Source organism: Carex rostrata, chromosome 20 (assembly GCF_964058835.1).
Source record: "Carex rostrata chromosome 20, lpCarRost1.2, whole genome shotgun sequence".
In the NCBI taxonomy this organism is placed as follows: Eukaryota; Viridiplantae; Streptophyta; class Magnoliopsida; order Poales; family Cyperaceae; genus Carex; species Carex rostrata.
This window is the reverse complement of record NC_135937.1, coordinates 9,061,817-9,131,234: the sequence shown is the minus strand read 5'-3', so window position 1 is coordinate 9,131,234 and position 69,418 is coordinate 9,061,817. Positions and strand designations below refer to the sequence as shown.

At 36.9% G+C, this 69,418-nt stretch overlaps 7 protein-coding genes and 1 non-coding gene across 13 annotated transcripts; 3 read left to right on the top strand and 5 right to left on the bottom strand.

Annotated features, from left to right (window-relative positions):
• Positions 1–455: 455 nt before the first annotated feature.
• On the top strand, positions 456–1,628 carry LOC144572209 (ubiquitin-conjugating enzyme E2 variant 1C-like). The gene is made up of 4 exons (XM_078321673.1): positions 456–624; positions 784–923; positions 1,016–1,141; positions 1,233–1,628. Exons 1-4 carry the CDS (start codon positions 588–590, stop codon positions 1,371–1,373), a joined length of 444 nt encoding a protein of 147 aa, XP_078177799.1. The 5' UTR covers positions 456–587; the 3' UTR covers positions 1,374–1,628.
• A 122-nt stretch (positions 1,629–1,750) lies between these two features.
• Positions 1,751–9,635, bottom strand: LOC144572199 (uncharacterized). 2 transcript variants are annotated; one of them, XM_078321658.1, is made up of 14 exons: positions 9,087–9,635; positions 8,398–8,533; positions 7,925–8,058; positions 7,146–7,350; positions 6,478–6,719; positions 6,158–6,269; positions 5,201–5,342; positions 4,786–4,928; positions 4,465–4,634; positions 4,062–4,346; positions 3,909–3,964; positions 3,436–3,650; positions 2,944–3,273; positions 1,751–2,863 (listed from the first exon to the last, which is right to left on the bottom strand). In XM_078321658.1, the coding sequence occupies exons 1-14, from the start codon at positions 9,303–9,305 to the stop codon at positions 1,992–1,994; spliced, it is 3,261 nt and encodes a 1,086-aa protein (XP_078177784.1). In that variant the 5' UTR covers positions 9,306–9,635; the 3' UTR covers positions 1,751–1,991. The 2 variants fall into 2 exon arrangements, with proteins under 2 accessions (XP_078177784.1, XP_078177786.1); XM_078321660.1 differs by having other exon boundaries at positions 7,146–7,353; positions 9,087–9,631.
• A 4,785-nt stretch (positions 9,636–14,420) lies between these two features.
• LOC144572203 (U3 small nucleolar ribonucleoprotein) lies at positions 14,421–20,814 on the bottom strand. Of its 4 annotated transcripts, XM_078321666.1 has the most exons (14): positions 20,416–20,814; positions 20,013–20,323; positions 19,848–19,906; positions 18,755–18,893; positions 18,559–18,669; positions 18,187–18,324; positions 18,005–18,073; positions 17,570–17,611; positions 17,410–17,478; positions 17,245–17,316; positions 17,112–17,165; positions 16,522–16,663; positions 15,963–16,016; positions 14,421–14,784 (listed from the first exon to the last, which is right to left on the bottom strand). In XM_078321666.1, exons 1-14 carry the CDS (start codon positions 20,729–20,731, stop codon positions 14,777–14,779), a joined length of 1,584 nt encoding a protein of 527 aa, XP_078177792.1. In that variant the 5' UTR covers positions 20,732–20,814; the 3' UTR covers positions 14,421–14,776. The 4 variants fall into 4 exon arrangements, with proteins under 4 accessions (XP_078177792.1, XP_078177791.1, XP_078177793.1 ...); XM_078321665.1 differs by lacking the exon at positions 14,421–14,784 and having other exon boundaries at positions 15,893–16,016; positions 20,416–20,812; XM_078321667.1 differs by lacking the exon at positions 14,421–14,784 and having other exon boundaries at positions 15,893–16,016; positions 20,013–20,317; positions 20,416–20,812.
• A 16,876-nt stretch (positions 20,815–37,690) lies between these two features.
• On the top strand, positions 37,691–43,480 carry RDR6 (RNA-dependent RNA polymerase 6). The gene is made up of 5 exons (XM_078321616.1): positions 37,691–38,202; positions 38,370–38,774; positions 39,539–39,824; positions 40,465–40,913; positions 41,223–43,480. Exons 1-5 carry the CDS (start codon positions 37,778–37,780, stop codon positions 43,300–43,302), a joined length of 3,645 nt encoding a protein of 1,214 aa, XP_078177742.1. The 5' UTR covers positions 37,691–37,777; the 3' UTR covers positions 43,303–43,480.
• Positions 43,481–44,594: 1,114 nt separating this feature from the next.
• On the bottom strand, positions 44,595–47,632 carry LOC144572175 (bromo-adjacent homology (BAH) domain-containing protein). Its single transcript, XM_078321615.1, has 7 exons — positions 47,151–47,632; positions 46,321–47,013; positions 46,093–46,221; positions 45,904–45,987; positions 45,704–45,763; positions 45,454–45,540; positions 44,595–45,045 (listed from the first exon to the last, which is right to left on the bottom strand). The coding sequence occupies exons 1-7, from the start codon at positions 47,511–47,513 to the stop codon at positions 44,812–44,814; spliced, it is 1,650 nt and encodes a 549-aa protein (XP_078177741.1). The 5' UTR covers positions 47,514–47,632; the 3' UTR covers positions 44,595–44,811.
• Positions 47,633–50,363: 2,731 nt separating this feature from the next.
• Positions 50,364–53,663, bottom strand: LOC144572198 (vacuolar cation/proton exchanger 1a-like). 2 transcript variants are annotated; one of them, XM_078321656.1, is made up of 11 exons: positions 53,342–53,663; positions 53,097–53,222; positions 52,573–52,640; positions 52,405–52,433; positions 51,878–52,293; positions 51,657–51,788; positions 51,441–51,557; positions 51,289–51,342; positions 51,049–51,165; positions 50,871–50,958; positions 50,364–50,790 (listed from the first exon to the last, which is right to left on the bottom strand). In XM_078321656.1, the coding sequence occupies exons 1-11, from the start codon at positions 53,552–53,554 to the stop codon at positions 50,723–50,725; spliced, it is 1,428 nt and encodes a 475-aa protein (XP_078177782.1). In that variant the 5' UTR covers positions 53,555–53,663; the 3' UTR covers positions 50,364–50,722. The 2 variants fall into 2 exon arrangements, with proteins under 2 accessions (XP_078177782.1, XP_078177783.1); XM_078321657.1 differs by having other exon boundaries at positions 50,364–50,784.
• Positions 53,664–60,800: 7,137 nt separating this feature from the next.
• Positions 60,801–66,343, bottom strand: LOC144572238 (uncharacterized). Its single transcript, XM_078321703.1, has 4 exons — positions 65,251–66,343; positions 63,875–65,064; positions 63,269–63,758; positions 60,801–62,794 (listed from the first exon to the last, which is right to left on the bottom strand). The coding sequence occupies exons 1-4, from the start codon at positions 66,341–66,343 to the stop codon at positions 60,801–60,803; spliced, it is 4,767 nt and encodes a 1,588-aa protein (XP_078177829.1).
• Positions 65,745–65,855, top strand: LOC144572905 (small nucleolar RNA R71). Its single transcript, XR_013517831.1, has one exon. It is a non-coding gene; the product is annotated as a small nucleolar RNA R71 (small nucleolar RNA).
• Positions 66,344–69,418: the final 3,075 nt, after the last annotated feature.

Below are 69,418 nucleotides of genomic sequence, written 5' to 3'. Positions count from 1 at the left end.
TATGAAGTCAAGAATGCATGTCGGTAAATTTTCATAATTTTTGAAGGTGTTTTGATATGTTAACCAAATGTGCAAAGTTGGGCTAAAAAAAAAAAAAACTCAAACCGTAAGGAATATATACAGTCCAAATTTTTAAATCAAAAAAAAAATTATAAGGAATATTTACGGTTTGAATTTTTAATTCAAACTGTAAATAATTTGTACGGTTTGGACAAAAATAAAATTTTGACAAAAATGTGGTTATTTATAATAAAATATTTTTAAATTTGGGTATTTTTAAAAAACTCGGGTTAGACTTGGTACCCACACGATATAATCCAGTGATGCATTGCCACGTGGAAAATCGACACAGCGTTATGAGCACGCATTAGACCCACTGCCACAGAAGATTCATTCCTTTTCTTAATATTATTATTTATTATTATTATATTGGAGTGGATTGATAAAATCATAAAATCGATCCGGAAATTAGATATCGAGATTCGAGAGAGAGAAATAAGAGAGAAAAGAAGAGAGCGGCGATAAATTGGATCTATCTATTGGAATTGGAATTGGAATTTGGAAGGAAGAATAAGTTGAAAGAGCTGATGACGCTGGGAAGTTCGGGTGGATCTAGCGTCGTTGGTTAGTTTTCCATTATTCGTTTGAACAAATTAATCTGGGTTTTTGTTAGGTGTATTGAATTTGACAAAGAAGAAAGTGGAAATTGAAAGTAAAAGTAAGAGAAATAGAAATAGAAATTTGATTGATTGATTGATTGATTGATTGATTGATTGATGGCAGTGCCTAGGAACTTCAAGCTACTAGAAGAATTAGAGAGAGGAGAGAAGGGGATAGGAGATGGCAGTGTGAGCTATGGAATGGATGATGCTGACGACATCTTCATGCGCTCATGGACCGGCACGATAATCGGCCCCCACAATGTAATGGAAATGTATCATTGATTCATTTCCCTTTCTTCTTCTTCTTCTTCTTCTTCTTATTATTATTATTATTATTTCATTCATATAAACAGACTGTGCATGAGGGCAGGATATATCAGCTCAAGCTCTTCTGTGATAAGGACTACCCAGACAAGCCCCCAACTGTCCGTTTCCATTCTCGCATCAACATCAATTGCGTCGGTCACGACAACGGCATGGTATTGTCTCTCTCTCTCTCTCTCTCTCTTTCTCTTACCTCTCTAATTCTCTGTTCATACAATTGGACTTGTGATCACTTGTGACGTGCAGGTGGACCCAAAGAAATTTGGGTTGCTAGCAAATTGGCAGAGAGAGTACTCAATGGAGGATATATTGACACAATTGAGGAAGGAAATGGCCTCTGCGCAAAATCGCAAGTTGGTCCAGCCACCAGAAGGCACTTTCTTTTAAACTGTTATATTATTATATTATATGTGCTTACATAAATATGTACGTACTATGGGTTTCTAAACTTCAAACTAATTTATTTTCCTGTGCTGTGCTGTGCTGTGCTAGATTTGTATGTGGATGGTTTCAAATTGCTAGCTTTAATTTTGTGCTCGTATTTCTTGCTAGTGTGTTTCATGTTTCAGTTATATATATACATGTGTATTCTATGCATGAGCAAGCTAACCTTGTAATAAAGTTTTTTAATGCTTTGTCGGTAAAGTGATATATATGCAGCCATGCAAGACACATCTGATGAATCAGATAGTTCTTCATTTTGTCGTTATTTTTTATCTTTCCATTTAATGATATCACCTCAAATACAGTTTAGTTTACCAGATATATATGAGCTTTCAATTAACACGAGGCAATATCTGAGGGCAAAAATTACGAGTCCGGATAATGAGAAGGATGTACAAGTGCTACATGTATTTTTGGAAAATGAGAAAGAATATAACTATTGGGTTTGGAAATGTAAAGCCAACTTAAGAAGAAGAAAAAAAAAACAAAACAATTGCACCTGAAAATTAAACTAATACAAGCAAGCAAGCAAGCTATATACCCGTTGAGTCTACCTTATTTTCATCTGGATGAGAAAATGTTCTCCAGATCTTTATACAACCCTTGTGATTTTGCCTTTATATCTCCTTTTGCCTTGGAATCCATAGATGAAGTAATTGAAGAACTCCCACTTCTCTTACCACCCCAAAACGGGTTATTACTACTTGATGGGTCATTTGGTGCTGCTGTTGCAGCACTCACACTTTCTCTACTAAAACTAGCCTTTGCCATCTCTCTCAATTGCTTCAACCAAGACCTCTCATGTGATCTCTCTGGGTAATTTGTTGGGAAGCCTGTTGCATTATCACTTTGATCATCATGGTTTGAGGAAGATGTAATCTTACAATTCATTTCATCCAATAGCCTCAAGGGAAGCACTATTAGTACAAGCCCAGTCAAGGCGGTCTTTAAGCCTATATAAAATGACTTCTTGTCCTGGCTTAACCTTTTAACTTGACGGTACAATGCATACCACTCATTCATCATCTCTGCAGCAAACATGAAAACAAATACTGCGAGCATGGCAACACCAATTATTCTCTCTCTGGTTTCCGTGAAGTCTCTCTCCAAAAGCACAAGGCAAAATGCAAAGATGCATACCTCACTAGCTATGGCTATGATCTCTACTAGTTGCACCTTTTTCTTTATGAAGGGCTTCTTTAGCATGATAAAGAAGAGCTGAAACGAGGTGATCGATAGTACTAGTATGGTTGGAGCCCTTGAGGGTGTATTGCCTGGTGAATGGGCACCCGCTGCTATGCCGATTGCCACACGTTTGACTGTGTCGAGAAGGGTATAGTAGGTCCTCAGGATGCCAAAGAGCTTTTGTATGAAAGGTGCCTCTGCATCTTCATTTTCATCATCAGAGGCGATTATTTGATCTGCTCTTTTACCTGAAAATATTAGTTGGTTCTTTATAAGGCTGGTTCTGAAGGCATTAAAATTGGCAAAGCTTTTGTAATGACAAAATTACCAATATTGCGTCTGGTGGTGCCACTCGCAATTTGAGATAACATATACTTAGGAGGGCCCCGCAGATCTTCAAAAAGTGGGCCTAGTTTTGTTAGGCAGACAGCATTTTGTTCACTTTTCCAAGTCCACTGTCCCCTTTTTCCAGGGCCAAGTGTTCTTCTGATAATTTCTTGATACCAATGGAATTTCAGTCCTTCTTGATGTACCTCCTTGTATTGAAGAACTTTTCCCATGGTTATCCCAATTGATAAGAAAAACACTAATGCTATCAAAAATGAGGTGATGATGCCAATTAGCACAATCCCGACTACTAGACCAACAGTTGTTCCTCCTACAATTTAAAAGGAAGACAGCATAAATTGGACAGAATAGAAAAATTCCAAATTACAAATTTGGTAGAAGTGGTGATAATGCGCACTATATTTGTAGCATTAGTATTGCAAGTGTTTGATCTAATTTTTAAACTATTTTGGGTATTTGTAATGATCACTACCTTTGATTATGGCTGTGGATGCTTGGCAGATGCAAGGTAAAGAGAGAACAATAAGAAATATTTCGAATCTCGGGAATATAAGGGCACCAAAATTCTTCTGTTTTTGAGATTCCTTCTTTCGTATTGTAAAAATCAAAAGAAATGTCATGTGAAGAAAAACAAAACCACCACCAATCACTGCCAACCAGAACATGTTTCTGCCAAAAAAAGTCCACCTGCATCCAGAAATAAATGCTTAAATATTTGAAATTGTGAACTAAACAGTCTAAAACTGCATGTACTGGTACATCATAAGTCCAAATGTTACACAGACATGCTATGATGTCTGTTGAGTTCCTCTCCTTATTTCATTTTAACTACTAATTTTGTACAGTAAACTTTCTGATATGATATATTGCCTTCTGGTTTGCACAAGTCATGAGCAAAAGAGAGAAAAAAATGCACAAATGCAGAAGTGAGCCAAACATAGATACCCATCAGATTTTTGTGAAATCATTGGAAGCTGTGCCTCCGGTTTAAGGTCCTGACTCTGCAATTGATATTTAAAAAAAGTCAACACTAGAACAGATGATAATACATAATGTTATGAATAACAAATTTACCAAATAGATGAAATTGCTTTTTACCTCAAAAGTGGATCTATATTCCATTGGAGTTAATGGCTTCCCCTCTAGAGAAGATTCATATATTGGGGGCAAAGAGGTCATCTTGCTACTTTCAACTAGTTGTGAGTACGCTGAGGCAGGAAATGCCGAATAACCCTTTAAGGAATCGCCGGTACTAGATTCCCATGGGAGTTTGTGGTGTGGAATCATCCATTCTATTCCCCTAGTAAATTCGTAGTATTCTATAGGCAAGTTGATTGTTAACCATCTTGTTAATGCAAACAGCTGTACATGACATGCAATTCTCTGGGAAAAAAGAGATTTAAATATAAGCATTGGAACTTTTGGCTGAAACTTGGACTTGGTTTTGGGAATAACAAGAAGTTTAGGATATAAAATATATTTTCATTTCTATTTAACATACCAGCAGACTCCGAGTTGGTTCAGATATAACAATAGAAGTCGGTCTTGAAAGAGCACCTGATGATATAAGAGATGATGTGGATACTGTCAGAAGCCCTGATGTTGCTGCAGTTGTCAGAAACAATATTGTAGTTGTGAAGGAGATCACTGTTGATACCACTGGTATAGAATCTGCATATATGGAGGAAATGAGTTACAATACTGCACGAATCATGGTAAAAACAAGGAATGGCAATCAAAGGGGGAAAAAAAAAACCGAAAGTACCCTCCTTCCTCCCCCCAAATCAGAACAAACAAATAAAATGGAGAAAAGGGCCCATACAATGCCTCACTTCAAGAAGGTTGGATGCGAAGTTCCTGTTCCCAGCAATATCTTGCGTAGAGTTTTCAGAGACCTCTATGGTGACAAGTTTATCAAGTGCTTTTACTTGGATAGCATAGACCCTTCTGTTTGTTTCATGAAAGCTGATAAAAGACAAAAAAGGCCAAGTTTAGTTAATTTTGCAGAGCTACACCTTTAATGTTATCTATCATTATTTTTTATCAGAAAAAGAACTGTCAAATATTCTGTTTCATGTGCAATGAAATGGGTGACTAGACCGTTTTTTGTTCCAAAACAAAAAACAAGGTAACCAAATTGTGAAATGGGACTTCTGTTATACAGTAACATGTACATAAAGGTAAAAAGCATAAAACTATTCGTCAAATTAATTATTTGAGGAAACTGAATGCCTTGCCTTAGAAGCTGTCCACCCCATACCATAATTGCAGAAGAATTGAAGTCAAAAACTGGTTTGACAAACTTTATTAGTACTGGTATATTGTGCTCTGTAGTTCTTGTTTGGTAAGTCGTTAACTTCACAGAAGGTCTCTCTACATCTACAGTTGATATGAGAAAATACTTATTTATAAAGAAGCAGATGAAACAAAACTACTTTTTTGCAATTGTTGGTTCTATTAAACTGAATTGCCAATATACAAGATACTTCATTCTAAAAGGACAAACAAACAAGAGTGAGTCTATGGTACTATGCATATCACGGGTTGTTATCGTGCTACGGCTCTATATTCGAGTTTTCAAATCCTAACGGTCGATCCGAACCGTTCATCTTGTTCTCCATATTAATATGTGTTTGGAGACCAAATTTTACATTTTTTGAAAATTTTTTACTATTTTTTTAGATATTTAGAAAATCACTTGATCTGAAAATTCTGGACCATCCAAAAACAGTGATTTTCAATAAATCTAAAAAAATAGTAAAAAAATTTCAAAAAATGTAAAATTTGGTCTCCAAACACATATTAATATGGAGAACAAGATGAACGGTTCGGATCGACCGTTAGGATTTGAAAACTCGAATATAGAGCCGTAGCACGGTAACAAATCGTAATATGCATAGTACCATAGACTCACTCAACAAACAATATATTTATTGATGTTTCTTGCTGTATAGAAGCAATACTTTCCCTAGTTACGTAACTTATATTTTTTATGAATGCAGTCCAAAACATGTAAAGTCCAATCCATATTGAATCAACAATTAATCAATAAATAATCATTGAAATTATAATACCTAAGAAAGTTTATGTGATCCATTTGATACAGTTACAGATCAACACTTAATATACTTACATAACCTAGTTTTCCATTGACAAAGTATTTGAAAAATGTGAAGAACAAAACATGTAATTACCATAAAGAAAAGTGAGAGGGTCTGATGAAGAAACGGGCGTCTCTTGTCGGCTTGTAATGGAACTTGCTTCACAAGAAACCGTGACAATTGCTGCGCTTGATGTGCTATTAACCTTCAAAGAATATGGATAGAGAACTTAGACCTTACATTTGTGATGCCAGAGTCATTACCAAGGTATAACTCTATTATTAATAAGGTATCCTCCAAGATTTTTACTTTTCACATAGTACATAGTAAGCAATTCAGTCTTTGACAAACACAGATTGGAAAATTTACTCAACTTTGGAATGGGATATGCATGAATTTTAAAAGAGACTTACTAAGTAACCAAAGCGTCTGTTTCCTAGGGTTTGATTCCTGTAAGTTGGCACAAGTGTACCACTGCTGGTATGAAGAAGCGGCAATATCTCTTGAGATGAATTCAAAACAGGTTCAGAGAATTCCACATAGATCTTTAGATAGTTGTCATCATTTGTTGCTATGACTGTTCGCACCACTCCGTTTAATTCAAATGGTTTCTCTGGTACTCGGGTTGTGATGTTCATTGTAACAGCTCTTCTATCTGAAATTTGAGATACAAGTTAGAATCTATCTTAAAGACCTTTATTAGTAAATAAACAAATACAGACAGCCAATGAAAATGACAGGGTGAATTTTGACCCCTAGTTCAAAATTTAATTTGGTCCTGAAAAATATTCATAAAAAGTTCAAATTATATTAAAGAAATGGCCATAAATCTTATACAGTGCAGATGTAAATTAATCTTTTTTTTAACTAAAAAGATATCCTGCGCGAAGAATCGTAATATTATACAAGTGCCGAATATAATGACTGAAAGATAATGGTAGGACTAATATCATACACATTGGCTTGTTTGATGACCAGCATGAGAACGTCTTACTTCACAAACCAAACTAAGTGAAATTAAATCTAGAGGAAGGCCATTTATGTAATTTTTTAAAAAATATTAAAAAGAAACCATGCATACCATAGTGCAATTTATAGCTAGAGTTGAACGATCTTGTAAAGCCATTTCCAGCAGCATCCATACAAAAAGTCTTCTTATTCATTACCAATACTAGCCGGCCATATTCTTCATCCGCTGATACCACTACCACAAGGGAATATTCCAATGCTGGTTGAAGAATCTTAAGTGTAGATGGTATCACGCGACCCATTCCATATACAAGAAGCTACTTGGAAAGTAAATAGAAGAAATTAATTGAAATCAACTTTAATTCTTTCAAGAACCAACTACTTTCTTTTAAAATTAAAGAAATGTTTGATAAACCTTTCCGGATTAATTTTACATAATCCTTAATTTATTGATTTTTCCACATGATTAAACCTTGTTTTGTTGTGAGAAATAGACACTTTGAACAGATCTTTTGTTACTGTGAAGTGCCTTTGACTTCTTTGTTACAATGGAGCAGAATCTCAACAACCTAGATTATTCTCATTTTTCATTTAGTTCTTAATTTTATCAACTGCTGAGGAAATTCAAATTCAATCAAACATATATATGACACATTAGATAGTTTTAATTGCCCATTTTTCGCTAAACGATGTTCCAATTATATGTTGGATAATTTTTTACTTGGTGATTATACTGTTACACTTTATATTATAAGGGAGTTAAAAGAACATTATTTCAGCAAGACCATTTGAAATTTAACACTTTTCTGGGAGAAACATAATTGAATGAACTTGCCAAATGCTATTAAGTAATAACTGGAATAATTTAAATTGTTTCATAATTCTACTCACGTTGCAATCACTGTCATTGCAAACAAATCCACCTCCACCGGAGCAAGGTTCACTAAATAAAATACGAACTGATACATCGGAAGCATTTGTAAAGGGAGACCTGCTTGTGACATATGCTGTGGGAGGTATTGTATCTGCATACATTTGAGTAATTAAATTAGATAGCTAAAATTAACTTGTTTTTCATTGGGAAAATTTCTAGAAATAGAATTTGTAGAAGTTTCAATTTGATGATTCTGCTTTTGCTTTGTTAAAACAGACTCCCAATTATTTTTTATTTTATTTTTTAAAAAAGGAAAGAAAGAAAGGGGCTGCTTTCACTGACAAGCTATACACTAAGAATCCTGTGGAGTCCTTTTCAAGATGAAAAATAAATCTATTTTTACTAAATAAGCAACAGTTCGCAGGAATTCTGAAAAGAAAAAGAAAAAGAAAAAGGAAAAGGAAGTCAAGATCTTAAAGTTTAGTTGTACCAATAGTCCAATTGTATATTGAACAAATGGCGCCTTTCGATGCATTGGCACAAACAGTTAGTGTGTGATTTCCGTCATTCAATCCATTGTATGTAACTTGAGTAGATCTACAGTCTGTAGAGCTGGAGTTGTCTAGCTGCACCAATTAATTATGCAACAGTACAATTATGAATTTTAATCACATATAGAAGTTTTCACTTGAAAGTGGATGGAAAATTAATTTGACTGCGAGAAATTAAGCGGCCATTCATGGTATAGTGGATAGATTTGGGTTGCATATGCAAAATGCATTCATCAAACATAATTGTTGCCTCAAAAGATGAAGTGCCAAACTTGAATTACCAGAACCATGATATTGATGCTGTATACATAAATACAAAATTCTAACATGCATTTATGCTAAATTTTGGGACAGTACGGAAAGTTGAATGCAAGTACCATTGCAATTTTCTTAATTTAAATGTTAAATTTATGGTGCTTAAAATGTAGTTTAATTTTATAAACTAGTGAGAATTGGTCTTTGAATTTAGTGGCGTCAGAAGTACACATTTATCCCCCAAATCAACTTAATTGTATATAATATTGACACCATTACCAAGAAACTAATAAAAAAATAAAAAAAATTAACCTCGAACTAACTTGATTAAAACATTCATGAAGGAAAGTAAACACAAATTAAAGAAACGAACCTGACATTTAATATCACAATTGGAGCAAAAAAGCCCACTGTTTGAATCCTTGACCTCAAAAGCAAAAGTTGCCGTTGGTGAATTGGAGAATGTTTTAGGGGTTTTCAAGAAATCTATGGTGAAGTTGGCAGCAGCATTATAAAATTGCAACACAAGCGGTATATACACGAAAAGGCAGAGAAATGGAGAATAACCAAAATGGTATATTTTGAAACCCATTTCGAATTAATATATTACTGTCAGAAAGAAAAACTGTAGAGAGCCTGGTGCATGCAAATCGCAAACCTCTCTCTTCTTCTCTCTGGCATGCTTGATGCTTCTCTTCTCTGGTAGTGAGAGAAAGTAGCAACAAGCTAGCACAAGTAATTAAACGGAGTAACGGACATGCAGTAGTGGTAGCAAGTAATGTATAATAAGATGCAGTAAAAAGTAATAATCTTTTTAAAAAAGTGCTTGCAAGGTAGAGATCCCAGCGACACAGTTCTTTTCTTCTCCATCTGTATTTATTATTATTATTTAATTTAAGAAGGGTCTTTAAAGCTTGCCTTTGCCTGGAGGCCCTGGCCCCTGGACAGTTTTTTTATTTAATGAAAATATATTTTATAAGTAATTTTGATTTATATATTAGATATGGATGCAGTGAGGTGAGAGAATTAACAATAAAAAAAAATACAAAATACAAAATACAAAATGGAGGAGCGATGTGAAGGCCTTGTTTGGTAGAAATGGAGAGCATTGAGTGGCAGAGAATCCAAGTGAGATTAGATTAGAGAATGGAGAGAGGTACAGGGGTGGTTGGCTAGGAAGGTTTGCTTACAGAATACAGATAGATAGAGACTTAGAGAGCGCACATGAGACTGCAGCTGAGCTGAGTGACTGAATCTCTCTCTCTCTCTCTCTCTCTCACACACACACATTGGACTCTTCTTTGGGAGTTTTGTCCCCTTCTCTCTCTCTCTCTCTCTCTCTCTCAGCGTATTAGATTAGATAGAATATTGCATGGCAACATTAGCTCACTCCCATTTGGTCCCCCACTGCTTCACCAACCCAAACCACACCAAAAAGTCTTTTAGATAGCTGTACAAATACAATAAATTCAGCCTAATTAAGTAATTCACAAGAGTAGGAGTGTTTTTCTCTACCAGTTAGCTTTGCCTATCAAGTTACATTAATCAAATATATACCAGTTTACAAAAGGAAATTAAGGGAAACTAGAAATATAACCACACTATATTAATTTCCAATAAAAACCCAAACAAACAAACTCTAGCCGCCGCCGCCGTTGTCATTTTTTCTCCCTACTTTTTCTTCTCTAATTTGTTCTTCTCACTCTTCTAGATCTCATCTCTCACGTAGCTTCTCCCCTCTCTCGATCTCGACTCTACTTTCTTGAGTGGAGAGAAGAATGAGAGAGAGGGGAGGGACCGGAGTCGAGTAGAGCTGAACGGAGCCGAAAATACGGTATTGTCGGAGTTCGGAATATTAAATCTCTACGTCCTCTCGATCAGAGTGCGGGTGAGTAGATCCAGATGTCGGAGCGCGATAGCGGTCGAAAGAGCGGATCCGGTCGTAGAGAACGATAGAGTTTAAAGAAATAGAGTAATTATGAGTATATACAAGTGAGATTAGAATATTATAGTTATTTTGAGTAATTTTGTGAGAATAAAATATTAAATTTTGTATTGAAGAGTTATTTGACTCGTTGTAACTTAATTTTTCTTATTAATGAAATTGTTAGTTGGCACTTGAAGTTATAAACCTTAAAAAAAAAAAAAAAAAAATCAAACAAAATTTTAACAATTTTAATAGCTCAAGGACAGAAAAATCATCATTTTGCCAGCTTCCAATCCGCTACACCAAAATTAATGTGTCATCAAACTATTTGCCAAAATTAACTCGCTGTTATTAGACTGACTAATATTAATTTCAATATATATGTACAAGTGTGAAAACATGCATATATGAATTTATCTTGCAAGGCACTATAACTATAATTAAATGTTGAGTAAAGCTACCATGTTTTGCAAAAAAATTTGAGTAAATTAAATTATTTTGTTTTAGTGAATGCTTTGCAAATTAAAGTGAGTATTTTAATTTGCGCTCATATTTCTAGTTTTAAAGTTCAAAACGTCGATCTGAACCTTTCAACTTGATATCCATATTAAATTGTGCTTGGAGACCAAATTTTTTACTATTTTTTTTTAGAATTTTTCAAAATTACTGTTTTTGATGGTCCAGAATTTTCTGAAAAAAACAGTGATTTTGAAAAATTATAAAAAAATAGTAAAAAATTTTCAAAAAATATAAAATTTGGTCTCCAAGCACAATTTAATATGGATATCAACTTGAACGGTTTGAATCGACGTTATGAACTTTGAAACTAGAGATATGAACGCAAATTAAAACACTCATTTTAATTTGCAAAGTATGGTAGTCTTACTCTAAATGTTCTATATATATCATATCATATAAGGAACCACTCCGTAATTTTAACAAGTCAATTTAAACCGTCCAAATGTGATCACTAAATTGGAATTAAATAATGATAATTTTTCTCATCACAATAAATATAGCGGATAAGCCGATAAGGACTAGCTTTGACCATTATTATTATTTTTTATTTTTTATTTTTTATTTTTTAAAGTCTAAAAATGACAACAGATATGTAGCCTATCCTACATCTGACCTCTTAAGTCTTAATTAAGAATTAAGGAAGGTTAACATTTATGCCTTTTTCTATTTCTGTAAATAAATAATTTATTTGGTATTAATTATTCCTGGAAATTGGAAAAGGAGGTAAATGCTTGAATGCCATAAACGACCGTTACAGTTATTACTCGAATTCAATTCAATATCTCTTCCCAATTCCCATTCATGTTGCTACCTAGTTACTGTCTGACTGTCTGTGGGCCTCACCTATTTATGCACGCCATTAATTAAGAGGCCACAATTTCAATCTTCATTTATTTTTATTTTTATTTTTATTTTTATTTTTATTTTTATTGAAGCCGGTAGCCTAGGGCCTAGGCACTTCAGTTTAGTCCAAATTAATTATCGAATTGCATCATCAAATTAAAGGCTGAATTCGATAATTCATTCCTACATCATTATTATATTAATATAATAGCTTAAATTTGGTGATGCAATTCAATAATTAATTACTATGTATATTTACTAAAAAGTCCATTGCAGTCAGAATTAATTCAAAATCTCAACCCCACGTCATGTCAGGTCCACACTAAATATTATAACTAATCGGAATAGATCTTGGCCATGTCTCTTTGTACTGGCGCCGTAGGTACACATGTCACATAAAACAAGTAAGATGGCAGAAATAGTTAATTCAACTGTTCAGGTACAGCTATTTCACACACACAAAAAAAAAACTACACAACAGAGAACAGACATACATTACATTAATTCTTTTTCTTATATTTTCAATCTTGGTCATAGTAATTAGATTCAAATGTAATTGGGCCTTTGATGATCGGACATAGTACATACACATACACATACTAGTGTTTTGTTGTCAATAAATTATCCCTGCAATTTGTCTGTATAGTTGAGTTGTCGCTTGTATTGTATTGTATATTTGTATATTGTTAGGCTATATCTATATGTCAAGCTGGATGTGGAGGCAAGTGGGGGGATGGGGCCAAGGGATGTTTGTTTTTCAGTCCTTGGAATCTGAATCTTAGAGAAGAACACGAATCTCACAGCAAAGTCAGTCGTCTGATTTATCTTACATTGTATACAACACGAGATGACGGGACTGGCGCTTCGATACGGATCCACCTTTTCTTGCTCCAAAACTCCCAAATCCTCTCCAGCGCAGTATTGCAAATTTGCAATCGTTTGATGTTTTTGCTTTTTGGAAGGGGAGGAGAACTTTTTTTTTTTTTAAATATATTAACAACTTGCACGAATCTAGAAAACAATATTGTTCGATGGGTTGTGTGCACTAGACTAGTGTATTGAAAATACTCACCCGGATCGGATCTGGACCGGACCGGACCGGACCGCTCGTGGTCCGTACTGGACTAGACCATACTTGTGACCGGGCTTGGAACGAGTAGGTGGATAACCCAAGGGTTAAAACGGACAGAGATCGATTTTTTGGAGAAAAAAACCCGTGATAATCCGGACCGTGCCAAATCCGTACCTACCTGGATCGGACCGCCTACCTGCCCACTCAAACCCGCCCAGACCGAATCCGCCCGGAACCCCAAAAAATTCATTTTTTTAAAAAAATTCAAATTTTATTTCCCCAATTCAAATCTATTGTTTTAAAATAATTTATAATTTTTTTAAAATAATTGATTTAAGAAATTATTTTTTTATATTTTATTGTTTTAAAATAATTGATTTAACTAATTAATTTAAGCAACATTGTTTTAAAATAATTCATAATTTTAATTTACATTTTATTATAACAAAAATTATTGAGTTCAAATATGCAATCATGTCAAATGAATTTTAGCTTAAATGAATTTTGATTTATATTTTATTGGTTTAAAAAGAAAAAAAATAGAAAAAAAAAACAAAAAATGGAAAAAAAAACCAGTCCAGACCAATCCCATACCCGTCCGAACCAACCTGCGGACCTGGACCGAGCAACCCGCAAACCCATGCTACCCGGGAGTTGAGCCGGGCCGGAGTAAGATTTTTAAAAATAAACCCGTGCTACCCTACCCGAACTACCCGTAGACCCGAGTAACCTATGCCCGTGCCAACCCCGCCCACTCGGGTTTGACCCGTACCCGCCCAATCCAGCCCGTTTTCAATACACTACACTAGACAAACTCCTTTTATCTGTCTGTCCTCCATTTAATGGTGGAAGTTAATGGTTTGTCTCCAGATATTCCACTTTCGCAACGTTCTCTTCTAGTCTTCTCTAATCCTTCAAAATGGAAAGGCTCGTCTTTGTACAATTGTACTCAAAACCTCCCACCACCAACATTTATTCTTATCATTATTTGTCTCCTGAAATAACAAATGTTAGGTTGCTACTACTAAATAGATCTTCATTAACCTCTTCTTAGCTCCAAGTCCACCTTCCCACCAATAAAATGTTGAGCAACTCCATAGAATTCCCTTTTTGTTTCTGAAAAATATTACCCAAGATACCTCATGTACCCTTTATATTATAATTCCATGTTTACTATCAAGAACCTCAAGGATAACACTAAAATAACCAAAAGTGTTATCCTTGAATGGTATCCTTTTATTATAAATCCCAATAACAAGGATAACACTCAAGGGGCCTGGTGAATGAAAAGTAACTGCTCAACGTAAAATCAAGTCCAAAAATAGGCTAACCCAGTCCTGAGTTAGGTTTTGACGCTTCTTATCATTACTTCTCAAAAAGCTTATGTTCTCTACGCGAAATTGAAAAAAATAGGATAAAACAAAACAATATTCTATGGGTTTACACAAAAATGCACATACATGGGCCTTTTTCTGCTGTAAGTGTAACTTCTATCTACAGCAAAACTTTTAAATCCCTGTAGATGCACAACAGATATGAAAAGCCACTCTATCATTGCACAACCGTTGAAGGAGAAATCTGATGGCGGAGATTTAATCTGAGAATTGTGAACAGGGCATCCAAACTTGCTTCAGAAATCCCCATGTGCTTCAGCATCTAGCACTAGTAAACCCCCCCCCCCCCCCCCCCCCCCCCCAACATATCATTGGCCTGCAATTTTTTTTTTCAAAGATACATATATGTTAAAATTATACATAAAACCTACAATACACTAGAATAACCTTGTGTGCTTATACTATTTTTTATCGTCTTATTTTAGAGGAAAGTCTAATGTTAGCCCCTCAACTATTGTATTTGGATCAACGAGCACCTGAAATTTTTATTGGTTCAATTACCCCCTAAAATTATATGATGTGCTTTGAGGGTTGCACTTTGGTCATTAAGTACTCTTGAGACCAATGAAGCACTTCTGGTGGCAGATAATGGGTTACAGTGAACTGTCTTTTTGAGATGTCTTCCACATTGACAGGACAGTGGGATTGAAATCGTACAGGGATGATTGCTAAGGTATGTGATGAAAGAGATTTATCAATGATGCCTTGTGAAATGCTATGTGATGTATGATATTCTACACATGTTCCGTGTAGTGTGTAGAGACCAATGAAGCACCTTCACCTGGGTTGGATATAGTGATGGTTAAGCACTTTCAGTGGGGTGTTTGTGTAGCTATGCTTTTTGAAGGGAGGTTGGTTCTTGTGATCTGTTGGAGATTAAGGGTGGTGGTATACTTTTATGAGCATTTTCTTGTAAAGAATATAGTTGTCAATGAAGGTGTTTCTGTAATCAGAAACAGTTGGTACCATTTTGTACCACTTATGATAAAAACTACCCCTTTAAATTTCTAAAATTAGTTAAATTCAGTAATCAAATTAGTTAGTTAAATTGTTAGCTCTATATTATAATTGATGACTTTTGCAAGTAATATAATGTTTATTGATTTGTTAGACCATAATTGATAAATTTATGACTATTAACTAGCACATATTAACTGATGAAAGTATCTAGTTAAATCAACACAAAAAGTTTAGGGGGCTAACTGAACCAAGAAAAAGTTTTGAAGCTTGATTAAACCATGGGCAATAGTTGAGGTGCTTAATTGAACCAAAAGAAATTTTAGGGTCTTGACTGAACCAAATGCAATTGTTGAGGGGCCAAATCTACCCATACTCTCCTCAATAAGAATTTTGGCAATTTTATAAAAAGTAGGAAGAAACATATATGCCAGATAATTCTACTTTTCAAGATCATTAAGCAATTAAATCATTTGTATTTGGATTAAAAATTTGTTCCAACTAGAAGAGAAAAAAGGTGGAAAATTTAAGATTTACCATTTGCATCTGTTGTTGGGCGAGGCTTTTTAGCTGCTCTTTTAACAGTATCAGCTGCAACGTAATAAAAATTGTTTTGATACTAAAATATTGAAGAGTTAACCATCCAAACGTGACTCAACTATATGGTACCCATAACCAACCTTGCATACAATCTAATCACAATCCAACTCAACCCAAGTTACCCAACCCAACCCAAAACAAAATCGAACTGCAAAGCAACTGGACTTTCAATTAGGTTTAGCACAGACCAGACCTTATAAAAAGAAAATTCAAACCACACTTAAACGGTTTTGACATGCAACCATACCTAAAAAACCCAAGCTAAATCAACCATAAGCAAACCGGTAAAATCAACCTGTCACCCAATCAAACCAGAATCTGACTAGCCCCAAATTTAGCTGCTTCTATTAAAAGTACAAAGTGCTCAATAGACAAGCACAAATATTCTCATAAACAAATTCCTAATTGTTGAAAACCTGATTATAACCAAACGGAAAGGTTAGGTTCTTTTTTTTAAAAAAAAAAAGTATATTGGAGCAGGAAAGGGGGTGATTACTTTTAAATCGCCGCTTCTTATTAGCACGTCTGCGTTTCCTGTCAGAGCGGCTCAGCTCTCTTTCTTCTTTGATATCACCTTTGCCTTGAAAAATCTCCTCTGGTGCTAGCATTGCCGCATCTGAAACTGCAATTGGAGCAATCTACACCAAAACCAATATGCCAAGCATATTACTTAGAAAAAGAACTTCCTCAGAGATCAGATAAAAAAGGAATAACAGGAGATCCACTTGTCTTCTCTTTTAACTAGAGAAAATACTATCAACATAGAAAAGATCAGAATGTGTAACTCTGAAAAAAGAGATTCATCACATATGCATACCAAAGATTCGAAAACATTGAAAACACTGCTCACTTATCTTTTTTACAAAGAGATTCATCATTTCAACCTTGTTTGTGTAGAGATGAACACAAAGAGGAGAGTACATTTAACATCTTTTGAAATGAGAAGGTAAAATGAAAACCATACATCTCAAACTTTACAGGGCATATATCTTTCCTCCGTTTTATACTGAGTATAGATGACATTTCAGATTTTAAAGGATATGTGATGATATCTGAGATTGAAAATTGCTTAAAAAAATGAAGTACCTCTTCCATTGCAAGAGCCGGGACATTGGCTTGTATCGACATATCCTCTATTACCTGTAAATGACATAACATATCACTAAGAACTTTCTTGAGAGATATAGCAACTGAGCAAAACTATTTCAAGCAAGCATACCGGTTTAGGGGCAAAGTGGAAATGCGACAAAGCATCAAGTTTCGAGCATATCTTTTTGAATAACATTTCAGCCTTTAAAAAGGAAACCAGAGATCAGCATTTGACACTAAAGTAGCCACTTAATAAATAGATTTGTAAACAGTAAATCAAAATTTTATAAAGCACCTCCTTTTTGAGTTCATCTGAGACAGATATAGGAGCTGTAGCATGCATAGCTGTTTGTGCATATTCTTCCTGAAAATACAGAGAAACCAAATAAATGAAATGTGAACCCTTTTTTTCTTTCGATGAAAGCTAATATATATCGTAAGATGTTGTCACAAACCTCATAAATTTCAGCAAGACCCTTTTTGCTCTTGCTTTCATCCTGTTACGAAAAAAAAAAAAAAATGACAAAAAAAAACCAAATATTAAGCTTATAAATCCACACAAAAAGATATAACACACTTCAGGACTACAGTCTTTTCCATCATCATGCATAACATTTCAAAATAGAGATATCTCCTATACAGTAACATAAGTAAATATCACATATATCCCTCTTCTTCTCCTATTTTGTGAGAAATGTTATGCATCCTCATTTCTCTTCCTTATTTTGTGTGGAGAGAAGCAACAAGGAAGAGTACTTTGGCATTTTTAAAGTAAATGAGAATCAGGGAGAATATAGAATCATTTATGTTTGTACTTGCAGGTACATGATGTGCAACTTCGATATTTTGATATTTTGAAATCGAAGTAATTTGTGGAAAAGAAACAATACCAGCTCCTTCGACTCCCTTGGCGCTTTAGTCGGTAAAGTCAGGGCTCTTTGCACATCATCAAATTGTCCCTACAAAAGAAGAAAGCATAAAATAAAAAATGTGAAAAAAAAAATAAAAACACAAAATAATAGAAGATGGAAGTAAAAAAAGAGCCATATAGGGAAAGGCAAGATAAACTTACATCAATAATTCTCTTTTTAATTAGTTCTTCAAGAGAAGCAGTCACTTCTTCCGTAATAACTGGAGCTGGTTTAACATTATGCTCAAAATCGAGGTCTACTTCAAGAGCACTATTTACAGGTCTTTTACCTGCGGTCACCTATATTTCATAATAAAATACAAATAAATATTAACCAAAGGGAAGTAAATGTTAAATCTTCAATTTAAACAACTACTGGGAAGTGGGAATATTGTACCAACATGGCATCCTTTACTGTACAGGTATCAGTAGTATACCAATATCTATGGGTCGATAGCAGATTGTACTTGGTATAGCAGTTGAGAAGTGAATTCAGAGTTCACAGTAACTAGTAATACATGCATAAAAACAAACCTCTCCTATCATGGTCCAGGACTTGGGTTCCAAATTAGCTCTCTCCATCTCCTCTATTGTGGACCTCAATTTTGCCGATTCCTTTTCATGAGTCGACAAATTATTTTCATCCTACAATATCAAGATACTAATATTATAAATAATTCCATATCCCATAAGAATACACTTCAATTAAAACAGTAGTAACTGTACCAACATTTTCATTTTCATTTTCATCATCACTTTCTTGATATTCTATTTCCTTAACTTGTGGTCTATCATCAAATTTAACTTTTTTTGAGGAAGACTTTTTCTGAGCTCCTTTGTTTGATTGGCGTCCAAAAAAATCTTCATATCTGGAGGAGAAAAAATGGCCACAAGTATAGTTCAATTATTGCAAACAGTAGAAAATAAGAACTTAAATCGTAAAAAGTTGAACTTCAGGACAGGCACAAGTTTGATTTCTTATACCGCCCCCAGCTCCCAAATTCTTTTTTTTTTCTTTAGGAGCAATTCAGTTAGAAAGAAGTAATATTTTTCAAACTAACTTCTTGGATCATAAATGGACTTGCTATGATATTGAGATGACAACAGTGTATCTAGTGGAAACCAACAGATGTCTTATGCAATTTTCAATATATATAAAGCTATAAAAATCAAATATGAAAACAGAAGTTTTAGATGTGGCCTATCACTTCATGCACATGGACGAAAAATTCTGACATCTTGATTTTATTTTGAAAGGCATCAAGAGTATGTACAAAATATACCAATATGAACAATTTGTGCAAGTTGTTTTTCCAATCCCTTGATACCCATGAAAACAGAGTCAAAATACCATAATTTTTTATGTGTTTGTAGAGAAGTATATCGATCAAATCTAAAAGTTTTTTATTTTACTAGTAGAGTTCTAAATTTTTCTATATTAAGATTTCAAAGGGAACACAGGATGAAGCCATGAAAAATGAAGGGCATTCAAAACATTTCTCATACAAAATATATAACATTGAAGTAGGATAGTCAACATAAATGAGAAACATATATTAACAATTAACCTCATGAGTTATTAATGCTAATTATAGTACATATCACTAATATGTCGTTCCAATACTGCTCCATGTTTCAGTCTTTCAGATTGCCTGTGCCAAAATGCAATATGGCATTCTGTACCTTATTCTGGTAACCCTGAGGCAGACAAATTCAATCAAATAACTGTTTTCATTCAAATTAACCAAACACAGAGGGCTGTCAGAATGTTATTTAATATAAACCCTTTGGTTAATGTGGAAGAAAAAAAGAACCACAAGTACCTGGCATTTTCCATCTCATTTGCAACTTCCTCTTCACTGTCACCATCAAGATCTTCGAGCTTTGGATTAAACCAATATACAAAAATTAGAATGTGAGAGGGCAGAGACCAGATGATTGAACAAAAAAGAAGCAATAATACAATATCGGTGGTGGGGAGTGCTTACATCAAAAGCATCTTCCTCATCATCATTGGATTCATTGTCTTTATCATCCAGGTCAATCTTATTGTTCTGAACGGAGAGGCCATACTCCTTGGCTTCCCCGTCTTCAAGAAATTTCTCTAATTCCTTTATCTTCAAAAATTTATCCTCCACCCCTTTTGCTTCTCCCTCTTCCTCATCTTCATCTTTCTCTTCCTCATTTTCTTCATCCTCATCCCCTTTTTCTTCTTCTTCTTCATCATCTAATTCTAATTCTAATTCTTCACTATAAAGTTCTTCTTCTTTTTCTTCGTCCCCGTCCTCTTTTGCTTTGCCTGCATGCACCCCAAGTTCACAGATTGAAGAATATTATCATGAACATCTCAAACATGAAATAAGCATTAGAAATGACATAAAAATGGATTACCAGTAGCAGTCGATTTGAGAGTTGGCCTGGGGAGGAATGAGTGCAAGTTGGATTGTTTCTCCAGGCGTGCGAGGTGGCGTCGAAGAAAAGGCAGAAGGGGCTTGGAGAGGAGGTCAATCTGAGACCAAATCTGCTCAGCGTCAAAGGATTCTTCAGAGAGAAGCTGATGAAGCGGCGGCTTGGTGGGGCAGAAAGGGACGAGGGAAGAGTAGAGGTGGCTGGAGGCGGCACGTGCCAGGCGGGAGAGCTCGGAGGATGGAGAGAGGTACTCCGCCGGCTCAGTTTTACGGAGGCGATCCAAAGCCTCTTTCCCCATCGTTGGTCTTCTCTTCTCTTCTCTTTTCTTCTCTTCTCTTCTCTTCTCTTCTCTTTTCTTCTCTTCCAGAAAACGAGGGAGGAGGAATAGGAGGAGGAGGGAGGCGAGGGTTTTTGGTGAAGGATGTGATTCCAAGGTTTTGAGGGTTTTTGTTTGTTTTGTGGAAACTGGAAATATATATAACTGCTCCCTCAGATTCCCGTATTTACTCATTAGAACCCCTTTTCACATTCTTTTAATTACAAAAACAAAGTCCAACATATTTTGATCCTTCTATCAATCTGTTTAATTAGCAATCGAGGCCTACAAATTTTAAGATCTAAATTAATTATTTTAACTTTGAACGATCTAAGTTATTTATGTTTAGTTGAGGTCAAAACTTAAATTATAATTTAATATATTTCTTATTTGTTTATAATATTCAGGTATGTATTCTGATAATGCAAATACTCTTCTATGTAGAGGTGTTAAACACTTAAACTACATATGGAAAAAAAATATATATATATATAAATCCTTACCGACAAATTATGACTAAATTACCTATATAAGTATATCAAAAATTTACTGTCTATTTGGAATAAAAAAATCAATAAAGATAATTGTAAATTTTACATTCAGATAATTGTTTCAGTTTTAATCAAAATTAAAATAGAATCAATAAAATCGGACAACTAAATATTGGTTGGGTCTGTCAGCATATTCTTGAATTAATACCATGATGCACATCCAATTGGGTTGATTTAGTTGTGTCATGATTTATAATTTAATTATAGTTTTGTTTTTGTTTTTGTTTGTAATACAATGATCATTTAATTTAAGAGGTAGAACTAATCATTGTTCTGTTTTTAGAAGTAAAAATTTATAAACAATTGTAAACGAAAGAAATAAGAAGCAATTCAATGTATATAAAAGATATGAAGTTAATTTTTTTTATATTTTCTACATGTTCTTTTTTCTCTAATCAATGTTACATACCAGTGATAGAAATTGAAAAAAAAAACAATATTAATTTAAGATAGAATATAATTTTGCAATTATTTTGTAAATTAAGTATATTTTTAAAATAATTTTATGTACATGAGTATACTATAGAGACATATTTAATGAATTAAATTCTCTTAATTAGATAATTTGAGATAATTTAGTAATTTTCACATAATTCCATTTGGACCAATCTTAGGTTAAGCCACAAGTGTGGCCTAAACGTTAAACCACCTTGATAGGTGGCATAACTTTTTACATTTTAGACTGACTTAAAAATTGACTTATGTCATTTTAGTCCATCTCAATTAAATCTCGTTTGGTGGCTTTAACTGTGGCTTATTCGTAGTTTGGACCTCAACCAAACATGACTATTATCTGATAAAAATTGTCACATTAGTATTCAAAATAATGTAATAAAATATATAGTAAATAAATCTCAAAAATTGATTTGGAATGAGTCACAGTATAAAATTAAAATGTTAATATTTTTTGAAAGATAATTAGTAAAAGTATTAATATAACAGAAAATAAATCATCTGGTTGCTTTCTAAAACATAGAAGTTCTAACTAATTCTCATTTCTCAACATATCCGATACATCACTTCCTGACCTATATATTATATGGGTACCAATTTATGGAATGGGTCGTATGGCCCATTTCTCATCACTGATCTCTGTTTATTTACTCACTGTCAAGAAATGGTCTGTGAGAGGGTTAAAATGTCTCTTAGGTTTGCGTTGCAATCATTCTTTACATTTTTATTTTCGTTTTCAAAGTTCAAACAGTCAATCCGAACCTTTCAACATGATATTTATATATTCAAATGTTCTTGAAGACTAAATTTATATTTTTCAAGATTTATTTTACTATTTTTTAAGATAACTACAAAATTACTGTTTTCATATGATGATTTTGTACTTATTTAAAAAATTAGTGAAAAGTTCTTGAAAAATATAAAATTTTAATCTCCGAAACACATTTTAATATGGAGATTATATTAAGTAGTTCGAATCGACTGTTTGAATTTCGAAAATAAAAATAAAGATGTGGAACATATATATGTAATTGAGATATAAAACCAATGAAATATTTTAACCCTACTCATGTAATACTTTACACCACCAACAATCTTCAAGGAAAGGTGCTAATTATTTTCAGTTTTCACCCCTCAGATATGCTCAATTGTTTTTCACTAACTCTTCAGAAACATAAATAATTAATTGTGCATTTTGCAATAATCAAGCATACAATATACATTTCGAACAATTAGTATGAAAGTTTAAAACAGTAAAAATGTCTTTAACGGAATATTATTTTCAGTTCTCACCCTTGAAATATGCTCTGTTTGTTTTTGTCTACTTGAAAAATATAAATAGTCAATTGTGTATTCTGCAATAGTCAAAGTGTATTATGCACTAATTATGTGTACATTTTGAGCAATCAATTTGTGTGGAAGTCCAATGCAGCAGATGTTTATTTGAGGGATTTGAAAAATAAGTCTTGAATTTCAAGATAATTGATAATATTAATTTATTAGAGCATTGCTTCATATTCAGTATATATGTTGTGGTTTTTGTTTGTATTATTGGTTGCAAAGTCAATAATTAATAAGATGTACCCACATTTATTAATAATTAACAACTCTAAGCTTAAAATAGGGATGCCAGTAGTGGAGGAACACCTTGGAAATAGTCGACAAAGAAACTTTTGTTCACTTTCAACAGCTCCCTCCATACTGCATATATATATATATATATACACACGAGGAGGGATCAAGTTACAACAAGTATTTTCTACATTTTTAAAATTCAAATCGTCGATCCAAACCGTTAGATGTGATCTCTACAATAAAATGTGCTTGGAGACCAAATTTTACATTTTTTAAAATTTTTGTACTATTTATTAAGATGGGTACAAAAACTAGTCAAATTCAAACCATTAAATTTTGTACCCATCTTAATAAATAGTAAAAAAATTTCAAAAAATGTAAAATTTGGTCTTCAAGCACATTTTATTGTAGAGATCACATCTAACGGTTTGGATCGACGATTTGGACTTTGAAAATATAAAAAAATGCTTGTTGTAACTTGTTGTAATTCAAAAATTGTTGTAACTTGATCCCTCCTCTATATATATATAGGAATATGCTAGCATGCTATGCATAGCATAGAACCTCTCCATGCAACGCCTTGAATTTCTACTTTTTAAAATCCTAACGGTCGATCCGAACCGTTCATCTTGTTCTCCATATTAATATATATTTGGAGACCAAATTTTACATTTTTTGAAATTTTTTTACTATTTCTTTAGATTTATTGAAAATCACTGTTTTTTTATAGTCCAGATTTGCTGAAAACAACGATTTTCAATAAATCTAAAGAAATAGTAAAAAAAAATCCAAAAAATATAAAATTTGGTCCCAAACACATATTAATATGGAGAACAAGATGAACGGTTCGAATCGACCGTTATATATATATATATATGTATATATTTGGATTTTGTTATCTAGAGAATCCATAGCGAGGGGCTTAAGATCTAGTATTCGATCACCTCATATATATATCCTGTTTGTATTTGGTTGATTGGTTCATTTTCAGGATAAGATCACATCACATTCACATGAGTTTTTTTATTTTATTTTTGTTTTCACATTTTAAAATTTCCTGTTTTGTTTTGAAACGATAGTGTAATAAAACAGATTTCGATAGTTTTAAGTTCCATAATTCTATTTTAAAACATTATTGGTGTGCTCTGTGCTATGTGCTGTAATTGAATTGAATCATTTAATTAGTTTGGACTTTCGACTCAGTGACTCAGTCTGTGGCTCTGTGCTATGAGCACACTTCACGAGATGCAATGAATCATTTTTCTTATTCAAAGCTTAAAATAATGGGCACACTTAAATTGAATCATTTTAAAATACATATGCATATACATATACATATACATATACGAGCAAAGCTTGGGTGTGATGTGCTCACCAAGGAAGTTTGGTGAGCACAGCTCCAAAAATATATCGGATCAACTTCAAATGTCGAATTCAAACCGTTGAAATTCATGTATTTCATAAGTGATGCAAAATTTTGAAAGTTTCGAGTTTATTTGCTACAAGGTCACAGGCTTGACCCTGACCCAGGGCAATGGCCTCGGGCCCCAAATTTCAAGAGGGCCCAAAAAATGAAAATTAGTTATGTAGCCCAAAATAGTATAACATCTATTGGAATATTAAGATGATACTAGAGTATAGAATAAAGAGACTTTTTTATAGGATCTGAGTCCCAACCTCCTTTCTTAACTAATATCCCTTATTTCCTTTTGGCCCAATTCATTCAATCAAATAGCTAGTATAGCAAGAATGGTCTTAGATTGTGTGAATCACGTTGCTATCTTCCAATAGATGTTATACCGAGCAAATATATACATAGAGGCTATGGCTACACAACTACATCTTATATATATATTTAATGTGGGGGTCAGTTAATGACGCTGGACAATATCAAGGTAGCAAGGCTTATCAAGCCAAAATAAGACAGACAAATTATTCTTTTCTATTCGAGAATTTTTTATCTATAGAATTTATGTAGTGTTTCGTTTTCAATAAATATAGTAAGATTGAATTTATTGAGTCCAATCCAATATTATGGATAAGACTCAATGGTTCTTATCCAATTTTAATACGATTGAATGTGGAAATAAAAATGTTTTTCTACTTCTTTTTTTTTGGATTCGACTCAAAGTGGCTGCCACATTTGATCGTGTTAAAATTGAAGAGGATTCATTGAGACACATCCATAACATTGAATCGGACTCAATGAATCCGATCTTTCTATATTTGTGGAAAACGAGACACTTTTTATATTTTCATACTACTGAATTTAATAATTTCTATATATTAAAAAATTGTATCTGAATTATGAAAAAATATATGTTGCAATTTGCATGTTTTAGTATGATGACGCAATATCATTGAAAAAGTGTTTTTATTTTTTATTTTCTGAATGTTAACTTTCTATTGATTAATTTAGAACTTGCCTAACTAGTTTACAAATTTAATAATCTATTGGTATATTAATAAAAAAAAAATGTGTGTACATACAAGAGCCCAAATTTTTTTTTTGCCCCGGGCCTCAAAATCTTCAGGTACGACCCTGCAAGGTCAAGCGGACAAAGGAATGATAAAATTAAATTGAATATATAAAACAACTTATAAATTAACTTATAAAAAGTTTATTTCTTTAACCGCTTGATCTTGTAGCAAATAAACTCGAAACTTTCAAAATTTTGCATTTGCATGCATCACTCATGAAGTACATGGATTTCAACAGTTTGGATTTGATGTTTGAAGTTGATCCGATATACTTTTGGAGTTGTGCTCACCAAACCCTTTCGAGAGCGCATCACACCTTAGCTTTACTCTACATATACATATATATATAAAGAGAGAGAGAGTAAAGCTACGCTACTTTGCAAATTAATGGGGCTGTTTTAATTCGCGTATGTGACCGTCCGATCTCCTTCAAAAATCATGTAAATCAGAGATGATCAGATCTCTAAATTGCGGAACTTGACATCTCTAGTTGAGAATCTGATCTAGGACGATATGACGATAAAACAATTAATAACTGTCTGTACTAATTTTAGATTTATGTTTTACTAATTTAAGATAGTTTGTTTTAAGTCCAGTGAAAATGTATGGACAAAAGAAATTGTAAGCCTCCTATATAAAGGAGTGAAAATGTAAAAGAAAGGAGAGGAGAAAACAATAAAAAGAATACAATCATGCCTCCTATTTTTGGAGAGAGAAAAGAAATATTCAAATATAGTGATTTGTGTGAAAGTTATTAAATTCTTATTACTCTCATACGGATCAAATTTGGTATCATAGCAGGTTCTTACCTGTGTATGGTATTCACAAGAAGTGATTACAAGGCGACTGGCGAATCTTTCAAAGAATTAAAAATTCACCGACGACCTCGAAAAACAACATCTCCATCTGTTACAATGTCAGAAGAAACTACAATAGCAGATTTAGCTAAAGCTGTAGTTGCATTGTCAGAACAGATGAAAACTGTTCTTGACTGGATTGCCCAGCAAGATGAAGAGGAAGAAGATGATGCGGATTCCACAGAAACGATAAAGATCCCTGAAACGGGTCCAAAACACAAAAATAAGTAGCCTCATCGACGAAATGAAGATGAGTCTACACAGCTAAGACCTTTCAAGGTGGAGGCTAGAATTGATATTCTGACCTATGATGGGTCGATAGATGCTGAAAAACTTGACTCTTGGTTAAGTCAACTTGAGACTTACTTTGACCTCTATGGTTATAGTAGTGAAGCCAAAGTCTCATTTGCAAGGCTAAAAGTGATGAATCATGCCTTGACATGGTGGAACTCTTTTCTCGCTTCTCATTCTGATGAGGAGGTGTCATGGGAAAACTTCACTCAACTCATCCGTAAAGAATTTTATCCGATGGGTTTTGAAGAAGACCGTTGGAGTCGTTGGCATAGCCTTCGACAAAGACGAGATCAATCCGTGCAAGACTACACCACATAATTTAGGGATCTGGCCACATCGCTAGGTGTCTCATTAAATGAATCATCAGCATTGATGAAATACATCTCCGGCCTACAACAACAAATAGGCACAGAGTTACGTCTATTTCCCGTTAAAAATGTGTCAAGTGCAAGTTCAATTGCCATGACTCTCGAGAAGAAGAATAGTCGTGGAGATCGAGCCTTTGGTAACACAAAAATTGGCTCATCAAAGCAAAAAATGAAGAATGTGGTTGCCTCGTCTTCAACAACAAAACATGAACAGTATTGTGATTACTGTAAAATCAAAGACCATACTAAAGAAAAATGCTGGAAGGTGCATCATGAATTGTTTCCAAAGAAGTGGCAGAAAGGTAAGCTACTGCTACAATTGTTCAAAACAATGAGCCAATCATTGTTGATCAAGTCCAACATGCAGATCCTAGCCTATCTTTGATGGCAATGCCGAAGAAGATAGACTCGGAATCGTCATACGAGATTGACAAAAGGGAAAAGCTCTTTATTTTGAAAATTCAGGTGAAACAAGAGGTGATCAGTGCCATTATTGACACTGGAAGCCAAAAAAATCTCATCTCCGAACAACTAGTCCAAAAGTTGGGATTAGCAACAACACCACATCCAAAGTCTTACCCATTGGTCTGAATACACAAGGAGAATGAATTACAAATCAGGCGACAATGTACATTTAAGTTCGCTGTTACAAGCCAGTACATTGATGAGGTGACATGTGAAGTGGTACCTCTCGACATATGCCAGGTCATACTTGGGAGCCCGTATTTGTGGGATCGAGATGCTATATTCTATAGAAGACGACAACAATACCAGTTCACGAAAGATGGTAAAAATTACATATTCTCTCGTGAAAAAATAAACCAAGGAGCTGATTTGATCACAGCTTGTCAAGCAAAGAGGATAGTTAATGCCTCGCAAATGTTCATATTACTTTTAATTTGGCTCTTTGAAAACGAATCTAAAGCCGAAGTTCCAATGAAGCGGGACTTACAAATGTTGTGTGGGAAATTTTCAAGCCTTTTTAATGGTTTGCAAGGTCTTCCACCCAAAAAAGAAGTGGAACACGAGATCAATCTCATCGCCGACTCAACTCTGCCAAATCTTGGTATGTATCGGTATTCAGTAATTGAAAATGATGAGATTAAAAAGCAGGTGTCCGAGTTACTTGAGAATGGAGTACTCAAGCTAAGCAATTCTCCATGTGGCTCACCTGTGGTTCTAGTTTCAAAGAAAGATGGAAGTTGGAGGATGTGCATCGATTATCGTGCACTCAATAAAATTACGGTGAAGAATCGATACCCACTTCCTCGAATTGATGATCTACTCAACCAATTAAAACGTGCACGCTGCTTCACTAAGCTGGATTTGAAGTCCGGCTACCACCAAGTTCGAATTCGAGAAGACGACACATGGAAAACAGCATTCAAGACAAGACAAGGTCTATTTGAATGGCTAGTCATGCCGTTTGGACTTTGCAATGCCCCTGCCACCTTTATGAGGCTTATGAATGACATATTGAGACCTTACATTGATAACTTCGTCATTGTTTATGTTGACGATATTCTTATTTACAGTCCTACTTGGGAGAAGCATCTTGAACATATTCAAAAGGTGTTCGAGCTGCTACAAAGTCATTAACTTTGTTTGAATGAGAAAATGTGTGAGTTTGGGCAACAATCATTGATGTACCTCGGATTAATTGTTGGGAATGAAGAATTGAAGATTGACCCAAATAAGGTGAAGGCGATATAAAACCAGCCTAGACCTTCAAATGTGACAGAGGTCAGAAGCTTTATGGGAGCTTGTCAATATGTCTGAAAATTCATACGAAATTTTTCGGTCATTGCTGCTCCTTTACATGGCTTAACAAAGGCAAATCGACAGTTCGAGTGGACACAACAACATGATGATACATTTTGCCTTCTAAAGGAGAAGATATGTAAAGCACCAGTTTTAGCTTTACCAAATTTGCAAAAGCCTTTTGAATTGGAGGCTGATGCATCGGGATATGCAATGGGAGCAGTTTTAATGCAGGAAATACGTCTTGTTGCTTACTACTATGAAATGTTTCAAGAATTACAGAAGAACTACCCGACTTATGATAAAGAAATGTATGCTCTACATCAAGCTATCAAACATTGGCGTGTTTATTTGTTGGGCAAAGAAACGGTGGTCTATACTGATCATCATCCTCTCCAATATCTCCAAACTCAATCGAAGTTACAACAAGCCCGTCATATGAAGTGGGTGACATATCTACAACAATTCAATTTGGTCATAAGGTATAAAAAATGTGCACAAAATAAACTGGCTGATATGCTTTCACGTCCACCAGTTGCATCTATTTGCCTATCTATAGTAATGGAGATTCAACCAAGCATGCATGATGACTACAAGCAATTGTATGTTGAAGATCCTGATTTTAGTGAAGTCATTAAAATTGTAAAAACCGACAAACTTTCAGAGTTTACTTTCGAGGTGAATTACTGTACAAAGATTCACAATTATGTGTTCCTAAAGATGCAGATCGACTCAGATGGTTACGTGAAGCTCATACTTCAAAAGTGGCAGGACACTTTGGGATCAACAAGACTACAAAACCTACAACGTTATGTCTATTGGCCACAAATGCAAAATGATGTTGCTCATTTCATAAGGGGATGTGTGCTATGTAGTACTTCAAAACCATCCAACCGAAAGCTTGGACTCTACACACCATTGCCTGTTCCAAGTCGACCATGGGAAAGCATTTCGATGGACTTCTTAGGAGGTCTACCGAAAACAAGACGAGGACATGACTACATATTTGTGGTAATTGATCGTTTCTCCAAAATGATATGTTTGATTCCATGTAAGAAAACAATAACTGGCAAAGAAGCTGTGAAACTCTTCTTTCGACATGTTTGGATACACTTGGACTACCAAGTTCCATTGTGTCTGACTGGGATAGTCGTTTTCTCAGCAAATTTTGACGATCACTCTGGTCTATGATGGACACAAAATTGCAAAGAAGCACTGCTTTTCACCCCCAGACAGATGGACAAACAGAAGTTGTCAATCGAACTGTTGTGCATTTACTATAAGGTTACAATGCTCGACACCCCACTAATTGGGACGAAAGTTTACCATACTTACAATTTGCTTTCAATAGAGCAATCCATAGCTCTACTAATCGATCACCATTTGAAGTGAGTTTGGGATACTTGCCGCAAAGTCCTTTTGACATTGAATTTACTCTCAAGTCGAATTCGGAGACGACTCGTGAAAATGACGAGTTGAAGGCTCAAAAGTATCTTGAAAGCATACGACGAGTACATAATGAAGTTGAAAAGCAATTACAGAAGACACAACAAAAGTACAAAGCTCGACATGATCGACATCGTACAAAGACTGATTTTCAAGTTGGTGATCTCGTATGGTTGCACTTGGGGAAAAGATTAAAAGGGGAATGTAAGATTGGTGATAATGCTTGTCAACTTGATCTACCACAATACATGGAAATGTATTCGGTGGTCAATGTTGAGAATCTGAAGTCTTTTGAGCCACCAATGTTAGATGACGAGTCAGAAGAAAATTTGCCTTCAGTAGAAGATCTGGTGATAAGTCCAGAAACAAAATTATTGAAGGACACCATTCTTGAAAAGAAGATCACTGAAACACGTAGAGGAGTTCGAGTTGCATACCGTATGGGTAAAAAAGACCACAAACCATCAGTGTCTAAGTGGTACTCAAGAGAAAAAGGGGAAGCTGAATTTTCTCATCTTCAATTTTAGCTTCATCAGGAGCTGAATCCTATGAAAGGGGGAGTATTGATCCGGGACGATATGATGATAAAACAATTAATAACTGTCTGTACTAATTTTAGATTTATGTTTTACTAATTTAAAATAGTTTGTTTTAAGTCCAGTGAAAATGTATGGACAAAAGAAATTGTAAGCCTCCTATATAAAGGAGTGAAAATGTAAAAGAAAGGAGAGGAGAAAACAATAAAAATAATACAATCTTGCCTCCTATTTTTGGAGAGAGAAAAGAAATATTCAAATATAGTGATTTTTGTGAAAGTTATAAAATTCTTATTACTCTCATACGGATCAGAATCCTTTACATTTATGTTTGTAAATTTTGGAAATGGACATCTCCAATTTTCACCACAGACTTCCCTGACCCCAACTCCCACGGACCCAGCCCCAACTCCTCTCTTCCCGACCTTTCCTTCTCTCTCATGGACCTAGCCCCAACTCTTCATCTCTTCCCGACCTTTCTTTCTCTCTCATGAACCCAGCCATGCCCTAAACACGACTGAGGCGTGGCTCACTTGTGCAAATCACGATAGAGACACCCAGCCTTGACCCTCCTCCTTTCTTTCACTCTATCGATCACCTTCTTCATCTCTCACGGATCCGACCACACTCCCAGCCTTAAACACGGCAGAGGCTTCACTGTTACCTCTTTATTGCATTGGATGAAAATGCCAATCGATATGTTTTGAAGCCAGAGTTATTTCTCGGTGATGCCATCTCTGATTTGCCAGTTGTTAGTACAAATTTCTATATTCATTTCTATAACCATAGTTCTTTCAATGCATTTCTGTAATTTTTTTAAATTATCATTAGGTCACAAATAATGAGCCAATGGAAAAGATGTCATATGGAATAACACCCCAGACTGAATTTCAGCGGTACATACGCTTGTCTCGCAAAGGTAATTATATTATTTTCTTCATCTTTCTTTAAAAGTAGAATATAGTTTGGTGGTAAGTAATTCCTAATATACATCTCTCTTTATTAAAATGTGGTAAACACTCCAAAGATGTTAGATCACTCATTCGGAGATGTGGACCAAGAGTCAAAGTTGTTAGACCACAGGTCGTTAAAATTAAATGACGATGACTATGCTAGAGCATGCAAAATTCCAAAGAGAAAGGTACATGTTTTAGTGTTGTGTTGAGGTTCTATATACTGACTTATTTGTCAATGAAAGTTTCTTCATTTAATAATTATTTTTATTGTACTATCAGGGTGCAAATTTTAGAGACTTGGAAGGGGTGAAGGTGGGACCTGATAATGTATGTTATTTGGATAAAGATATTAAGCGTCCCTTGTTGCCATTTGGCAAGCCTTTGGTAAGTTACACTTGCATTTGTATTATGTCCCTTTTTCCCCTTGTACTAATTTCATACAAGTGAGCTAACACTTTTATTGCTTTACTATTTTAGGCCCCTTATTATGTTGTTTTGCATTTAAATGGGAAATCATTGAAGTAAGTTTTTTTTCTTTATTTTTTCACCTCATATTTTGATAGTTAAAATGGAATCAGGATAGTAGCAACGTGGCATTTGATTTGTGTTCAAAATAGCTTAATTAGGGTTCGGGGTTGCTTTTAGTGGAGAATAATTTTATATGATGGAGGATTTGTTGAAAAACTGAGGTTTCATATGTGCAATTTGTTTTTTATTTTTCTTTTTTATAAACTGTTAAGGTAGTCATCGAACTAGATTATCAGAATTTTATGTTATGAAGATGATATTATAATTTTCCAAAATTTTATTCTGAGTTCGCTAATTGCCCATTTATATGCATTTTTTTTGGTGTTTTGGGTGACTCTGGTGGGATGAAACTATCCCAACGGTGGTCACGCGGGCTGAACCCCACAACCAGACAAGTTAAATATTCACCTTTTCTTTTCATCTAGTTAAATATAATCCTCTATTTCATTTTTCACTTTGTTATCTGACTTTAAATTCATTAATATTGTTTTCAGATTGTACTCCATCCCATCCAAGATAAGGTTCTTACTATTCGGAAAAATGCAAGGTTGCAGGGTTTTCTAGACTATTATAAGTTTAACGGGCCTTTGAAACAACGGTAATTGCAACCTATTTTAATTTATATTTAGTATATAAATTTTGAAATGTGAAATGTATTATCTAATATTGTTGATGTATTCTTTAGGTATATGCACGTTGGGAATGCAGTGGTGGTGCCAGTTGGCCGTGCACTGGGGTTTGGCTTAGGTTAAGCCCTTCAAAAGATCACATCTGATGGTCCGCTCTTTTCATTACCATCTAATTTCCTTATTGTGGATCAGACACTCAGTCCAATAGTCCGGGTGAGGTAGAGCAGTAATTGATTTGGAGTAAATGTTTGGATTTGATTGGTGTTACTGGATTTGTATTAGTAAAAGAGGAGGGTTCAAATGCACCCAAATGCACCCTATCTTTTTTCTCTGTTTTCAAAGTCTGAATAGTAAATCTGAACCGTTAGATGCGATCTATATATTAAGATTTGCTTGGAGACCAAATTTTACATTTTTTGGAATTTTTTTACTATTTATTAAGCTACTTTGAAAATCACTGATTTTACATTTTCTGGATCAGCGATTTTCAAAGTGGCTTAATAAATAGTAAAAAATTCCAAAATATGTAAAATTTGGTCTCCAAGCACATCTTAATATATAGATCGCATCTAACGGTTCGGATTGACTATTATGACTTTGAAAACAGAGAAAAATGATTTGAAAGATAGGGTGCATTTGGGTGCACAAAAATTTGGGTGCATTTGAACTCTCCTCTTAGTAAAATTAGGCTAAATTAATGAACATATAATTTTATTTGTTGAGTTGTGTTATGAGCAAGGTTAATTGTTAGTCAGGCTAGTGTTAATATTTTACTGCTACAAGTTATATTCATTAGCTGTGCCAAAATCAATTGGTAAAAATGATACAAGTGGAATTTGTGCCATAATATCAATTGTCTTTCTAAAAAAAATTGAAACAACAAATGGAGTTCTAACTCGATCGAGTGATATTTCTATTCATGTTAACTATGACATTATTAACAACAAATGTGTATTGTTTAGATGAAATGTAGTTTATTTAAATGAAACATAACAGATTGAACTAACCATTGCAATAAATCGTTGTTTTCTAGCAAAATAACAAAGTTTGCAAATTTAATTGTGATATTAAATTATAAATGATAAAAAATATGTAAACTCTAAAATTTATTTATCAACAATCCAACATTTATGGGATGATCTTTACATCTTGGAAAAAAAATTCCAGTTTTTGCCTGCCAATGAAAAGACAATCAACATAAGCTATTTCAAGTTCGAATGATTCCATCAAATACCATTTGATAACAAACACATACATGACTTGTAATTTTACAAACACATACATGACTTGAGATAAAAAAAAAGGTTCCATGGATAGAGGTACCAAATGACTGGTACCAGGTCCAATACAGTGCTAGAAAAAAATACCCAAGTATCCGATAATAGAACTAACCTACCCTACATGAAAACAAAACATAGAATCAAACTAAATTCATTACTTAACAACACAAGTTCACAACCAAAACAGACTAGAGAGTATAAAAAAAAACACATCCTTCTTGCAGAAAGATTGAAGCTGTCACTATTCATCAAGGCAAGTTGTTAGGCTTCCTCCACACCAGGGGTTGTCCACTTGGCCTAGGCCAAGCATTGTCATATCCCTCCCATGTTCCTCTTTCTCTTAGTCTACCTCTGCCTGATCAGGCAGCTCATCCACATCAAAAGGAAGTATCAAAAATGGTTTGAAGAGGGCATCGGTACTAAAATATTTACACCAAAAAGATGCAATAGAAATAATTCTAGAACCGACAGCTTTTAAAGATCTAGCTTTTAAAAAAATTATTCCTTTCTAGCCATATAATTTATATAACAGCAGCTCTGAGTAATGCAACTAATAGTTTATCTTTTCAGAGGCATCAATGCATCTATCAACTATAGGTTGCTGATAGTAAAAGAGAAATTGTTGAAAGAAACAATCCAATGCCAAATAGGAGAAATATAGGAACACTAAACAAACAAATAAAATCTATCTTTGCTATAAGCCACAGATGATCTTTTCAACATTTATACATTTATATTTCTCAAGATAATAAATTTATACATTTATAAGCCACATATGATCTTGTAAAGACACTAAAATAATAAATCGAATTTTGTATCAGTATATCAATTTCATGTATTTCAGTGAATTATGCCTCAACAAAAAACACATATTTGCATAGAAAATATGCTATATATATTTCAGCATTATGCCAGTTCTAAGCATGTAGCCAGGCACCACCTGTTGTTCATAGTACTTATTTAGGTACCAAATTGACCAGTTTTCTAAAGCTCATGTCTTGTATTTTTTTTTGTTATTTCTTAAAATCCTTATTCAACTGATAGGAGCATATTGCCAATTTCCAAAGTTTATAGAGATTGAGTCAGTTAAATATCAGAATCTGTTGGAGAAATTAAGTCCAGCAATGCCTTGAATAGACCAAACTGTACCACTCCGGAAAACAAAATGTGGTACCCTCATGCCAAACTTGTAATTGATGGCAACATGATGGACCAACTAAATTTACAATTTTTACTTCTATCATGAATGTCAGGAATAACACAAGTATTCAAAACACAAGTAACTTCATATCACTGTAACTGGGTCCCCTCCAATGACCAACTGTACAAGTTTTCAAAACCTGCTATATTGAGAGCATTTGGAAAAACACAAGTAACTTCATATCATATATCCTAGCATACTTCAGTACTGCTCTTGCTGCAATCTTATTGGTCCAGATTCAAAAGCAATAGAAAAAGAAATACAAATATTGATGAAAACGAAATCCTTCACTATTGTATATCAATTTTAGCTCTTGCTGATCTCAATAAATCAACATTGCAGTTTAAAGCAAATAAATAAAGTCATACATCTGATTTTACCTTGCTAATGCAAATTGAAATTTTATAAAGTTAACTATGACTCCAAAATTAAAATTAGAATTAATTTAAATAAGAATAAAAACAAATGATTACCAAATACAACAATAGCATCCAAATTTTGAACTAATTCAACATGACAGCATATAAATTTTTATTTTGAGTCAAATGAAGGATTTATACTGCTTCAATAATGAATTGTTTTCACAAGAACTAATTCAAGTACATGAAAAGTTCATTTTACCAAAAAAAACAGAAGCCTCGTTGATTTCCTGTTCGAATCTAGGGTTTCTCTTCCGATTTGAAGTGGCGCCGAGAGAGTAAGGGGATGGTGCCGCTGGTCAGTCGACTCTGCCGCTGTCGTTGGAGAGGAGATTGGGTCAGTCGACTCTGTCATTGGTCAGTCGCCACTTCTTTGGACAGTATAAAATACACACAAATTCACAAATTGATGCCTAGGTGAGCTAGCTCGCGAGCAAGCTAAGCTCTAGCTTGAACTCGTTAATTATGGACAGAGCTAGTGGTGAGTTGGCTCGTTAACAACTCGGTCCAGTAATGAACGAGCTGTTAGCGAGCGAGTCAGGTGCGAGTCACAATCGAGCCACAAGTTAGGAGCTTTTTTGCCATGCCTATGCCCAATTATCCAAAAAAAAAGGACCGCCAAAATTCTTGACTGTCCTGAAAATAAATAAACCGGTAGGAATCTTGATGGTCTGGATATTTTTTAAAATAAAAATGGTCCTGGACAATTTTGTAATTTTATATTAGGATATTAAGAAAAAAAATTGTTTGAATATACGTATGAATATAATTTTAAATTTTAATTATTTGTATGTAAATAATATATATATATACACCATATAGTATAATATATACTATGAAAAAAATATGTAATTTCAATATTTTTTAATATTATTTATATTTTTTTTTAATAAATATTCAATCCAATTCATATCTGTATCATTATTTGTAAAATAAAAACGGAGACAAATATAGTTTTACCACTATCCGATTTGTATTAATCTGTTTTCTCTCTTGAGAGTTGAGACTAAAAATCTGGTCGGAAGCTTTTTGTAACTGCACGATTCAATCTAACAAATCGGTGATTAACAGAAAAGAAATCTTCCGTGAAAATATGAAATCTTCTCAATTTCGCTGGACGATCGACCCATGAGGTTCTTCAATATATACACATTAGACGTTAGAATAATTATTTGTTAGAAAATTGTGTGCAAATCTTAAATTAATTGAACAATGCTTATCGAAAAATAAAATTTGAGCTTCATTGCTTCATCATCTGATTGGTGCATGGACGATCCAAAGAAGACAAGTAGTTTGTTTTGTGAATCTTGGAACATTTTTGAACAAAAAAGCATGAGGTGATTCTTGGAAAGGAAGGAGATAACCTGGCTGGCTGCCACAAAACAGAGGGTCCCACCGGTCAGTGAAACAGAAGTATCACAGGAGAAGGACCCGGCTATCATGCATTGTCTGTTGCGTCTTTCTTTTTCAGTAGTTGTCTTCTTAATTTCCACTTAAAAGTTATTTTAAAAGAAACAGCATCAGCCATCAGGCCATCAGGCCATCACTCACAGTCTCACAGACACAGTCTAGATCTCTCTCTCACACTCACACACAGAGACAGAGACAGAGACAGAGACAGAGACAAGAGTACGATCGATCGATCGATCCATTTCTCCAAAACCAAAGTTAACCCTAAAATATTGTTATTATTATGGGTTCCTTAGGCAATGCCTCGCAAAATTTGGAGGAGGAGGAGAATGGTAAAAGGGAGCTAGTAGTGACTCAAATCAGCTTTGGGGGATTCGAACCACATATCACCGCTAAAATCCTTTCCGAGTATCTGGAATTGGAATCGGGTTTTTTGATCTGGCGCTGTCGGGTCAAGTCATCATGGACCCCGCCCGATTCCTACCCCTTATTCGGACCTGTACCGCCATCCGCCGTTATCTCCGATGACTACGCAAAGGTTGTCCCTCATGCCTTCGTGCAGTTTGCGGACCCCGATGGAGCCAAGCGGGCACTGGAGTTAGCGGGTCGCTCTGAATTCGTCTTGGATCGTAGCGTCCTTCGTGCCACCTGCGGTTTACAGAACTCCACTTACAGGGAACGACGCCGATGCACAATTGATCCTTTCAGGTTGGTTGGTTTGTTTGTTTGTTTGTTTGTTTGTTTGTTTTTCCATGGATTCTATTCTATTGTATGTACTATATATATTATACAAATCTTCATATATAATATAATCCTTTCCTTTAGGGAATTAGGGCTTATAAATCAAAATCAAATCAATTCTTGTTACATGACAGCTTCTGTGATGCATTTGTGGAGATAGGCTCTCTCGTCAGCCGCCACTCATTCTACACCGCATGGCAAGGACCCCAAATGGGCATGGATTTCATAATAGACCCGTTTGATGGGAATTGCCGACTTGTTTTTACTAGAGAGACCCCTTTCTCATTCCAAAACTCAAACAAAATTGCCATAATCAAGTGTGACTTTAAAGTTGAGTTCTCTGTGCGTGACATTATGGAAGTTTGGGTATCCAAAGAGCAGGCTTCTTATGTGATGCTGCTAAAGTTAGCAACTGCACCGTACATTTACTATCGTACAGCAGATGATGATATCTATGATTCCATGCCTCGTAATTTGTTAGATGATGAGGACCCTTGGATACGGACCACCGATTTTACACATGGAGGCACCATAGGGAGGTACAATTTCTGCTTTCTGTGCGTGCATAAATACAGAGACATACTCACACAAAAACTCAAAATGGTAGTATTTGCAAACAGCACCCTGGTTTGTAGAATGTAAACCACAGGCGGATATAGTGAGAAGGAATGAGGGTCAATTGAGCCCCAAACTTTGTCAAAAATTATATAATTATGCACTGTTTTTCAGATAAATATAGAAACACACTTATGTGACCCTCTTACATTCTAACAAGTTTTTGAGGACTAAACAAACCCCAATCCTTTTCAAGAAAGAATAATCTTAAATTTTTTATATATTGACCTTCATAGTCCAAAAAAAAACCTCTGCCCAGCAAAACCTCACAAGCGAAATGAGATATCACTGGGTATTAGAAATAAATAATTAAATGTCCCTCTGGCTCTGCCCTTGGTTTACTATCTCAACATAGCTTCAAAAATATTTTGACCTCATTCCGTGACAACAATTCCTAACAAAAATCCAAAGTTTTTTTTTTCACTCAAGTCCTCGCAAAATATAATAATGCTTGGATTCAGAGATAAGAATAATTCTGGAAAAACAAGTTCAGCTATTTGTTCTACATTTAAAAATCAGCTGTTTTCTGAAAATACCATGAAATGTAGGTTTTTGGAAGAAAAAAGGGATAGAACTGAATGTTCTGCTATCACCCCTCCCTCTCCTAAACACAAAAGAAAGAACTAATTTATTCTGGGCAAATCAGTAGAATAATCATGATGGATTTTTATGTGTGACTGTGAAACAGGTGTAATTGTTACCGGATATCGCTCTCCCCCCGTTTAAGAGGCAAATTAGACCGAGCTGTGGTTTATCTGAAGGAGCATAGAGTTCATTGCTTGTGGTCCACAGACTCCCTTGAAGTGCTGAAGGAACCGGATTTTGGATTGTGCCCCCAAGAACCTTTTTTCTGCATCCATTATGTGCCTGGCATCCATTTCCCTGTGCTCTTCTTGGTCAATGCTGTCTTGCACAAAGGGATTGTCAATCGGCACCAACTGTCAGAGGATTTCTTCTCCTTACTCAGGAGCCAGGTATGCGGTTCAACTATAGCTCATTTTTTGCTGTTATTTAAGTCTTCCTAAGAAATAAAATGTACACTTTATGCTGTGTTACAATGACCTCAATCCCACTGGCTACACCACTTTGCTTATATATGTTTGTGTTGTTAATTTTGCATAAAGGATCTCCATATCATATGTTCTTTCTGACTTGTATCAGGTAGTACTTCTATGCTAAAGTTCCATTAACTTAGAGAAGAGATTAAATTATACACTGTGTAAGCAAGCAATGATATTAAGGATTCTTTTTTAAACTCATGTGCCACAATTTATCATAGAAAATAACACAAAGCAATCAAAACAACAGTTAATGAGTACTAAATTGCCCTGCAATATTTCATCTTCACTTTAGGAAAATTGCTTTCTTAGTCCTTACCACTGCATACAGACTAAGAAACCCAACAAGTAAATCTTCCTCTTTTTAATTTTAATTTAATTTGGGTTTAGAAAAAATATGATTTATTACTAGGGGCTAAATTGTGAACATTTAGCAGAAACTATCTTTCTGTCAAATGAATTACTCCTGTATCAGTCAAAGTTGGGTTAAATAGGGAGCTGACACAGCATATGACATTCCTTTGTGTGATACTGAAATACTATAACTTTTGAGCAGGATGACATGATCAACATGGTGGCCCTGCGGCACATATGGTCATACAAGACACCTCTCTTTGACCCTACCAAGCGCCTGAAACTGGTTCATGATTGGCTTCTTCGCACTCGTGGTTCAAGGCAGCCAGAGGCCAAATCTGAACCAATAAGCAGCCGAAATGACATGGTAGAGGTAAGAAGGCTTCTGATAACCCCTACAAAAGCATATTGCCTCCCACCTGAGACGGAACTTTCAAATCGTGTATTGCGTGAATACAAGGCAATCTCTGACAGATTTCTCAGGGTGACCTTCACGGACGAGGGGGTGCAACAATTGAACAGTTTTGCTTTGAATTTCTCAGTGGCTTCCATTGTCAGAAATATCACTTCTCAGTCTTATCCGCAGAAGACCACTATATTTAAACGTGTCAGGAGTATCTTAACTGATGGCTTCCACCTTTGTGGGCGCAGGTACAGTAAAGATTCTTATACTGCAGTGTACAAAGTACCTTTTATGACCAATATTCAGTGACCTTATTCTCTCTTACATAATTCTAGTAAATATATTTAAGTTGAGTGTGCACTTGTGTGGTGGTATCGGTACCAAGTTTGGATGGTAGCTATTGGTATAAAGACTATACTGGTCGAGAATATCTATTTAACATCGGAAGATATTTTAGCAAAAAAAGTTAGGCTTTACTCTTCTTCTTTTTTTATCTGTGGATGAAGCCTATATACAAATGAACTGAAGTTAATCAATTCCTTGATACATGGAAACAGGTACTCATTCCTTGCTTTCTCTGCAAATCAGTTGCGTGATCGGTCAGCCTGGTTTTTTGCTGAAGACAAGGACACTACGGTTATAAAAATTCTCTCCTGGATGGGTCATTTTACACAACGGAATGTGGCCAAGTGTGCAGCGCGCATGGGACAGTGCTTCTCCTCGACCTATGCCACAGTCGATGTACCATCTGACCAGGTTGAGTCATCACATCCTGATGTCAAGAATGACCGGTACGTGTTTTCTGATGGCATCGGCATGATAACTCCCGAGCTGGCAATAGAGGTTGCTCAGCAGCTCCAGCTGACGGACAATCCCCCTTCTGCGTACCAGATCCGGTATGCCGGTTTCAAGGGAGTTGTAGCTGTATGGCCTCAGACTCATAATAAACTCCTTTTCCTGAGGCCCAGCATGGACAAGTTTCATTCTGATCACACCACTCTCGAGGTTGTTTCTTGGACCCGTTATCAGCCTGGATTCTTGAATCGCCAAATTGTTACTCTCCTTTCTGCCCTTGGTGTGCCTGATCAAGTCTTTGACCGCATGCAAGACTCTATGGTAAGAAAACTTGACCAGATTCTTGTCGATCCGGATGCTGCATTTGATGTGCTCACCTCTTCATGTGCCGAGCACGGTAATACTGCTGCATTAATGTTAAGTGCTGGCTTTCGACCTCAAACTGAACCCCATCTACGTGCTATGTTGTCATGTATCAAATCCGCACAACTACATGATCTCCTGTATAAGACAAGGATCTTTGTGCCAGATGGGAGGTGGCTCATGGGTTGCCTAGATGAACTAGGCGTGTTAGAGCAGGGCCAATGCTTTATTCAGGTATCTCACCCATCTCTAGAGAGGTGCTTTGTGAAGCATGGGAAGCAATTTTTGGACAAGAAGGGAAACAATAGGAGGGTAGTTGTTGGTACAGTGGCTATAGCAAAGAACCCATGTTTACACCCAGGTGACGTGAGGATTCTAGAGGCTGTTGACGTGCCAGATTTGAGGCATCTAGTGGATTGCTTGGTGTTTCCAAAGAAGGGGGAGAGGCCCCATGCAAACGAGGCTTCTGGTAGCGACCTTGATGGAGACCTATATTTTGTGGCATGGGATGACAATTTGATTCCGCCAGGTAAGAAAAGTTCGGTGGCAATGGATTACACACCAGCCAAGGCCAAGACGGTGCCACGTGTTTCTCACGAGGACATCATAAAATTCTTTCTGAAGAACATGATCATCGAGAACCTGGGGGTGATATGCAATGCACATGTGGTACATGCAGATCGCAGCGAATATGGAGCATTGGATGAGAATTGTTGCGAGCTGGCTAAGCTGGCAGCTACGGCAGTTGACTTCCCCAAGACCGGTCTGCTGGTTACCATGCCCCCCTATCTGCGCCCCAAGGTATACCCCGATTTCATGGGCAAGGATGAGCATCTATCCTACAAGTCCAACAAGATTTTAGGTAAGATGTACCGCAAAATCAAGGATGCCACTGCCTTTGATGAATTGGGCCCTGCAGAGCAGCCATGCACCCTGGACAACGTCCTATACGACATAGATCTTGAGGTGCCTGGAGCCAAAGAGTATCTCCACCAAGCGTGGTGTAGCAAGTGCTCCTATGATACCCAGCTGGGTGCTTTATTGTATCAGTACCAGGTGGGATCTGAAGGGGAGATAGTGACCGGCCACATTTGGTCTCTACCCAGGTATAACAGCAGGAAGCAAGGTGAGCTGAAGGAGAAGCTTAAGACTGCTTATTTTGCGCTGAGGAAAGAGTTCAGAGGAATCTTTGAGAGCATGGATCCCGGTTTTAGTGACCTTTCAGATGAAGAGAAGGGTGTAGAATATGAGAGGAAGGCTTCTGCTTGGTACCAGGTGACGTACCATCCAGAATGGGTCGAGGAGGCTAGAGAAATGGAAGAGGAGCCAGAAGGGAAGGTGGGGTCTGCACGGTTAAGCTTTGCATGGATTGCTGCTGACTATCTTGTACGTATTAAGGTGAAGCACAGTAATAGGAAAAATTATGATAAGATGAAACCAATTGATGCACTTGCGGCTTATCTTGCTGAAAGGCTGTAGACGACCACCATCTGGTCTCTACATGGCAACAAGACCACTCTGCCATACTTTTTTCTTTACCCTGCTTTTTTGTGGAAACATTGGTTTAACTTGTACAGATAATTAAGTGAAACCTGCATCTTAATCAATTGTAGAACTTCTAGTTTAAATGATGACAACAATATAATATTTCAAAGAATATTATTAACAAATGTTTGTCTTGAGTATGTTGCTATACATTTTTTTTTCAGCAATGTAATATCTTTAGTTTTTGTGTTGTTTTGCACCGTTCACAACAAAGCCTGAGAATGCAGTGCTGAACCACAAAAAGTTGGTTTCAAGTCAGGATGATTTTTTTTATATTATCATAATTAAATCTCAACTTTCCCAATTTGGTTAACTATTGAGTTATTTTACATAAACATATAATGAAACTTGTTAACAATTCTTATTGCATTAAATTTTTGGTAGAAAAACCATCCATTTATCATTATTTCTTTTTATTTTTTGCAAAGTTGGCAATAACTACCAATTTCTATTTATCATAAAAAAACGAGGAAGTTGTACAGAAGAGGAAATAATGTGAGAGGAGTGCTAATTCAAATAGTTTGACAAAAAGTGCAAATGTTGTTTGGGCTATAAAATTGAATTAATTATTGAGATAGCAGAAATTGAAATAATTATTAGTTCGATACAGTTTTTCAAGAAAATACTGAGTTAACAAAATAAAACTAACACACTTGGAAGCATATTTCATTCAAATGAAAATAACAGCACTATTTCATACAAACCTATCTGAAGTACTAGCGCCACAGGAAACATATGGACACTGAATTTAGCACTCGTATCAACCCTTGTACTTGTACCAAGTCTTAACTACCATTAAAGTGCACAAAACCTCATGCATGCCCAAATAATAAACCAATGCACATAATAGAAAAACTAATAACTAGGATTAAATATTGTTCAGCATTTTAAACATTCTAACACGGACGCAGTGGGCCTCATAACTAACATCTTCTGGCTCTTTCAAACTACTTTATACCCCCACAGAGAGTCTTTCATAGGCATGAATCTTCTATATTAGCTTCACAAGACCATTTTTATATATATCCGACAAGTTTGTACAATTATAATTTAATTTTGAAATACTTCTAATTTATTTGACTTGGGTCAACAATGCACTTACTATCTGTGGAATGTTACCTTAGGTAAATATGAAGAAAAAGCTCAGAAAACTTGCAAATATACCTTCTACTGCCTTTAGTTTTCCACATCCCCACAAACACATACATCGAAAGAGCGCCATAGCATAAGTTGAATCCCAGAGGTACGTTAGATTCTCACTAAGTGCATGCTACATCAGATCCAGTTTAATATACAAGAAAAAGTACTATTTCCAAACATCGCAATATAAGAAATCGGATTACAGCTAGTGACGGATATCTGTACAAAAACTAGGCAACAAAACCTACAGAACAACAGAGAATCAGATTCAACAGCATCCTCTCGCTTTAGTCGTTTGAATTTCTATTTATCAAGGACGGGCGTATATGGGGCAGTAGATTTTTGTAAAGGCTCATTCGTGGAGGTCTTGTCAGGAGCCTCACGGGGGCTGGCAAGCTGCTTTTCAACCTCCTCAAATTTTGTTGTGGCCCATGGTGCTGCTCCGACATTCCCAATAACATTTGGAACATCAATAGTTAGAGATGTGATCTTGTCTCTTGCCGCATACCAACTGTGCCCACAGGCACCACACTCCAGCTGTGTGAATTCACAGAACAAAATGCAACTCATAAGGATGTCCACAAGGATAGTTACAAAATCAAAAGCAATTTTTCTATTTCAAAAACAGATGGTCCAATTTAAACTCAACCCAAAGCAAAAATGTTTTCTGACATAATGCCCTAAATATGAGAAACATTTGTATTTATTTGCAAACTGAACACCCATTCTCTAGCTGGTGCAATAAATACCTAAAATTTGAGAAAATTATATGTATTGAGGTGCCAAAATAAACCATCATCACCATTTCATTCCAAAAACACTCATTATGGTAGCTGCTTCAAATACAACTATATTGATATATTTAAAGGGTTATTGGGTGTGTGAATGCATGTTTGTGCTTATGTGTGCACACTCAGTGTGCAGATGTAGCAAAAGAGCATTTACCTGGTACCGATCACCATGTCCACCAGAAATGATCTCAGAAATTCCAACATTTTTCTCTGCACACAGTTTGCATCTGGCATCTGTCATCTGCTCACAGAAAATGACAAATAAGCAATCCGATAAGTTCTTGAATTCAGACAGTTTAGTACTACCAACTTAAAATAAAAAATGAAACAAAAGCTCAAAAGAAAATAATATAGAGAAGGAAATAACTAAAATAGGTAAAGAGACAAGCTCGATTAGTGGGCACCTGAAGGGGCTTGGACTCGTCAGATTCTTTTCCTGATTTCTCATCATCAGTCCAACCTGCCTGGTAAAATACAGAAGGTTTTACACTATTAGAAATGTTTTGTATGACCAAATTTTTTTTTTTTTGAAAGTGCCTATGAGCAGCAAACCTCTACAACAAGGTGGCTATAGTAAAAGGACATAGTTGGAATGAGTTCATACCTTAAGTTCGTTTGGAGTCATAGTTAAGATGATCTGTGGGTCCAGCTCTTTATTGAGCAATCGTTTAGCTAATATTTGATTATTCTGCATAAAAGAATTATCACGGGTAAAAAACAAATTTGTAATTCACTGAGCACATATATCAATGCTCTGATAATACAAATGGCACGATCAGGGATATAAAGAGACCTTGAGATTGAAGTCTAACTGCCTCATTTTCTGGTTGTACTTTTGGAAATCTGTATGAGCTTCAAATGCCCGTTTCTCTAGCTCCATAATTGATGGCACCACTACCTCAGCTGTATACCTCTCCTTCTCCTATGACAAAGAAAAAGAACTAACATGTTATATCATACAGGAACCAGCACACCAGTAGAAACATTCATATTTAGATTAGTATACTATAGAGAAACTCACTCCAGTAGCATCCCTGGAAGTGAGCCCATGGACAAGCTTGTCAAGCCACTTGTCTCGAATGCCGTCCCCGGTGAGGGCCTCAAACTTAGTTAATACAGCAAGGCACTTAAGAGCGTCATTCGTTGAAGCAGGAGTCTCGGGCCCCTTATCCCTCTTATCACCCTTGTCCATCTCTGTCTTAGGGATATCAATACTTGGGCGCCTCCTAAGGCTGGTATTGCGCTTCAGCACCCCAGTTGTATCATCAGTGATAGGATCAGGACGGTCAGGGAGTTCACCAAGGCGGTTGCGGGTCACTTTAATGAGGTGTTGGATCTCCTGTTGGAAGTGGTCTTCATAGTCTCGGTCAGTAAGCTTGAAGAGCTTGCGGTTGTCAGTGTCATAGACCTTTTGAACGACAAAGCCAGGATGGAGGGAGCGGGGTGGAAGCTGCTTGGAGGGGGGGATGAAGTGGACCACGCACCGGTGCATCACCGACTCTGCGGGGACCTCATCACGGTGCCAGCTGTAGAACAGCTCCCTTGTATCTCGGACCTCCCACTTTCCCCCTCCTTTCTTCTCTGCTTCCTCAGGCCGGTAGAACCATTGCCCGTTCACCATCACATTTCCATCCATATCTACTGTGATGTCCTTTATTATTGCAACATATGGCTTTTGCCCCTTTCCTTCAGGTGTCAGCAGTACTGGATCTTCCTGGGTAGGGTAACAATGTATCATTCGTTTACTATCATTCTATTGATATAGAAACTTCAGTAATCATTTGTTTGCCAAGTAGAAAGTTTGTTAAAATGATTGGAATTATGAAAAGAAGGAAATAAAAAAAAAATTACGAGCTCAAAGACATTTCCATCAAACTCAAAGGAAGAATAGTGATTCTTCTTGCGCTTTCCCTTGCCAGTAACCTTAATTACATCGCCAATGACCTTGGCATCCTCTTGCACATTTTCTCTCTCAGGTTCTTCTGGCTCCGAAGAGAACTCCTCCTCCTCTTCTTCAACAACTGCTCCTCCGTCGTCGTCATCATCATCATCCCCCCCTTTTATCTTCTTCTTCTTCTTCTTCTTATCCCTCCTCTTCTCTCTCGATGCAGATGCAGATGCAGATGCCTTACTCCTCCTCGGTTCCTCCTCCTCCTGCTCCTGCTCCTCCTCTTCGTCACTCGTTGCCACTTGCGCGAAACGCCTCTTCCCCATTTCGCTCTCTGTCGCTCGCTACCTCTAGTCTAGGGTTTCTTTCTTTCGGGGAAATTCTCTCTTTCAAAAACCTCGCAGTCGCAACGAACGGGGTACAAAGTAAAGATTTGCTTTAGTCGGCTCCGATCCGATCCGATCAACTGTTTCATACGCCGTTCATCTGTGGCAGTGGGACCACGATCGACGAGCCGGTGCAGGTTAGGGGTGTCAATGGTACCTTTTTAGCCGTTTACCCGACCCGTATAGTATCCGATAAAGCGGGTATGGGTATGATTTTTTTTTCGTTAGCTTATTGGATATGAGTATGGTTAAGAATTTTTTTTCGTTAATCAAATGGATACGAGTATGGGTAATGACCATTTCGTACCCGTTACCCTATAGGGTAATTATAAAATCTAAAAATATATATATATATATATATATAGGACGTGGCTACGGTGCTACGGGTAGCTAAGAGGCCTCCGTGCTACGGCTCGGATTTCGAGTTTTCAAAATCCTAACGGTCGATCCGAACCGTTCATCTTGTTCTCCATATTAATATGTGCTTGGAGACCAAATTTTACATTTTTCTGAATTTTTTTACTATTTATTAAGCCACTTTGAAAACCCCTGATCCAACGGTGGCTTAACCCAACAGTAAAACCAGAAACTACCGTTGGATCAGCGGTTTTCAAAGTGGCTTAATAAATAGTAAAAAAATTCAGAAAAATGTAAAATTTGGTCTCCAAGCACATATTAATATGGAGAACAAGATGAACGGTTCGGATCGACCGTTAGGATTTTGAAAACTCAAAATCCGAGCCGTAGCACGGAGGCCTCTTAGCTACCCGTAGCATATTAGCCAAAACCTATATATATATATATATATATAGAGTTAGGCTGGGGTGCTATGGATAGCATAGAGGCCTCTATGCTACGGCTCAATATTCGAGTTTTCAAAATCCAAACGGTCGATCCGAACCGTTCATCTTATTCTCCATATTAATATCTGCTTGGAGACCAAATTTTACATTTTTCTGAATTTTTTTACTATTTATTAAGTATTTTACAAAATTGTTGATCCAACGGTGGCTGCACAAAACAGTAAAACCGTTGGATTAGCGATTTTCAAAGTGAATTAATAAATAGTAAAAAAATTCAGAAAATTATAAAATTTGGTCTCCAAGCATATATTAATATGGAGAATAAGATGAACGGTTCGGATCGACCGTTTGGATTTTGAAAACTTAAATATTGAGCCGTAGCACGGGAGGCCACTATGCTATCCATAGCACCTCAGCCTAACTCTATATATATATATATATATATCGAATTCAATACAGATTTACTCTTCCATAATTCCATTTTAGTGCCCCTAAACTGCTCGTTTTGTATCTTTGATAATTCTAAAACTGCTCGTTTTGTATCTTTGATAATTCACTGTATATTTTCCTGCTATTCTTGTTGTCTTTCCTTTTTACTCCATATATTGGCTAAGAGCAATTGCTACTGGTACATACTATTGATTAAATTAATATGCAAATTACATCTGTTTTCCATTGCGTTTCTTTTACTGTTTACAAAAAAAAATCACAAAAAGGTACAACACATTATGATTACTAGGCCACACATCTTTATCATTTTTGTAGTTTGCATTCAATAAGTTCACCCATACAATTGTATTATCCATTATTTACCCGCTACCGTTTCGTTACCCGATAATATTAACGGGTAAGGGTAGGGTAGGGTACGACCAATTTTTAATGGGTAAGAGTAGGGTATAGGTAAGGTCAATTTTAATGGGTATGGATATGAAAATGTCTCCACCCGATCCGTACCGTACCCATTGACACCCCTAGTGCAGGTGCAGGTGCAGGTGCTTGTTCATTCCACAAATTGGACCAGCCCGATATAATTTTCTTGGGCTTGTACTTTTACAAATGGGCCTCTATATATCTCAGCCCTTTATTTAATAGCCCAAGAAATTCAAATTATTTCGTCCACTTCACTTCAAGTAGGCCGGTCTATTATAATTTATAAACTACGTGTACATTACAATTACAAAGACATTCGTTTCCGAACTGCTTTTTTTCCAAGTCATTTTAGACATCCAAACTCCAAAGGGACAAGATCATTATTTCACAAAGATTCTTGGACTCAATTTTACAACATAATATCTCAATATATGCTTGTGTACCCGTGATACCTTTAGAAGATTCTGAATCATAAAAAAAGACACAGCAATTTTTTTTATTTCAATAAGTTAACACTTAACACAGCAATTTGTGATATTTCAACAAAACATTTTATGGATTTTGAAACTATGATTTTCTACGGTTTTCGGTAATCATGACTTTCTGTGTTTAAATACGGTTTCGTGCGACCAAGTCTTATGTAGTTTCTTAGACGGGTAAATATATTGTTGATAAGTACCAAATATAGTACAAGTGTAATAACGTTGAATGTAATAAAGTAAAAAATTCACAAAAAAAAGAAAAAGAAAAGAAGAGAAGGATTTAAAAATTCTAATTGATCGAAACATTAGGAATTAACAATGACCATATTCATACAATTCAATTAAGTTATATCTCTCAAGTGCTGGGTGAAATATTGTAAAGAATAACTTTTATTGGACATGCATGATTAATTCCCAATACAATTTGACGAGACATAAATATATATATGTCATATGTATACCATAATGATTTAGTGTTGATCTTGCTTTAAATCAATTAAAATATATATAAGGGCTACTATATATACATGCCAAGAATACCAATTTGACATGTTCCATCAAAATATAATCAAATTCACAACCAGATCAAAGAAAAGTACACAAACGCAACAGTAAATAAATCATCATAGTAGAAGTAGAGGCAAAGAGACCCTCCATTATTGCAGATAAGCTTACACAATAAAGAACAAAAGATATGAAATACAAAAATGCTTCCAATTTCATCAAATTTTGTTGCTCTTGTTATCTCAGCTGAAAATGTCCATCTTACAGCTTCCGAGTATATTTTGGTGCAATACATGGCACTGCAAAAGCCTTCTCCATCATGAAACCGGGTAGCTTCAATAAATCATATGCATGTGTACGTTTTTTCTGACATAGTTTTCAAATTTACTATATTATTCTTACAATGCTCAAAATCAATGATACATTTACTATATATCTCATGTATGAAAGCCAACTTATACCTCACTAAACATAATGTCTTGGTTGCTGCTTATGCACTGATAGACCGCGAAGTGCTTAGAGAAGTTCGTAAATTGCCATCAGGTATCATACCTAGTGCTTAAAAGGAAAATAATTTCAGCATACAGTATCAATTATTGGCAAGAGAAATTAAAAATTACGCAGTGAGGAACACTTACTTGAGGACCTCACAGCCAAGAAGCATACGGCAATAACGGCATAACAGAACAAAAGAATTGCTCCTTTCATGTAATTCGAAGTTCCATCCTGAAGTGAATTGCATGATTGAATTTATTAGGAAGTGTCATTAAAAATTTATAACAATAACAATTGCACGTCCAATTGATTCTTAATTACCTGAAGCACCAAGGCAGTTACCAGAATAGTCATCAGAAGAGAACCAGTCTCCATGAGCTTAAAATCTAGATCCATGTCAACACCCATTATCCATGCGACAATCACGCTTAAAGGAACCTACACGTACAGCATTCCGACAAGAGCAAAGTTATTTATTAATAATCTTCCGAGTGATTTTCAATGTTATTTGTAAAGCTGCTGATATATATATATATATATATATATATTAATTAAGCTCACCACAAACACGGCGATCTGGGTTGCTGATCCTAAAGCCACTCCCAGAGTAATATCCTATAGAAAAAAATAAAACTTGAATATTAATTAGCACGAGTCATGTAGGAGTGATTTATAGAGGAGATTTCAATTAGCTGGAGTCACGATTTACTTACCAGCTTACTCTTGACAGCAAACATAACAGCCCCAGCATGTTCTGCTGCATTTCCCACTATTGGTAGTAGAATGATACAAGTAAAACTCACGGATAAACCCCAATATTGTGAAGCTTCCTAACAAACAATATTACAATCAGTCATTCAACTAAAATGCTGCTATGAAAAACAGATAAACAATTAATTTGTGTAGGAATTGGAAAAGAAAGGAGAGACCTCAATGGTATTGACTATGAATTCAGATAGCACAGCAACTAAAACCGTCATGAACACCAACCATGCAAATGCACTCCACCAAGTTAAAACCGGCTGCTCTTCTTCGTCAACTGCATCATCGCCGTCATCACCCTTTTAAACCAGTACAAGAACTATAATTAACATTTAATTTCTTTAGCTTCAATTAATTTCTTTTGGTGTAAGAAAAGGAGGGCCCCCACCTCTTCCAATTCAAAAAGTTGGCTGTGTGTCTTTAGCTGAAAGAAGAGATGCATCCCATAGACCACTAACATAAATATACTGCAAAGCCTAGACATCTCCAGTTGGTTGGAAGGAAAGAAATTGGTCTCAGTAGATGCATAACCATAGCCGTACACAAGAATAAGCAGATGGCAGAACCCCGCAACAAATAGGAGACCTATGCCGATATCTGACTGTTTCTTGTCAAAAATTTGTGGTCTGCGTAAATGTTTTATACCGCCGGCAAAGAGGGACGTGCCAAGAACGAGCAAGAGATTCGACAGAACAGAACCAAGCAACGACCACTTCACCACCTCGATTTGCCCATTGTGCAGTGCAAATAACGCTATGATGAGCTCCGTTGCATTGCCACATGTGGCGTTCAAGAGTCCACCAACTGTTTATAAATGCAATTAATGCAGTAATTAAGTATATCAGCTGATATTTTTAATATATTCTGTTGTCACTAGAAAAAATAAAATAATAATGATTGAATTAAGTAGCATACTTGTAGGGCCCGTGTACAGAGCAAGCTGCCTGTAGTGATCACCCCACCAAGAGCAATTTAAAAAACAGTAGTCATTAGTAAAAACATGTGTAATTATTGAAGGAATGTGGAATTAAAGAACAAACATTGATTCGTTTGGTGGCCATGGAATTAAAGAAAGAGAAATACTCTGTGAGAAAGCTCAGTCGCTCCGCAAGTGGCACCAGCCCAACTAAACTCGCCGCAAATATCCATCCCTTTTAATTTAACAAAGAAATTTGAAGAAATAAGAATTCAAAGTAACGTAGGAAGCCAGCCAGCTTATGCAATTAATTCTAGAAAAAAAATGATTATAGAGGCACGGTTACTACTACTTGCTTACTACTAGCTAGTTACTAAAAAAAAGGTAAAAAGAAAACGACGGTTATCAAACAGGAAGCTTCAAGGAAGGTTCCTATGACTATGAGTGCTCTTTCGGAAATCACAAAAAGGAATGATGGATGGATGGATGGATGGATGAGGCAGCAGAGGAAACGTGGGTTTCATTCCTTGTTGAACAAAAGAACAAAGGAACAGATAGTGGGTTTGGTCAGATCCATTTCCTACTTTAATTTTTGTCACGATTAATTGTTACATAGCAAAACTAAAATATAGAAATAACAAAAGGTGGTGGCGAAATATATGGATGGAATGGAATGGAAATATGGAATTACCTGATTTAAATGAAGGAAAAAGAAGATGAAGGCGACAACGACGAAGGGGAAAAGGAAAAAGAGCTTGGTGTTGAAGAAGATCTCTTGCAAATTAATCAACAAATTGCGTAGACCAAAGCAAGGTACCTGTTTACAAAGAAAAATAAAATGAAGAAGTGTGATGGATGATTCGATGGAACGGAAGAGAATATATAAATATAAATATAAATATAATTGAATAAGAAATTAAATTATCAATAACGAACCTTGGTAAGGAGAGTGACGTCGGATTTCTTTCGGAGAGAGGCGGCGGAAAGGCTGTGAGCGGTGCGACCATGGCGGGAGAGGGCCTTGTGCTGGTGGTGGGGCCCAGAGGTGTTCCCAATCCCGATGTGACCGTTTGAATTGGATCGTTTTGAGGGGAGACTTCTTCCTGCTTCGAGGCCGTCAGGACCCTCCTCTTCTCTCATCCCTTCCATTTTTTTTTAATAAAATAGAAATATATATATATATATATATATATATATTTGTTCTTTATATACTGTTTTGATTTTCTCTTTTTGTTTTCTTTATCTTTTTCCACAGCCACAGGGAGACTGACGGATTGATTTACAAATTACAACACATATATATATATAGGCAGGGGACGGGGGTAGTAGGGGTGGCCGAATGGACTTCGTTTACGATCAAACGGTCTATTTTGAGTTAATACAGACGATTCGGACTCCCAGTATACAGGCTACAGCTTCACAAGCACTTTTCCAACTCCCCACTCTCCAGTATCATCTTTTCTTTTAAAAATTAATAAATAGAAAGAATTTACATAATTCTAAAAAATAAATCATATTTATCAATAATGCTGCCCATAATTTTTCTGCCCACTCAATTTTTAAATAAATTGAGTCTCTGGTTCAGTTAGATGCGCAGGTAATATTCTAGAAAATAAATCTGCTGTAATTCTTGGAAAATTACAGGACCCTGTAATTCCAATCCGAACCGTTGGTCTTTCTCGAGATTTGTGTATGAAAACTTACTTTTTTTTAGATCTGTGCAGAAAATATTTTAACGGTTGATATTGGAATTTCAGGGCCCTGTAATTCCTTCTGGGATTACAGCAGATTCGGACTCAATATTGATCCGAACCATTCAACATGATCTTCATATTAAAATGTGCTTGGATAACAAATAGGATTAATTCTTTAGTTATCAATGGACAAAATACCTCTAATCCCAAAGAGATCAGGAATCATATTAGGCAATATTACAAAGAAATCTTAGGAGAGTCAGGTATTAAATTTGGGTCTATGGATAGCCAGTTCTGGTCATCTTTGGACAAGGTCGCTGACATTGAGAATTCACAGTTGATCTCACCCTTTTAGCAGAGGAGATTAAAATAACTGTCTTTGACTCTGAACCCTCTGGGCTCCTAGCCCTGATGGGTTCACTTTCCTGTTTTACCAACAATTCTGGAATCTGGTACATACAGATATTGAACACTTATATCAGGGCTTCCATCAACAAACCTTGGATTTGCATAAGATCAATAAATCCATAATCTGTTTAATCCCTAAGGAACAGGATGCCCAATTAATTAACAAATTGAGACCTATTAGTCTAGTTAATTGTAGTTTTAAGATCATTTCTAAAGTTCTTACCAGTAGATTAGAGAATATTATGTCTAGACTCATTGATTCTAGTCAATCTACCTTCCTCAAAGGTAGTTACATATTAGATAATGTGTTAATTAGTCAAGAGATAATCCATCATAGACATATTCAAAAACAACCTGGGGTTATCATTAAGGTTGATTTTGAGAAGTCATATGATAAAATTCATTGGACATACATTTTAGAAGTGTTACAACAGAGAAGTTTTAAATCTATTCGGATTCACTGGATACATAGTTGGTTAGTTAGCTCCCAGTCATGCATCAATGTGAATGGAGAGTTAACTTCAGATTTTTACTGCAAAAGAGGAGTGAGGCAGGAAAACCCCATCTCTCCTTTCCTTTTCATTCTGACTGCAGATACACTCAGTCTTATTTTTGCTAAGGGGAGGGAACATCACATACTTACAGGTTTAGGCCCTCCTTGTCTTAATGGATTAGCAATTACCAACTGTCATTATGCAGATGACACTATATTATTTTTAGAAGCTAATTCCCAAAATGTAGAGGCAGCTTGGTGGGCCATGATAGCCTTTGAGGCCGTTTCAGGCATCTAAATGAATCTTCAAAAACTGAAATGTTTTCTATACAAACAGATCTAGGACCATCTCTCTCTGAGTTGTTTATCTGGTCTCTAAATTTGAGTCTAGATTACAAAACTAGAAAGGGCAAATGCTCTCTATAGGTGGTAGACTTACTCTTATAAATTCAGTGTTGTCTTCTATACCACTCTACACATTATCCATATTTAAAATCCCCTTGTCTATCATCAAACAGATTGATAGTATTAGATGTAGATTCCTCTGGCAAGGTACAAATAGAAGTAGGAAAAAATATGCTCTCGTAAATTGGCAGGTTGCTTGTTTTGCTAAAGATGTGGGAGGCCTAGGCATACTAGATCTCCAACAAATGAATACTGCTCTTCTTATGAAATGGTGGTGGAAATTTCATAATCATGAATACTCTAGTTTATGAAAATCTTTACTCATAGCTAAATATTTGATGTGAATTTTACTACACAAGTAATAAATCCTAAAATGCGCTCAATTTGGTTGCAAGTGTACAACCTTATCGAGGAGTACTTAGGGATCGTCTCCACAGGGACAATTTGGAATATTAATTCTAACCTAGCTATTTAATTTAGTAAAAGTGAATTAAATAGGTTTGTGTTTGTTTAGGAAGTTTGCTTGTCGGTGATCAAACTGAATTAACTAAATTCTAAGGTCGAAATGTGGTTTTTAAGCGAGAATGAGAAATTAGGGTTTCTTAGGGTACCTGTCCACTAATGTCACGATTAATTGATTTACTAAAGTTGTTCTTATAATTATGAAGGCACAGTAGAGTGTTATAGGTATAAAGTGATATCTCTATATTAATACCATCTTTAAATTAGTATAAATGTCGCCTCTCGGTACTTGGTTGCACTAATCCAAAGTCATTAAGTCCTTAACTGTCCCAATTGGTGTAGAAAGTTATTCGTCACCTCTCGGTACTTGGTACAATTTTCTAACCTATCGGGTTAAGCCCGTATAAGACAAGCGTCGCCTCTCGGTACTTAGCCTATCAAATACCCTATTCTTTATGGTCAGGACTAAATATTCAATCTCTCGATTGCAAATATCAAATCCTAGGGTTTCATGCAATTTCGATTAAGTCATCACAATCAAACAATATAAAGAATAGATCATACCAAGGAACAAGTAAATATAATATAAAATCAACTAATTCATGACACAAGTTTCAAGCATAACCCTAATCAACCCTAGAAATGACCTTAGCCGACCATGGCTAAAGCACAAAAGAGAATAAACAAGTAAGAGAGTTCTAAAAGAAAGAAATCAATATAACCGCTCGAAGAATTCGCTATCTTCTTCTCCTTCTTTTTGTCTCTCCTTTTTTTCTCTATTCTCCTCTGCTTTTCTCCCTTTCTAATGTCTAAAATTCGTCCTTAAAAACCAGTTATCCCCCTTCCAGAAATAAAAACAACTAATAATAGCAAAAATATCGTTCTGGAACTGTTTATTGCGGGCCGCAATAATTATAAAATCGCGTCTGGAATGAGGCTGAGTGATCCCTTGCGGGCCGCAATAAGCTTGGTTGCGGGTCGCAATAAAAGCGCTGGAAATTCAGGCTGGAAGCTGTTCTGTCTGGGTTGGTTGCGGCCCGCAATAAATTAATTGCGGCCCGCAATAAAAGAGAAAATTCGCCAGACTTCGTGCTGTCTTGCTCCAGATAATTTGTCTTCCTCCGTTAAGCTCCAAGCACTTGATTGCGTACAAAATAAACACAACTAGGGCAGTAACTTGAACTTTTAAACATTTCTAACCTAATTAAATTCTAATTTCAACAAAACTCGACTTAATTTACACAACAAACCCTAGGTTTCAACATATATCATTTTGACTTATCAAATTCCCCCAAGCCTAGTCTTTGCTTGTCCCAAGCAAGTCTAAACCCTCACGGGAATCCCCGGGTTTTGTTAATGTATTTTAAACCAAGTTATCTAAACTATCCTAATAACAAAGACTTAAAAAAAATAAAATTGGTCAGTCAAGGCAAATTAGGGTTCAAACAATGTAATTCAAAGCATGAGTGTGTCAAACAATTATGCGGGTTTCTTTCAATGATCTTCTTCACCTCACAAACGCACGTGTTGATTTTAATTAAGCAAGTTTATATCTATATGACACTTCAGAATTAGTTAATCTTAAATTTTTCTCCCCGTTCTACAAGTGACAACCAATTCCAGAAAATCCTTCGAAAAATTAAATTTTTGTTAGGGGCGTAGACTGTGCCTGATGCTTTGACTTTTTTTTTTTTTTTACTTGTGCATCCGTCTGTTTTTGGCTCACTCATTTTTCCACTCATTTTTATTTTTATTTATTTTTTTTTATGCGGATGTATCTGTCCTAAGGACTTCAATCCAACATAGCTCACTTTTTTCAGCCTACACCTTTGTTCAATTAAGTTCAATTTGAAAAGGATTTCTGAGTCTCGCGCAAAGTCTCCTACGGGCACCAAGCCTTTCGGAAACTCTTGGCATTGCGCATCTGAGACTTGATTTTCAACATGTAGAGAGGTTCTAATTTAAGACCACAGGTACTAAGGTGTCATAAAACATAAACTTACCAAACTATTATGCCAACTTGCGCCATGTGGTTATACCATTGAAATCCCCACTTAGATTTTTATATTCTCTCAAGGCTTCAAATTTAATTGTTTTTCCCCTAAATAGCACAAAACTTATCATTTTTATGCGAATAAACAAACAAAATAAATAACCTAACCCTAAGATACAATTTCCAATTTTTAACCCCCCCAAGCCTAAACATTGGCACCGCCTCGGTGCAATAAACAAGCTGATGAAAGGTAAAAAAAAAGAAGATGAAAGAAACTCACAATGAGAATCAGGTTGGTGGATGTGGTGGAGTAGTCCCCTGAGAAGATGTACCAGTCGCTGGTGGTGATGGACGCGTAGGTCGGCGGCGCTGCGGTATCGGGTTAGCAGAAACAAAGCCGGAGTCAGACATATGCCCGTAGATGCGATCCGTCCGATGGTAAGTACCATGCTGCTGCTCAGCTATCTCATCCACCGTCCCTGCAAGGTCCGTGTACTGGACATGCATACGCCCCATCTGTGCGGTGAGCTGAGTCATGTCGAAATGAGAAGTGCCGAACTGACCCGTCATGTAGGCCCGATGCTCAGTAAACTGCCCTCCTATGTGAGTACGGAGGTCGGCAATCTGTCGATCTACAGAGTTGAACCGCTCATCCACATAATCGCGCAATTTTGTGATGTTGGTCTTCATAGTCTGCATCAACTCGTACATTTGCTGCGGGGTCACTTGGTCAGGACCGGGAGCCCAGAATGGAGGAGGAGGCTGAGGCTGCTCAGGTGGAGGGATCCCAAATGGATCAACAGCGGCTTGTGCGGCAGGCTGGTGTGGTTGTGCCACATTAAGGGGCAGAATCCAAGTGGAAGGATCTGCCCTATCGATCGGTATTGGCAGAGGTACAGGAATCTGCCGACCGTTGGAAATGAAAAAGAAAGAGTTTCCAATTCTAGAGAAAATACCAGCCGACTGAAGATATGCCATGTCAATGAACTCGGTTTGCTTTTGGAGGCGATGGGTAGGGACTTTGTAAACTGGCCCGTCTGCAGGAATGACCCCATGGTAGATGTCAAGACGGGTCACAAACCCACCGCAAGAGATCATACCGCCCGGAGTGGCATTTGTCCGCACGTTCAAGAGATTGTCAATGAAGAAGCTACCAATGTGGGGTAATTTCTCGGGACTGGTCAGAGCATGGATCATGGCATAGATGAAGTATGTCTCGCACTCGGTCTCGCACTCGCCCAAGGTACCCACCGTCTCACCGCGTGCAAAGATAGTGAAGGCGAGCGCACGCTGGATGTAGCGAAACACTGGGTGGCTGATCTGACTGGCCTTGTAAGTCCGCCGAGGACCACCGATCAGCTGGCAGGAGAAGTCATAAAAACTGGAATCCGGCTCCCAATTTGGCACCGTCACTGCCTCAGGCTGGTGAGGGAACCCCAGGAGGTTGCTGAGTTCCTCAATTGTAATCTGGTACTCTGCACCGTCCAAATAGTACTGCAATAAAACATCATCCTCCATGTGAAGAGAAGATAGAAACTCATAAGTCAAAGTGCGGTACACAGGAAATGGTCTGGTACAGTAGTCCCAAATACCAAGAGAAGACATGAGGGAATGAACCTCATCTAAAATGCCCAACTGCTGAAGGGTAGGTATGTGAACATACTTGGGCTGGACAACCTTTTTGGTTTTAAGAATTTGGAAATTTTCACGTGCTTTTGGATGCACAAACCTAAGACCATAGTCAGGGTCACGGTTTTCAGGCCACTGATTTTGAGGTAAAGTGGTCTAGTCAGGCTGGTCAGACATTTCGATATCACCAGACCCACTAGTGGTACTGGCTCCTCTATATTGTTTGGACCGTTTTCGTTGTAGGAAATCCTCTTCCGTGGTTACTTTATCCTTTCCCCTTGTTTTTGGTGGCATTTTTGGTACCGTACGGTTCAATTCAAGCACAATTCACAATTTGGTACAATTCAAGCACAATTCGCAATTCGATTTACCTTGATTGATTCAATTGAAATTAAAGAGAGTTAGAGATACAACCGAATGCGTGCAATCAAACCAATGTGAAGTGATGGAGTCGAGTAGAGCAACCGAGAAGTCCAAACGCCGAGTCGATGCTCCAAATTCCAGAAAAATCAGCAAGGAAATGCCTTCTGTGAGCTTAATTGCGGGCCGCAATAAACCTGGTTGCGGGCCGCAATAAGGCCGTGGAGATTACAGAAATTGGCTCTGTCTTCTTCGTTGCAGACCGCAATAAATGGAATTGCGGGTCGCAATGGGTCTGCGTGAAAGGTGAAGAGGGAGGCTTCCTGACAGCTTGGTTGCGGGCCGCAATACGCGCGGTGGAGAGGCGGCGGCTGATCGGTGTAGTATTGGGTTGGCTTTTGTAGAGAGAGAAAGAGAGAGAAAGGGTTGTAGAGAGAGATGGAGAGAATGAGATGAGTTAGAGAGAGATTGGGAGAAAGTGATTGAGAGAGAGATGAGGGAAAGGGATTGAGAGAGAGATGAGGGAGAAAGAAGAAGAAAAGGCGGAGAGGGAGAGGAGTTGTCAGGGAGCAATGAAATTTTTGCAGAAAAGCCCCCCCTTTTATCACAATTTTTCGCGTCTGTTGGGCCTCCATTTCGGTCCACAATAAGTTGATCACGGGCTGCAATGTAAATTTTTTTTTTTTCGCTCTGACTCCTTGGTTGCGGCCCGCAATAAAGGCTGAAATTTCTAACTAAACTTCAGAAATTCTCTGTTTGCTTCATTTCGGCCCGCAATAATATTATTGCGGACCGCAATAAAAGCTGAAATTTTCTGAAAAACCTAAATTAACCTATCTAAATGCAAATTAATTTTAAAGTACGAAATTTAAACATGCAAAAAGGTAAATTGCTTGGGTTGCCTCCCAAGAAGCGCTCGTTTAGGGTCTCGAGCTTGACCATTCTCCTCTTTTAGTTCATTGGTGCATCGGTAAGGGAGATGTTAATCTTCCCTTCAACCGGTTCTCCATGATTGTACACCTTGAGCCTCTGGCCATTTACTTTAAATGCGCCAGTTCGTTCGCTCCAGATTTCTATCGCCCCATGTTCAAAAACGCGTTTCACCTGAAACGGGCCGCTCCATTTGGACTTGAGTTTTCCTGCAAAGAGTTTAAAACGTGAATTGAACAATAAAACATAATCACCAATATTAAACTCCCTTCGTATGATGTGCTTGTCATGCCATTGTTTCGTTTTCTCCTTGTAAATTTTGGCATTCTCATATGCGCTGAGGCGGATCTCCTCAAGTTCATGCAAGTCGAGGACGCGCTTGTTACCCGCTTGAAGCATGTCAAAGTTGAGAGACTTGATAGCCCAAAATGCCTTGTGCTCCAGTTCAACGGGCAAATGACATGGCTTGCCATAGACAAGCTTGAAAGGAGTCATGCCAATTGGGGTTTTGTAGGCTGTGCGGTACGCCCAAAGTGCGTCATCCAGTCTCAAACTCCAGTCTTTTCGGGTCAAGTCTACAGCGGTTTGGAGGATGTGCTTGATCTCTCGGTTTGATACTTCAACTTGGCCACTTGTTTGCGGATGATACGGAGTCGCGACTTTGTGCCTTACGCCATATTTCTCCATTAGGGTTTGAAAGGAGCGGTTGATGAAGTGAGAACCTCCATCACTGATCACTACCCTTGGAACACCGAATCTTGGAAAAATTATCTTTTGGAAAAGGCGCTTGACAGTCTTTGAGTCGGCTCTTGGACTTGGTATTGCTTCTACCCACTTGGAGACATAGTCCACCGCTACAAGGATGTACTTGTTGTTGCATGAACTTGGAAATGGCCCCATGAAGTCAATGCCCCATACATCGAATAATTCGACTTCCAGAATGCTTTGTTGAGGCATCTCGTGTCGCTTGGTTATGCTGCCCATCCTTTGACATTTGTCACAAGAGAGAACAAACAACCTTGTGTCCTTAAAAAGGGTTGGCCAATAGAAACCGGCTTGCAGGACTTTGGCGGCCATTTTGTTGGTTGAAGCATGTCCGCCATAGGGTGATGAATGACAGTGGTAGAGAATCGATTGAACCTCATCATGTGGAATGCATCTTCTATGAATCCCATCAACACCAAGCTTGAAGAGATATGGGTCGTCCCAATAGTAATGCTTGGCATCCGCATAGAACTTCTTTCGGGATTGGTATGTGAGGTTTGGTGGTAGAGCCCCGCATGCAAGAAAATTGGCAATGTCTGCGAACCATGGGTATTTGATCCTACCCACTTGGTAGAGCTGCTCATCGGCAAAATAGTCATCAATGGGTAAGTCTTCATTTGGTTCAGGTTTGATGCGCGAAAGGTGGTCAGCTACAAGGTTTTCGGTACCCTTCTTGTCTCTAATCTCCAGGTCGAACTCTTGGAGTAGAAGGATCCAACGGATGAGACGGGGTTTGGCATCTTTTTTCGTGAGAAGATAGCGAACTGCGGCGTGATCCGTGTAGACTATCACCTTGGAACCAACTAGGTAAGGTCTAAACTTGTTGATGGCGAAAACCACCGCAAGTAGCTCCTTTTCGGTAGTGGTGTAGTTGATTTGAGCCTCATCCAGAACCTTGCTTGCATAGTAGATGGCGCACGGCTTTTTGTCAATTCGTTGCCCTAGCACTGCTCCAACGGCGTAATCGCTCGCATCGCACATAATCTCGAAAGATTCGCTCCAATTTGGTGGTTGCAGGATGGGAGCGGAGATCAATGCTTCCTTTAACCTATTAAAAGCATCTAGACAATCTTGGGTAAAATCAAATGGAGCATCTTTTAGCAAAAGATTAGTCAAGGGTTTAGCAATTTTAGAAAAGTCCTTAATGAACCTTCTATAGAACCCAGCGTGTCCCAGAATACTTCTAACCCCTTTAACATTTGTTGGTGGAGGTAACTTTTCAATTACCTCAATCTTTGCACGGTCAACCTCTAAACCCTTAGCGGAAATAACATGACCTAAAACAACACCCTCTTGTACCATAAAATGGCATTTTTCCCAGTTCAAGACAAGATTTACCTCTTCACATCTTTGTAGGACTTTGGATAGGTTTAACAAACATTCATCAAAAGTGGTACCATAAACCGAGAAGTCATCCATGAAAACTTCCATAGATTTCTCAATTAGGTCAGAAAATATACCCATCATAGCCCTTTGAAATGTTGCAGGTGCATTGCACAAACCAAAGGGCATCCTACGATATGCAAAGGTACCGTATGGACATGTAAAAGTGGTCTTTTCTTGGTCATCAGGGTGAATTGGTACTTGAAAGAACCCACTATAACCATCAAGATAACAAAAGAAAGAGTGCTTAGCTAGCCGTTCAAGCAATTGATCAATGAACGGAAGAGGGAAGTGATCCTTGCGTGTGCCGATATTGAGCTTTCGATAGTCGATGCACATGCGCCATCCCGTCACGAGTCGTGTTGCAATCGGTTCGCCATTCTCTCCTTCTATCACTGTTGTCCCTCCCTTCTTTGGCACCACATGGATTGGGCTCACCCATTTACTGTCGGAGATTGAATAGATGATGCCGGCATCAAGAAGTTTCTGAATCTCCTTCCGCACCACCTCACTAAGGTTCTGGTTCAATCTTCGTTGTCCTTCAATGGTTGGCTTGTGTCCTTCCTCCATGAGAATGCGGTGCATGCAGATGGAAGGGTTGATTCCTTTGAGGTCATCTATGGTGTAACCAATGGCCTTTTTGTGCTTCCTCAAAATTGTCAAGAGTTGGTCGGTTTGGTCTTGGTCCAGGGATGCATTAACAATAACAGGGTAAGTTTGGTTCGGGCCAAGGTATTCGTAGCGTAAGGTCGAGGGTAATGGCTTGAGTTCTACTTTGGGTGCATCCTCCAAGGTTTCGGCAAAGTTTGGAAGGGTCTCGGCGGTTGAAACCTGAAAAATTGGGCTCAGAATAGGCTCTTTGTCAATCTGGGAAGGGTTATTGCGGGCCGCAATAAATTCTGATTTCTGCAGATTCTCTGTCTGAATTGGTTGCGGGCCGCAATAACTGTGCGAAACTCTTCCTTCTCTGTCTGGATTGGCTGCGGACCGCAATAACTTTCATTGCGGGCCGCAATAACATCTACAGAACCCGTTTGGTTGGCTTTTTCGCACTCCTGATCCATCCAATACTCAAATGAACCCTTCTCCAAGTTGTTCAACAACTCCTCATCTATCAACCTGTCAAGAATCTCAACACTAAAAACACTTTGATCATTAGATGGATATCTCATGGATCTTTTGATGTCAAATGTTAATTTTTCTTCACCAATGTTCATTGTTATAATTCCATCATGAACATAAATCACGGCTTTTGTCGTATTGAGAAATGGGCGACCTAACAAGAGTGGAGTGTGAGTGTCCTCATCCATGTCAACCACAACAAAGTCTATTGGAACAAAGAATTTACCAATTTGAATTGGCAAGTCCTCTACCACTCCTAGGGGTAACTTAACCGATTGGTCTGCCAATTGGAGAGAAATTCTAGTTGGCTTAAGTTCCCCAACACCTAACCTATCATAAACCGACTTTGGCATGAGGCTTACACTTGCTCCTAGATCACAGAGTGCACGTTTAAATTGGACATTTCCTATTGAACATGGTATGGAAAATTTACCCGGATCATCCAACTTTTTGGGCAATTCATTCATTACCATGGCACTACTGTTTGTATCTAAGGATACCATTTGTACTTCCTCAAGCTTACGCCTATTCGAAAGAATGTCCTTGAAAAATTTGGTGTAAACCGGCATTTGGGTCATTACCTCAGTCAATGGTAGGTTCACATGCAATTGTTTCATCAATTCAAGGAATTTGGCAAATTGTTTGTCGGTCTTCTCATTCTTAAATCTACCAGGAAAGGGTGCATACTTGTGAGGAGGGATATAGAGAGGTACCTGCTGTGCACTTACCTTTGGCATCTCATCTTGAGAGGGCTTTGCTTGTTCCGCATGGCCGCTTGGTGCAATTGGTGTGGTTTCCTTCGAGGCGAAATCCTCATGTGTGGAGATGTGCTCATCATTGGTTCGTGCCTCTTCTCCTTGCGGTTGTATGAAGTCATGCTTTGGCATAGGTGGATCCTCATATTGCGTACCGCTGAGAAGCATGTGCCTAACCGCCTTGACATCCCTGGGGTTGCTCTCAGGTTTTGGTGGAAGGGAGCCCGGTTGGTGAGAGAATTGGGTAGCTTGTTGTGCAACTTGGTTTTCAAGCAATTTGTTTTGGGTTGCCAACATGTCTACCTTTTTGGTCAATTCATCGAATTTTTGATTTTGACTTGTCATGAAAGTCTCCATCATTAGTTCAAGATTGGATTTTGGTTGTGCGTTAGAATTATACCCTTGGTTACCATAACCTTGATTTGGTCTATTAAATTTTGAGTTACCTTGGGTATTTTGGTCATTTTGTCTCCACGCAAAGTTTGGGTGGTTTCTCCAACTGGGATTGTAGGTATTGGAGTAAGGATTGTTATTCGGTTTGAAATTTCCTTGGTTTATGGCATTAACTTCCTCATGACTAACCTCATTACTTATACCACAATTGATTGCTAAATGGTCGGTTCCACCACAAATTGAACAAGGAAGAGAAGAATGATAGTTTACCGAATTTACGCTCATTTGATCAATTTTGCGATTTAAAGCGGCAATTTCTGCGACCATGTTTGAATTCGAATTCACCTCCTTCATTCCCCGTTGCAGGATGATCGGGGTCTCCCTAGGGTTGTGCCATTGACTTTGGTTGAGAGCCATGTCATCAACCAACTTGTATCCATCAATAGCCCCCTTGTTCATGAGGCTACCTCCAGCGGCTGCATCTAGCATGCCTTTGTCATGTGGCATGAGGCTGTTGTAGAAAATTTGCAATAAATTCCACCCTTCTATACCATGATGAGGGCAGCACCTCTGCAATTCTTGAAATCTTTCCCACGCCTCGCTCATGGTTTCATCTCCTTTTTGTCGGAAATTGTGGATTTGATGGCGCAAGGAGTTTGTTTTTGATGGTGGAAAGAACTTGTTGAGGAAAGCATTCGCCACCTTAGGCCAAGTGTTCATGTTCTCAGGCCGTTGTCCCCTTATCCAACCTTTAGCCTTGTCTGCAAGGGAAAAAGTGAAAGCCATCACTTTAAGATCATCAGGAGAAACAGTTTGTACCTTGATTGTACTACAGATTTCTTCAAAGTTGGCTAAGTGTTGTGTGGTATCTTCATGAGGCAGACCATGGAAAAGATTGCGCTGCACCATGCTAACCCATGCAGGAGGAATTTGGTATTCCTCCGCATTGATAGTAGGTGTCGTGTACCCAAGGTGGATTTCCTCAGCCCTAGGTGCCGTAAAGTCTCTCAAAGGGCGGTTGGCATCGGCTGCTTCATGATTTTCTCTTTCTACATTAGCTGCCCTCAAACGTTGAAGTTCATTGGCCATCCGATCCCTTTCTCTTTGAAGGTTTTGAAACCTAGCATCCTCATTTCCGGTCGACATGTCTAACCGGCGTGGATTCAAGGGTAAGAAAGGTCCCCTTGTTGGGTGCTTGTTTCTTCTCTCGTAGAAAAGATGAGTTGATCCTCTCCTCGAAAACCACTCAACCAAATCTGTGGCGTCCGGAGTTGGAGGCTCCTCTGCCAGATTTCAACCTAAAATGAGAGAGAAAGAAAACAAAAGAAAATTAAAAACAATTACTAACTAAATTACTTAGGTCTGAAATAATATTCACCGTTGTTCCCGGCAACGGCGCCAAAAACTTGATGTGAATTTTACTACACAAGTAATAAATCCTAAAATGCGCTCAATTTGGTTGCAAGTGTACAACCTTATCGAGGAGTACTTAGGGATCGTCTCCACAGGGACAATTTGGAATATTAATTCTAACCTAGCTATTTAATTTAGTAAAAGTGAATTAAATAGGTTTGTGTTTGTTTAGGAAGTTTGCTTGTCGGTGATCAAACTGAATTAACTAAATTCTAAGGTCGAAATGTGGTTTTTAAGCGAGAATGAGAAATTAGGGTTTCTTAGGGTACCTGTCCACTAATGTCACGATTAATTGATTTACTAAAGTTGTTCTTATAATTATGAAGGCACAGTAGAGTGTTATAGGTATAAAGTGATATCTCTATATTAATACCATCTTTAAATTAGTATAAATGTCGCCTCTCGGTACTTGGTTACACTAATCCAAAGTCATTAAGTCCTTAACTGTCCCAATTGGTGTAGAAAGTTATTCGTCACCTCTCGGTACTTGGTACAATTTTCTAACCTATCGGGTTAAGCCCGTATAAGACAAGCGTCGCCTCTCGGTACTTAGCCTATCAAATACCCTATTCTTTATGGTCAGGACTAAATATTCAATCTCTCGATTGCAAATATCAAATCCTAGGGTTTCATGCAATTTCGATTAAGTCATCACAATCAAACAATATAAAGAATAGATCATACCAAGGAACAAGTAAATATAATATAAAATCAACTAATTCATGACACAAGTTTCAAGCATAACCCTAATCAACCCTAGAAATGACCTTAGCTGACCATGGCTAAAGCACAAAAGAGAATAAACAAGTAAGAGAGTTCTAAAAGAAAGAAATCAATATAACCGCTCGAAGAATTCGCTATCTTCTTCTCCTTCTTTTTGTCTCTCCTTTTTTTCTCTATTCTCCTCTGCTTTTCTCCCTTTCTAATGTCTAAAATTCGTCCTTAAAAACCAGTTATCCCCCTTCCAGAAATAAAAACAACTAATAATAGCAAAAATATCATTCTGGAACTGTTTATTGCGGGCCGCAATAAATTCCTTGCGGGCCGCAATAAATTCCTTGCGGGCCGCAATAAATTCCTTGCGGGCCGCAATAATTATAAAATCGCGTCTGGAATGAGGCTGAGTGATCCCTTGCGGGCCGCAATAAGCTTGGTTGCGGGTCGCAATAAAAGCGTTGGAAATTCAGGCTGGAAGCTGTTCTGTCTGGGTTGGTTGCGGCCCGCAATAAATTAATTGCGGCCCACAATAAAAGAGAAAATTCGCCAGACTTCGTGCTGTCTTGCTCCAGATAATTCGTCTTCCTCCATTAAGCTCCAAGCACTTGATTGCCTACAAAATAAACACAACTAGGGCAGTAACTTGAACTTTTAAACATTTCTAACCTAATTAAATTCTAATTTCAACAAAACTCGGCTTAATTTACACAACAAACCCTAGGTTTCAACATATATCGTTTTGACTTATCAATATTACATAGGACATGCTGTTCCTTACTCTCATTTTTGGAAAACCATTATGGCCTTAGACAATTTAGGTAGGGTTAGTGTTATTAACCATCCTGGCTCACATTCTACTCTGAAATTTTGGACTGACACATGGAATAATCAACTAGTTTTGCATGTTCAGTATCCTACATTGTATGAGATCTGTTCTAATAAAAACATTACCCTCAATGCAGTTGTCCAATCACAAGGCAGGGCAATTAGTTTTATGAGACATTTTGATCAAGTAACATTAGAGGAATGGTTATCTGTTTTACATCTTATTAGTACAGTCTCCTTTACACATGCTCATGACAGCATGTCTTGGAAATGGGATCCGTCTAGGTTATTTACTGTTCAATCTCTATATAGGATCTTAAATTTTAGAGGGATTAGATTTCCCAATGCAATGATTTGGTGGAAATTATCTATTCCTTACAAGATTAAAACTTTCATGTGGCTTGTAGCTAGAAACATAATCCTTACAAAAAGAAATCTTAGTAGAAGGGGGTGGAATGGATCCACTACTTGTCAATTCTGTCAAGCAGAGGAAACTACCAACCACCTATTCATTTTATGTCCCCTAGCTTAACAATTATGGTTTTGGATGGGTTTAAGCCAACATCATTTTTCCAACTGGTCTTCTATCACTGATATATTGCAATTTGCCAACTCTCTCTCAAGACTTTCCAAAACAACATTTTTGATCATGTTTAGTGCTTTTTGTTGGACTATATGGAAATTGAGAAATGAATATTGCTTTAATCCAACATCCCGTAAAACTTTTAGAACAATAGTATTGTTAATAATTTCTCTTATCACTTATTGGGCAGAAAATTTCAAAAAACAGGTTAGAGACATTGTGCAAGCTGAGTGCATGCCGGAGGACATTGATCTCATTCCCCTGTAGGTGTGGGACCCCACTAGTGTGCAAGAGGTGGAACCAGGACTCCAAATGGTCATATACCAGCCCCCTTCTCCTGGAGGAGACGAGTCTACTGAAGCCAGTGCTATTTAGCTTATCCTAGTTTATTTAGTTCCTAGGGACGTTTGTAATATATGCTTATACTGCTTCTATGTTTTGGTTGTTATCTCCAATAGTTCTGGAGTATTTTGGTACCAATGGACTCTAGTAGCGTAGCATAGTTCGTACCTTTTTGTTTTGTAACAGACTCTGCATGGTTTCTTTAATGAAACGGGCTACAAAGTCTTTTATCAAAAAAAAAATGTGCTTGGATAACAATTTTTAGAATTTTTGTTACTATTGTTTAGAAAGGTAAAAAATCACTATTTTGGAATGGTCCAGAATCTTCTAAAAACAGTGAT

What these genes read in the sequence shown, in the direction of transcription:
- LOC144572238 (XM_078321703.1), bottom strand. Translation starts at nt 66,343, where the DNA reads ATGTCGACCGGAAATGAGGATGCTAGGTTTCAAAACCTTCAAAGAGAA. An exon ending in AGAAGGAAGAGTTTCGCACA is followed by an intron (nt 63,759 to 63,874) that starts GTTATTGCGGCC and finishes CCAATTTTTCAG; the next exon opens with GTTTCAACCGCCGAGACCCT. An exon ending in ACGACTCGTGACGGGATGGC is followed by an intron (nt 62,795 to 63,268) that starts GCATGTGCATCG and finishes CTAAGGGTTTAG; the next exon opens with AGGTTGACCGTGCAAAGATT.
- RDR6 (XM_078321616.1), top strand. Translation starts at nt 37,778, where the DNA reads ATGGGTTCCTTAGGCAATGCCTCGCAAAATTTGGAGGAGGAGGAGAAT. An exon ending in TCTCCTTACTCAGGAGCCAG is followed by an intron (nt 39,825 to 40,464) that starts GTATGCGGTTCA and finishes ACTTTTGAGCAG; the next exon opens with GATGACATGATCAACATGGT. An exon ending in TTCCACCTTTGTGGGCGCAG is followed by an intron (nt 40,914 to 41,222) that starts GTACAGTAAAGA and finishes ACATGGAAACAG; the next exon opens with GTACTCATTCCTTGCTTTCT.
- LOC144572203 (XM_078321665.1), bottom strand. Translation starts at nt 20,731, where the DNA reads ATGGGGAAAGAGGCTTTGGATCGCCTCCGTAAAACTGAGCCGGCGGAG. An exon ending in CAGATGAACTCAAAAAGGAG is followed by an intron (nt 17,317 to 17,409) that starts GTGCTTTATAAA and finishes TCCTTTTTAAAG; the next exon opens with GCTGAAATGTTATTCAAAAA. An exon ending in TAAGAAGCGGCGATTTAAAA is followed by an intron (nt 16,017 to 16,521) that starts GTAATCACCCCC and finishes ATTACGTTGCAG; the next exon opens with CTGATACTGTTAAAAGAGCA.
- LOC144572198 (XM_078321656.1), bottom strand. Translation starts at nt 53,554, where the DNA reads ATGGAAGGGATGAGAGAAGAGGAGGGTCCTGACGGCCTCGAAGCAGGA. An exon ending in TCATAGTCAATACCATTGAG is followed by an intron (nt 51,558 to 51,656) that starts GTCTCTCCTTTC and finishes ATTGTTTGTTAG; the next exon opens with GAAGCTTCACAATATTGGGG. An exon ending in CTTGGCTGTGAGGTCCTCAA is followed by an intron (nt 50,791 to 50,870) that starts GTAAGTGTTCCT and finishes TTTCCTTTTAAG; the next exon opens with CACTAGGTATGATACCTGAT.
- LOC144572175 (XM_078321615.1), bottom strand. Translation starts at nt 47,513, where the DNA reads ATGGGGAAGAGGCGTTTCGCGCAAGTGGCAACGAGTGACGAAGAGGAG. An exon ending in CTTCCAGGGATGCTACTGGA is followed by an intron (nt 46,222 to 46,320) that starts GTGAGTTTCTCT and finishes TCTTTGTCATAG; the next exon opens with GAGAAGGAGAGGTATACAGC. An exon ending in AGTTAGACTTCAATCTCAAG is followed by an intron (nt 45,988 to 46,092) that starts GTCTCTTTATAT and finishes TCTTTTATGCAG; the next exon opens with AATAATCAAATATTAGCTAA.
- LOC144572209 (XM_078321673.1), top strand. Translation starts at nt 588, where the DNA reads ATGACGCTGGGAAGTTCGGGTGGATCTAGCGTCGTTG. An exon ending in CGATAATCGGCCCCCACAAT is followed by an intron (nt 924 to 1,015) that starts GTAATGGAAATG and finishes TCATATAAACAG; the next exon opens with ACTGTGCATGAGGGCAGGAT. An exon ending in TCGGTCACGACAACGGCATG is followed by an intron (nt 1,142 to 1,232) that starts GTATTGTCTCTC and finishes TGTGACGTGCAG; the next exon opens with GTGGACCCAAAGAAATTTGG.
- LOC144572199 (XM_078321658.1), bottom strand. Translation starts at nt 9,305, where the DNA reads ATGGGTTTCAAAATATACCATTTTGGTTATTCTCCATTTCTCTGCCTT. An exon ending in AATATACAATTGGACTATTG is followed by an intron (nt 8,059 to 8,397) that starts GTACAACTAAAC and finishes AAATGTATGCAG; the next exon opens with ATACAATACCTCCCACAGCA. An exon ending in CCCTCTCACTTTTCTTTATG is followed by an intron (nt 5,343 to 6,157) that starts GTAATTACATGT and finishes TATCAACTGTAG; the next exon opens with ATGTAGAGAGACCTTCTGTG.